Source organism: Marmota monax, unplaced genomic scaffold (assembly GCF_021218885.2).
Source record: "Marmota monax isolate L192 unplaced genomic scaffold, Marmota_monax_Labrador192_F-V1.1 WCK01_AAM20220418_F8-fsc00034, whole genome shotgun sequence".
NCBI lineage: Eukaryota > Metazoa > Chordata > Mammalia > Rodentia > Sciuridae > Marmota > Marmota monax.
The window spans coordinates 5,453,620-5,525,708 of NW_026693934.1; the positions used below are offsets into that span (position 1 = coordinate 5,453,620).

Here is a 72,089-nt window from a genome sequence, read left to right on the forward strand (position 1 = left end):
GTTTTATGTGAAAGCAAAAACCATTTTTTTTAAAAAAAATAAATCTAAACAATCCAAACATATATACTCCTACACTGAGTGTGTTCATAGTTTATATATCTTTTCATTTTAACATCTAATTTGTGAAGCAGGTATTATTATTTCCACAATGTAGAAGGTGAAATCTGAGGATCAGAGGTGTTCTAAAAAATGCCAATTTTAGGCAATTACTTTTGTCATTCTCATAAAATCTCCCCAATACAGCTGCCAAATCTTCTCACTCAATTTTCCTTCTACAGACTACTTTGAAAGATGGTTTAAGAAACTTATAACAAATTGTACATAGAAAGTTCGTAGTTTAAGTTCTGCAAAGAGTGGGTATAGGAGTTTGATAAAGAAAGCTTTAAAATGGGAAATACTTGATAATGAAAAAGGGGGAAACTTATGGATTGAAATAAAAGATAATAATGTCTTCTCCCCTCTGTAGAGCAGTAAATGCTCAGAAATGTGAGAAGAGCCCTGTGACTAGAAGAAGCCCTGTGCTGTGTGGATGTAAGTACACCTGGGATGGTCATAGTCTAGTGGATAGATAATATGAGCCATGGTGCAATTTAAAACTTCAGAGCACCCACACTAAAAATAGTAAAAAAAAAAAAAAAGGTGAAATTTATCGTAATACTTTATTTTATATAACCCTATAAAACCAGAATATTTTCATTTTAGTTATTAATGAAACATTTTACATTTTATCATATAAAATCTTAGAACATAGTGTGCATTTTATAAAGAATATCTTAGTGAAAGTAATAAATTTTCATTCTTTGTTTCTATATTTGAATCTTTAGTTTTCATAAAATTCACAGTTAAAAGGGTAGATTCACATACCTAATTTGTTCCAAATATTCTTAAAAGTTTTCTACTAACTGAGTCCATTCTCAGTTTTTGAAGATAAATTTCAATGAATTAGTACTAAACAGAGTTAAAAATTCATTTTTCAGTCACACTGGCCACATTTCAAGAGTTCAGCAGCTACATGTAGCTAGTGGTGCACAAGTGAATTGCATGGACGTAGAAGAAGGAGGTGCAGGAACACCTTTACTTTAACTCTTTGCACATCTTCCAATCTTGGTTAGGGTAACAAAGCAGCATAAACATGATTTTTAAAACCATTATGATGCACAGATCTGATTCACAGATCTGTCAGTCCAGACAATGTGAAAAGCCCAATTCTCTTTCAAAATAAACCAGGTGTTCAGACCAGTGTGACAGCCACTCTTCCTTTTCCTTTCTCTACTTCCAGGACATATTGGCCCAAGGCTTCCAGAATGGAGCCAAAGCCCAAATATTTACCTAACAGTCAAGCAATGCCATCAAGAAGAACTAGAAATCTATTACCATTTGAGAATTATGGGTTACTAGGAAATAGGCTGTACATGAAAAAATAAAACAACCAAATTCATTTATTCAAAAATCTTTGACATTAAGATAAAAGGACACATTTCAGGACCCAAGAAATACAAAAATCTACTTGAGTAATCTTACCAAGCAGGGTTGCAAAGATTAAGTAGACAGAGATACATACTAACAGCCTAATTTAAGTACTAAATTGGCCATTATAGACTATAAATAATGCTCAGGATGTCACAACCAGGTCTACAATAAGATTATGTTAATTATATATTCTAATTTTATGTTATATGTAATTAACAAAAGTTAAAATGATAATTTTGTGACCCAAATAATTGTAAAATATGATTTTACAATCTCAATCAGTTGAGAAGTTATTCTTCAAAATTGATTGGCATGACACAAATATTTTCTTCCTGAACTCAAAGACATTTAAAATAATAAAAACTTCAGTATTTCTTTTATCTAAATAACAAGAGTAGATTTGGAATCCTATATGCTTACAATGTTTAAGAGAATCTGGCTGCCAAATAACAAGTTAAAGTTTTAATACACATATATTAAAAACATTATATATAATATATATATATATATATATATATATATATATATACACACACAATATACCTTTGATGATCTTGCTTTAAATTAGAACAATTTAAGAGAATTTGGCTTCCAAATAAAAAGTGAAACTTTTAACATACATATATATTAAAAACATTATATATACATATATATGTTTTATGAGGTTTAAATTTAAAATTAAGTTGAAATATTCATCAATCTGTATACAATACTGGGACTATTTTAGATATCTAAATGTTACTGTACCTATATGTTTCATTTATTTGCTATGTAAAATTATGTAAGTATATGTCAGAAAGCCAATAAGCATTTTGAGTCTTTAGTACTAGAAAAATGAACAAGTGACATAATGCATAAAGTTTTTGACAAGGAGCTTTACCAAATAAATTTTAATTTCAGAGTTGCATTGTAGAAGGGATGCCATTAAGCAAAGTATCAAGTTGGGTGATGGTAAAGAATTCCACTCATGATTAGTATGAGATTCCAGTGGAGAACCTTTAACAAGCAATAGGAAATGTGGCTATGCAGTTCAGGATAAAGTGAAGGGAGAGAGCTAAGTTTGACTTTTAACTTGGGTGATCAGATTTGACTCACTGAGAAAGTAGCTGCTGAGAAAGTCTTAAAGGAGTTGCACCAATTGGACATGAAGACACATGGACAAAGAATTCAGAGCAGAAAAACTACCAGTACATTGGACTTGAGGCAGAAGCATATTTGAAATGCCCAGCAAACAATTAGGAGGTCAGTCTGTGTCTTCAGCAAAAAAAAAAAGTTAGGAAATTATAGGAGATGAGATTGGAAAAGTAACTGGGGAAAGAATAATATGGAACCTTGAAAGTCATATAAGAACTGGCCTTTTGCCCAGAGGAATGATAAAATGAGTTTTCTATTTTAAAACCACCCCTTGCTAAGATGATACCTCTGTAGTAGACAGAGATAGAAATAGAATTCAGGACACCAGTTAGGAAGGGATTGCAGAACCCAAGCTAGACTCTCTGATATCTCTGACTAAGGCCACTCTTGTGGAGCTGGGGAGAAATGTTCTGAATGGATTTTTAAGGTAGAGGCTAGAGAATTGTTGATGGATTGCTTGATGGATTTGGGGTGTATAATAGAAAAAAAAAAGGTCAAAGTTATCACATGGTTCCCCATCCATATCTGTAATCTTTATGTTATTATGTGTCATTAAAATAAATTTTATTTAAATTTTTTAAAGTCATGCTCCTAAAAAAGTAAAACAAAGAGAAGGATCAGGGATGACTCCAAGTTAAGAGCAGGCCAGATTATATCTAAGACCTCAATATTTTATGAATCTCCAGTTATAGAGAATATGTCATTGTTGTTTGTGAGCCTCAATATCTTGGTGCTGGAATAAAATAGGTAGAATTGGTTTCACTCCAGATTTTAGAATTTACTGCTACAGAAAGTTTTTATCACTTTGGAAAAGCTGAGACCAGAGTCTGAGAATATGTGTCAGCTCAATCTATATAATCAACAAATAATTCTGGACTAGGCAACAGGACCCAGTTAGAAGAAGTATTCAGTTATTAAGCTTAACTCTCTTGAACTAATATAGTATATTAGCTCGCACTCTCTAAGCTTTAACTTCCACTCTTTGAGCAGAAGGGAAGAACCACTTAAAACATGGTTCTGCCTGGTCTGATAGGCAGAAGCACAGGGGATTCTATATCCCTTCTGAGTCTGGAAACTATCTGGGTAGAGATGTTACATTCATCTCCTTATGTGCTCTGAAATTAAATTCTTTATTAGCTTTTCCTATAAGTGAAACACTGTGCTCCCTAAAAGTTAAGCCATGGATTAGGGATAGCCATTAACACTGTCTCTTTGAGGCTATTCCTATGCCTGGAGAAGGTGCGCACTGCAATTCATACATCATTATTCTACCCTGAGCCAGAAGGCATGGGCTCTGAGCACTGTTTCTTTCTGTCTTTGTCCACAGTGAGTGGGCTACTTTTGTTTTTGACATTTTCAATATTAAATGTTTTATCTTCAGGTAAAATATGTAAAATAGCTGAGGAAATCTAGAATTTACTACAAATTATTCAAGTGAATCCACAGAAATGCTACTTTGTTTTGATTTGTTCAATCTATAGACTAGTGGTCAAAAGCAGTAGGTACCACACCTGTTGGCACCTTAGACATCCTCAGGGAGTATTTTTAATATAGAAATTCCCAACCCAATACCATAGCTACCAAATCCCCTGTGCTGGGAGTTGTGCCTGGGAATCGTGATGTATGTGATTTTGTGTGTTTGTGTGGTGGGTGTTGTTGTTGTTGGTGGTGGTGGTTGGTTTTTTTTTTTTTAAATCTCTGCAGAAGATCTTGATGCAATTGACCTGGATCAGATTTTTCCAATGCTTACGATCTTTCCATAATTACTAGGATAATATTATAGTTAGAAATGATTTCAAGGCAATTGTCACAAAAGAACTCTAATAACTTACAAAACAAACAAACAAACAAAGAAGAAGTTGGGGGGGGGGAAGATTAAGAAATTGCAGTCCAGATGTGATATTTGGCATATTCATCAGTCACTGTGAACCTGAAATCTGCCCTTTGGAGACAATGAACTGAGCGCAGGGTACCTTTCTATGGGTCACTCTGAAATGATCATCTATAGCTTTATCTCCTTTACTTTTGATAGCCAAATGATTAGCTTTGCTGACTGTTTAGAGAAAGTGATGTTGTTTGTTAGTTTATTTTCATCATCAGTAAATTGCTGATCCCTACCAAAGTTCACGGAAACTGCCAACCATACATTCTTCAAAATAATTCACATCAATAACATGAATTCGAAAGCCCTCTCACTCCTTTCTTGGCAGCTACAAACTGCTGACTCACACACCCTTCCCTGTCGAGTGTGTTTAACTTCATATTGCAGCTTAATAGTTTCATTCCAAAACAAAGACCTGAATTGGGAAGCTCAGGGAGAAAGTGCAGTAGGTGAAATGAAAGTTTCAATATGTGTTACCATATATAGGAATCTTAAATTACTTCTAAATAATACACAAGCTATGACATGAGCCTGAAATGAATCTGTGACAGAATGTCTTAGCCAGACCCAAATTCCCATCTTTTCTCCTAGAAAAAATACAGAAAAACAAGCTGACTTTGTGGAATGGTATCCAATTAAAGTATTTTCATTTCAAATTCAAGCTTGTTACCTGGGTTTCTGAATAATCCAATAAAGAGAGCTGATCCACCCATTATTTCAGCCTAAATTTAGGTTATTTATTAGTGGAGTATAATTGTTATAAAATTAGTTATGTTTTCTAGAATAAAGTTCTCTATATTTTAATGGTAGCCTTTGTTTTTTAGGTATTCAAAATTGCAAGTTAAGGAAGAGCAAGAGTCAATTTCTGGTAGCTTTGCAGAGAACCTTATAACCCCCCAACTCCAGAGTGAGATTATAAATTCAACAAAAAAAAGTCAAGGAAAAATCACAGCATTATGATTTTCTAAAATGACAAATAGCTCTTAAAATTTCCAACAAAAAATATTAAGTTTTTTCTGGATTTATTTAAAAGACATATCCCTGAAATTTCAGTAACCATTAAAGCCATACAAAAATAGTCTGTGATTATATGTAAAATGGAGTTTTGTTCTTGACTCTGGCCAGTATAAACAGAATTCTTTTACTTTTATGATATCTACTAGGGCATTCAATATGATATCTGACAAAAGAAAGTAAAGATGCACCCCCTTGGCCCTTACCTACTAAATGCCAGTAGTGACTCCTTATCACCACGACAACCAAAAACAACCTACCTATAAATTTCCAAATGTGTCAAAAGGAGCAGTAGCATTCCACATAAGAGCCAACTCATGAGGAGACAGAGTAGTCCTGGTTATCATTCCTCACCCACTGGAAGACAGCAACCCACCCAGGGCTTACAAATCGCAACGTCACAGTGTAAATTGAGTCGGTACTTGGAGATGATTCTCCATCCTTTTATACAGCATGGTAAAATAAAGGAGTTGTTGGTTTAGAAAGAGAAAATCTAAGCTTCAGTCTTGGTCCTGCCTTGAATTCAGCACTATATGACCTTGGGAATATCACTTCCTCATTCTGAGTGTCAATTAACCTTATCAATAAAAAGGAGGTAAAAATAGTAACTTTCTCACCAACTTCACAAGACTGCCAAGAAAATGAAAATCAATATGAGATCTGATTGTTATTGCAATTTGATTATTAGAAGCATGAAATAATATATTTTTTTCTCAGTGGTGTGGGGGACAAAATTCAGGGCCTCACACATGCTAGGCCAGCATTCTACTTCTGCTGCTGAGTTACATCCCCAGACCCTATGAAATAATTCTAAATGTTCAGAGATGTCATGCAAACTTGTTCTGTAGCCTCTGGCATTGCTTACAAGCCTAAGGCTTGCTGGTGTCTGGTTATACAGATTGACAATATGCGAGCTCCCGTGTCCTGATAGTGCTTGTATCAGTGTTTTATATCTACAGGTCTAGGTTGGACTTTATTCATCTGCCTGCCTCCTGAACACCCTTTTTTATTGTCCCTGGGGCATAATTTCTCTCTTCTCTCTTCTATTTAATCTCCTCTCCCTTTTGTTAGATACCCTCTGCCCCACTGTGTATCATTTTCCCACCCACTCATTTCCTCTATCTTATGAATCTACTCTCCATCACACATTCCCCCCTCTCTGAAATACAGTTTCTGCTGAATTCTAAGAATGTGCTGCATTCACTCTTAACCTTGAGTGCACACAGAAATCATTCATGTGATTATTCCCACCATACTAGTTTATATGGAAAGAGTTTTCTGAGCAGTTCTAATTTTTTTAAACCTCCATTGACATTTAGAAAGGCCGTTTCAGACTCTTGGAGTCAATAATTTGGGTCAGATAGACAAGCGGCAACTAGCAACAAAGTACAAGAGCCTGAGATTTCAAATAGGATCCAGATGTCTAAACGAGAGAGGAAAACCCACAATAAGTCCACTAAGTTTGGGGAGAGAATCTGGAATCTGGTACAGAGGTTCAGGGTGATTTCAGATTAAATGGAATGACAGTTTGAGTCCTGGTGCAATTAAAACGTTGGACACTTTTCTTTGGATGATGCTTTTCTTATAGTCTTAGACTTGCCCAAGGGCTTCTTCCCTTGCTTTGTGAGGACAAAACCCTGGAGCTGTCTGCAATAGTAGCAATGGGAAACCCAGACATTCACCAGGCAAAATCAGCAATATAGAAGTTTGAGGTGGAATTCATCAAGTCACCAATACTCCACTGAAATACATCCTAGGTTTTCCACGAAGCTGAAACCAGGGATTAGACCTAGCTGTGCTGAGACTATGACCACAAGACAATTACACATTATCCGAAAAAGCTCAGGAGGCAGAACTTATGCAAGTCACCTCACAGGTCATGGAATCAGGAGAATTGAAATTATGGTGGTCTCAACATCTGATGGGTCTTTAGTTTATGGTTCAGTGTGGTAGACTGGTCTATTTTATCTTAAAGAAATGGAAAAGTCTCCAACTCTTGGAGCAAAGTACATAGGGAGGTCTTGGCAAGAAAACAAGACACTGGATTTCCACTATTAGCTACATTTTCTCTTAAGAAAAGGCAGTACTTGTGAGAAAAGCAGTGCTGAAGTGAAGGCATTAGGCTGAGCAAAGGCAGCTGTGGTTAGAGGTCTGTGGTCAGGCTCTGTTATGCATTTGCTCCAGGAACAGCAGTTAGCAGGTCTGCGATGGCTTAGTACATCCAGATTTGTTCTGATATTGTATCTGTAACTGCAGACATACTGTCTACATTGGTCCAAACTGGCTCAAAACTCCAGTGGACCAAGTCTGCAAATTCATGGCATTGATCTTTCCAGTTAATTTGGACTAGCCTATGTGTCTACCCCATGCCTTTGGTGTGTTTGAACCTAAAGGCCCTCTTCCCAACCACCTTACATGAAAGGCTGCTGTGGTCCAAAGCTGGAGGCCAGTTTGCAACATTCTGCGAAATGTACTGCCTTCCTTTTCACAAACAATTGACCAAAAGTGTGTTCTGTTTTGGAACTTGGATACTTTACACTCACTCATCATTTAAAATTAGCTCCCTGACTCAAATTTTGGATTCATCCTCTGAGATTGGTTACTGAAGACCTTATTTTGCACATTTTTCCCATTTTCTGTTTTTTTGTTATGGGTAGATAACAGAAATTTGCATTTCCACTGATGACACAATAAGGCTTTGGTATAATCAACATTGTACTAAGATTCAGAAAGCTTGGGTTTTAGCAGACTTTGACAGTACCAATGTATATTTAGGTAAGTATTAAACTTCTCTAAGCATCAATTTCTTCTTCAGTAAAATGGGAAAGTGATACTTAGTTCATTTCATTCTTGAGTTGCAATAAAAATTAAATGAGGCTCTTACATCTTGGGAGAAAAATTTTACCCCTCACACATCAGATAGAGCACTAATCTCTAGGGTGTCTAAATAACTCAAAAATCTAAACACGAAAAAACCAAGTGACCCAATCAATAAATGGGCAAAGGACCTGAACAGACATTTCTCAGAAGATGATATACAACCAATCAACAAATATATGAAAAAATGTTTATCATCTCTAGCAATTAGAGAAATGCAAATCAAAACTACTCTAAGATATCACCGAACTCCAGTCAGAATGGCAGCTATTATGAAGACAAACAAAAATAAGTGTTGCCAAGGATGTGGGGGAAAAGGTACTTATACATCGCTGATAGGACTGCAAATTGGTGCAGCCAATATGGAAAGCAGTATGGCGATTCCTTGGAAAACTGGGAACGGAACCACCATTTGACCCAGCAATCCCTCTCCTCAGTCTATACTCAAAGGACTTAAAAACAAGATACTACAGGGATATGGCCACATCAATGTTTATAGCAGCATGATTCACAATAGCTAAACTGGGGAGCCAACCTAGATGTCCTTCAGCAGATGAATGGATAAAAAAAATATGTGGCCTAAATACACAATGGAATTTTACTCAGCAATAAAAGACAATAAAATCATGGCATTTGCAAATAAATGGATGGAGTTGGAGAAGATAATGCTAAGTGAAGTTAGCTAATCCCCCCCAAACAAATGCCAAATGTTTTCTCTGATATAAGGTGACTGTCTCTTAGTGGGGTAGGGAGAGGGAGCATGGGAGGGATAGACAGACTCTAGATAGAGCAGAGGGGTAGGAGGGGAAAGGAGGGGGTAGGGGGTTAGAAATGACAGTGGAAGGTGATGGACATCACTATCCAAAGTACATGTATGAAGACACGAATTGGTGTGAACATACTTTATATACAGACAGAGATATGAAAAATTGTGTTTTATATGTGTAATATGAATTGTAATGCATTCTGTTGTCATTTGTTTTTAAAAAATCAATAAAATAAAAAAATAAAAATTAAATGAGGGTCTTACTACAAGCTATAGGAAGAAGCACAAATAGAAATAACAATTTACTCATTCATTTACTCTCAAAGTTAGAGCTAGGCACTGGGAGTAGTAACAATTTATATTGAGATATAAATGAAATAACCGTTATCGGGGGGGGTGACGAACAACTTGTGTACATTGACATAGCAGGAGTGGGAGCCGTTTATTGCAGGACAGGAGCAGTATTTATACATTCCACACAGCTTATCTAGTTAGCATAAACTAGATACATCAGTCAACCAATAAGGAATCTCCACACTTAATGGCTTGCTGGCATTACTTCACAAACCACTCCCTCTGGCATTTTGCCAGGCGCCATCCAGACTTGTTTACAGACTCCAACAGGAAGTCTGGGGGGACATGAGAGAGAGTTGGAAGAAAATGATATGACTGGATTTGCATTTTCCCCCACTAAGTCTTTTGTTTTATTTAAACAACCTCCAGTGAGCAGAGTGGGCTAATAACTACCAATTCCTTACAAAGCCAGGGAGAATAAGCACACCTTCAGCCAGCTTGTGTGTGACGGATGGGAAGGTTTGCAATGAGAATGGCCTCAACCTCAGACTGTGCTGGCTCCCCGGGGGACTACCATGGTGGTGCAGAGGCTCTTGATGGTTTCATCTGCATACATGATAAGGCTCAGAGCTTCTGTCAGGCCATTGATCTGCACCATAGCCAGATCCCATATGAAGGCCTCAGAGTTGTCATTGCCCTCAGTGCTAATGTTAACCCCATACCACATGCTCCCCTGGATATGCTGAGCCCACAGCTCATTGCAAATATCTATCACTCAGTTGGTGTGGGATAACCTCCAAGGTTTTGGCATATGTCCCAATCCCCAGCAGCTGTTTTTCCAGACTAGTCATTAGTGATCCTCAAGTACTTGAAGAGCTCCATCTCAATTTTCCTGCAACCAACTTCCACCAAGTCATTCCCAGTGGCCTTCCTGATGATCATGAAGACAACTTTTAGGGACTGTTCTCTCTCCTGCATAAACTGCTTGATGCCACCATGGAGGATGAAAACGCAGGTCTTTGGGGGCAATCACTGAAGAAATTGTACTCTCTCTTCTGATCAGGGTCTCCTTAAACACCTGGCTCAGCACATCTGCTGACAGAGTATCCACCCTAATCTGTATTGAACTTTTGCACATCATCACTGTCCTCTTCAGATCCTCTATAGTCACTTGGCAGGCATAGAACTTGTCCCTGTAGGCAAAGTACTGGGTGGCCACAACCCCAATGGGGATTTTATAGAAGATGACATTGGCTCCAGAATGATGAATCCTCTCTAACTTGTCATAGAGAATATTCCAGTTGACATCAATAATTTTCCGATGATCCTGAAAACTATGTGGTCTCTGATTTTAGCATTATATTTCTCAGCTTTCAGTTTGCATCTAACATTTAAGAAGGTAATCCTGGGATTACCTTATTGTTATTGCTCTTTCTAGGTTGCATTTCAAGACAATGTAAGAGAGAGTATTCTTGAATGCAACCCAATCATAAGCAGAAACTTTTCTAGGGATCCACCCATCATAATGCAACCACCATCTTAGAAAAGAAAGTTTTCTGCTAAAATATCTACTTGGAGCTCAGAGCAATCATGACATACTTCTCTAGTAGCTTCTTCTGCTCCATTCTATCTTGTTTCTTCTCATTCACAGTGATCTTTATGATCTTGTTAATTGCCAAAAGAGTGATGGTACCGAAGCATGGATGATGATCTGTGGGTACAAACCTTTCCCATGTATGACTTTACCTGCTTCAGAAACTGTGCAGCCAGTAGAATCACAAAAGTGGAGATACCATTAACTTCCACATGTTGGGATTTGGTAAAAGTTCACTGAAGTCTTTGCTGCAGGATAGACAACAAAAAAGTTTTCAGAATTGTGGCTCTACCATTAGAAACTGTTTCTTTGTCTTGACCATGCTCTATAAGGTAATCCATGCCACAGGAACCCAGGGTGGTTCTTACAGCCTCAGAAGTCAACTGCCAGGCACTGAGTTCTCTCATGAGTTTACTCATGAACTCAGTGAGGAATGCCTTGGTAGTTATCAGTCCTGACTTTCTACGGGATAGCTGGTGCAGGCATCATTTTGGAAGCTTATTCAGTGGCCTACTCCTTCTCCTTACTTCTCTGTAAATAGGCCTCCCAGCATCCCCAAACATCCAGTACTAGAGAAGTCTCAGAAGCTTCACTACACCCAGATTTATATTTTGAGGCCATCCCTTTGATAGATATTTGACTGCATATCACATATCTTTTTTTTTTTTTAATTCCTTGACTTTATCTTACATGGACCTCACATTGAGGAGGTAGGGGAAAAGTCACATTCATACATTGTTGGTAGGACTGCAAACCAACAACTGCCAACCACTCTGGAAAGCAGTATGGAGATTCCTTAGAAAACTTGGAGTGGAATCACCATTTGACCCAGGTATCCTACTCCTTGGTTTATACCCAAAGGAATTAAAATCAGCATACTATAGTAATGCAGCCACATCAAAGTTTACAGTAGCTCAATTCACAATAGCTAAACTGTGGAACAGACCTAGTTGCCCTTCAATAGATGAGTGAATAAAAAAATGTGGCATATATACACAATGGAATATTACTCAGCATTAAAAGAGAATAAGGGCTGGGGTTGTGGCTTAGTGGTAGAGCAGTTGCCTAGCATGCCTGAGGCACTGGGTTCAATCCCCAGCACCACATAAAAAAAAAAAAAAAAACTAAACTAAATATACAAAATACAGGTATTAAAAAATCAAATTGAAAAAAGAGAATAAAACTATGTTATTTGCAGGTAAATGGATGGAGTTGGAAAATAGAATGCTAAGCGAAGTAAGCCAATCCCAAAAAACCAAAGGTTAAATGTTCTCCCTGATATGTGGATGCTGATCCATAATTGGAGGGAGTAATGGAAAAAATGGAGAAACTTTGATTGGGCAAAGTGAAGGGAAAGTGGGGAGGGGGTATCGGAGCAGGAAAGATGAGATGAGATGGACATCATTACCCTAGGTACATGTATGACCGCACATATGGTGTGACAATACACCATGCACAGCCAGAGAAATAAAAAGTTGTGCTGCCGTTGTGTACAAGGAATCAAAATGAATTTGGCTGTCACATATATATCTAATAAAAATAAATAAATAAAAATTTAAAAAAATAAAATAAAATAAAATAAATCACCAAAGGTAAAAAAATTAAAATTACAAAAATGATTATGGCAATTCTCTTTTAGAAAAGAATAAACAAATAATATGAATAAATGAAATATCATTTTAATAATTTTAAGCACTTAATTCAATAAATTTTAGTTTTGATCATTACCCCTGACAATAACTTACTTCTTTTGCAATCACAGTTTTTGGATAGCATACATTTTTAGCTTCTTTTTTCTTTTTTTTTTTTTTTAATAAGAGGTGGCACATTGTTTTGCTATCAGCAGAAGATATCATTTTATTTCTTTTCCATAGAGGATCTAACAGTTTGGATCTACAGTGTCCCTCAGGGACTCATGTATTGAAAGCTTGGTCCCTGGTCGATGTATTATCAGGAGGTGGTAGCAACTTTAAGAGGTGAGGTCTAGTTGGGGGAAGTAGATCACTGGGTGCATGACCGTGAAGGGTATATCTTCTAGCCATACCCCTCCTCCCCTTCTCCTTTTCCCTCTCCCTCTTTACCTCCCCCTCCCCTCTCTTTCTCTTTCTCCAGGAGGTAAGGAGCTTTCTTCTGCCACACCCTTTCTACCACAATGTCCTGTCCCATCACAGAGCTAGGAACAATGAGTCCAATGACCATGAAGAGAAACCTCTGAAACTCTGAGCCCAAATAAACCTTTCCTCCTTTAGTTTGATTTTTTTCAGGTGTTTTTGTGACAGTATTAGAAGCCTGACTAAAACAGAGAGGATGGGTTTACATTAAATCATTTATATTTGCTTCTCTAAGCCTCTAAATATAACATCCATGCACTGTGTCACATTAATTAATAATATTTTACCTGATAGAGGGACTTGATATCATGATCCTTTTAGGATTTCAAAATTGAACAGGATAAAATGATCCCAGACTCCAAGAAAAAGGGTAAGCATGAGTTAATTTAGGTTTTGCCAGCAACACCAGCAGTCTAGCCAGTCAATTCAGACAACATTTAGCTGGCAGGCTCTTATCTTTTCCAACTGGATAGAGTGGCCCAGAATAAAGCCAGCAGAGTTGGTTTCACACTATTGAAAACTTTGCCCCAATAAGCTGTCAAATATGCAGTGACAGTCAGTAATCAGGCTGCAGAAGCTATTTAAATAAAAATGGCTACTTTTGAATAAGACACAATGGGACATATTAGGTGGGGTTTGACCTACAAAGGGTAAAACATCAAAATTAATTTGGAGGAAAAATTAAGATTCTCCTCACAGTCTCAAAGCTTCCTTCTCTAATCACAGTGCGGACACTATCAGTGAACAGAGGATCTTTGTATTATTTCCAAGTTTCTCCCGTTGTCAGTCACTGTGACAAAGTGCCGGCCAGTCTGACACAATGATGAATCACTCCAGACATTGAGTTTTCACATGACTGTGGAGGGTTCTCTGTGGATTCTGTCCTATGGAAATGCCACAGATGCACATTGGGTGCTATGCTCATGAACAGCGCTGTAATCTGGTAAAATTAAACACATGCATTTAGAGAAAAGAGATGTCTCATAAACATTTACTGCCTCTGTTTCTAACATGTCATCATATCGCAATTGATTCAAATGTCTATTGAGCAAATCTTCACTTTCCTAACCAATTCCTATTTATACTCTGCTGAAATGAGTAAGATTTGAAAGTACATTAAAATATTAAAACAAATATTTTTATTGTTTTAGCTATTAAAAAAATGTGGACCATTTTATTCTTTATCCTTGAAATTTGAACATACAACATATAAATTCTCTGCTAATACATTTTCTTAACTGATTAGATCTTATAAACCTAGTGCTGGATGATGGATTGATGCATAGTCCAATGCAAATGTACTTGTAATGTCTACCTTAGCTTCCTGTTAGACTTGTCAATACACCAGTGCCTCAAATCCATTTTCTCAGTAAAAATGTTGCAGTTTTCTGATTACTATTCACAAAGGCAGCTTCCTGAGTTATTTCTGCTCCTGCACAATATTCATGATAGCAATTTGATACCTTAGCAGTTTCAAGGTTATCAAGTGATTGAAAATCCTACTGCTTACTTCAAGGTGTAACATATACAACTGTGCTGTCATTCATTATAGCAGTATAATAGTTTTTCGTAATGCCTTTCATGAACTGCTGATTTAGAAGTGTAAGCCTAACTTCTGAAGGCGCTTATCAGTCTCAGGCTGGGGAAGTACTGCTTCTCTGGAAACATCAGCCTGGGACTCTTTGTTCTACTTGGAAAAAAACTAAACCAACTTTCATTTCTCTCTTTGACAGCGCTAGAGCCCTGTGAAATCATTAAGGTACATTTGCAAGAAGTCACAAACAAACAAAAACTGTGGTTATCTGGACTTTTGAAAGGCTAATGTTAATCAGAAATGAATTTTAGTAGGTACTACTGGATTTTGCAGATTGTTGAGATTAAGTTAGAAGAAAGGAATTACTGATGGAAATAAGAGAGATTTTGCTGAAGTAAAAATACACAAATGTCAAGCAAATTTAAAATGATTCTGGGAAGCAAAATCAACCATTATTCAGACCTCTGCTTTCCACACATTGCTCTACCCACACATTGAATTTTGGTTTAGGGGTCTCTGGTTGGAGCAGAGGGTTGCTTGAATGAATTTAGAAGGTGGCATCTGTTTAAGTAACAGATGTCCGTGTCACTGAGGTGCTATGTTCTCACTCTTTATATATGGGGAAATGGCTGCTGAAAGAGTTTTATTGTCTTTATGCAAATGAAAATATCATATTCTTCTCCTTAAAGGGTTCCTTATCCTGATGTGGATCCACTACAACCATAAAGGACCTCAACCTCATCAATTTTTTTTTTTTAAATTTTGGAATCTGATAAAGTTTCTTACGCACCGCCAGTTGTGCATGAAATGAGGTTTGGAATTACAGACATACTTGCTCTTACTTAACGAGGCCCCACTGGGTTGAAGCAAACGCGCAAATTGGCAGAGTAAGGTTGGTACTGACCCCTTACCAAGATAAATTTACCTGCTATGGCACCGAAAGAGACCAGAGCTGGCTTTGCATTCATGCCCCCTCAGATAGCTTAAATGTTGAAAGGAGGGGTTGCCTTAGGGACTGATTTCACCATTGTTCATTTGGTTCTCAGTTTATAGAAATCTCTTGCTCCTTTTATTTTTTCAGAAGGGATGAGGAAGAATGGAGTTAACCAAAACCACCCTTCAGGTAGGCACATAAAATCAACCATTACAAATATTCGAGGTGACAGTATGTAAAGTATACACAAAGAACTTATGCATTTCTGCTGCAAACCATATTTTGATGGCTATCTTGAAAAAGAGTAAATTGTTAGAGTAGTGAGCTGAAGCACTCATTTCTTTCATGGAATGCCATTTTTACTTGAAATACAAAAGAGAAAAACTATGAAGATTAGACAAATTATTCAGTTAGGTATTTGGAGGATGTCATGAAAATGAAAAAGAGTCTTTCACTTCTAGGCAAATGACTACATGTAAATTTGAATTTCAAAAAACTTGTATCCATCATCATGAGCTTGGCAACCTCCTAATATTTAAAGATTTTTCTATTCAAATTGGTGGCATTATTAATAAATGTGATTTTTTTGATATTGTAAAATGAAAAGTGTCAATATTTGAAGATCTGCTTAATTCTGTGAACTAGTATTTTCCAGATCACAGAATCATGTTTGGTAAAAAGATTTATTGAAATGTAATGTAGACTAACAGATTGTAATATAACAGAATTAAGAAAAGTTTATTGATAATTTTTTAGTTTCCACACAAACCTAACTTTTAAGAAACTACTACTTATTGAGTTTTGGTGTTCTATCCAAAAGGATATCTACTATTATCTGAAAAAGCTCTTAGAATTATCCTTACTTTTTTAGCTACATCTATGTCTAAGGCCATATTTTATTCATGTATTTCTGCAAAACGACACACAACAAGAGATTGAATGTAGATGCAGAATTGAGCTCTCATCTATTAAGCCAAATAGTAATGAGATTTAGATTCATGGAGGTCTGTAGAGATAATTTGTTGAATTGATTGACTTATTAAGACAAACCTGGGAGGCTTTTTTGCATTTATTTTCATGTGGACAATTATAAAAATTAAAGTAATTTCAAAGCTCGTGGGGAGTCTCATGTTTTCCAAGAAGAAAAATTTACTCTATACCCATGGAAGTCATGTACTTGTGATAAACCAAATGTCCCTAAGTATCAGAAGCCCAGCACCAGTGTGTTCAAATGGACAGAAGGACTGACGTAGCTCATTAAGACCCCTCTCCACCCCATATAGTTCAGATGCTAGCATATCTTCTTCCGGGTTCTGCATTTCCTCTAGCCCACTAGTGTTTCTGAAACCATCAAAGTGGTTTTCATTTATATTTGTGAATCAACTAAGTCTGCTAGGTGTCTCTATCCTACTCCATGTAGCTCAAGTCACAGCTAATAGACTATTGATGCTTTCAGAACCTTAGGCTGCTAAAACCTAGATGGACTTAATGCCATTGTCTCCATGTTGTTACATTGCCACCCATCAGAGAAAACTGGAAGGACACCTTTTTCTAGGAAATGGGAATGTAGTGAGTAGCTTAGCAGGGAGTATGAACTGTGACACTGGAAGAAACCTGCCACCTAATCAACACTGCTGGGGAAAAGAGACATCACAAAATTAACTTCACAGTAAAAGTGGTCGAGGGTAGAGATCATGTACTTAGCATGTGGCAGAGGGTGCAGGATTATTAGGATGGGGCTGAGATAGGGAGCCCAGCTGCCATCGAGGGTATAGTTGTTAGAAATATGATTTGTGAAAATATTCTGAAAACTTATAAATTTTCATGGAAAAATATGGTTCCCATGACTCCAAGATATCCCCAAAGTGTCAATAAAGTCATTCCAACTAGAAAAGAGGATGTGGCTCAGGAGCCTAATGCTTCTCCCTTATCAAGGCTCAGGTCCACTATACTTTTCATTGAAAAGAGAATTAAATAATGAGTTTAATGGGTGACTCTTCCAAGAAGAGAGAGTTGTCTTATGTCCATGGGAAATTTAAGAGCCAAGTTGGAGATGAAGAATTTCAGAACTCCTAACCCCACTTACCCCGAACTGTATATACATTGTTTTAATCAGCTGTTTCACTGCTGTGATCAAAAGGCCTGACAAGAACAATTAGAGAAGGAAAAGTTTATTTGGGGGCTTGCAGTTTCAGAGGTCTATGTCCGTTCCTCAGGGCTTGAGGTGAGGGAGAACATTATGGCCAAGGTGTGTAGCAGAGGAAAGCAGCTGGGAACATGGCACCAGGAAGCAGAGAAAGAGACAAAGCTCACAAAATATATACCTCAAAGGCACATCCCCAGTGACCCACCTCCTCTAGCCACATCCTACCAGTCTACAGTTTACCACCAGTTAAACCTTATGGGGGATTAACACACTGATCAGGTTAAGGCTCTCATAACCCAGTCATTTCATCTCTAAATTTCCTTGCGTTGTTTCACACATGAGCTTTTGGGCAACACCTAATATCTAAACCATAGCATGTATGATCTGGAGGTTGGACCATTTGCTTCTATTTCTTCTACTCCTAATTATCTTTATTGATTTATTTATTAAGAAATCAAATTTAAGGGAAAGTAGCCTCTCAAACTCAAGAATCTCGGAAAACACTTGTGCTTGTGGGTCCCTCTTTCCCTCAAACTGTCTCCAAGCATTTTTAGTTAATGCATTCATTTTAATATCTGAGAAGTACAACATTCACTATGAAGATGAGTATGATTTAGTGGTTTTTAATCATTATTCAGAATTCTTTTCAATTATCAGTATTGAAATTTATCTCCACTAGTGTGGAAAATAGAGTTTGATTGGACTTAGGATTCAGAAATCAGTTTGCTGAGTTTGATAAAACTTTATGGAGGTTGTTTGAAACAAAGGAGGTAGAATATACTTTATATATATATATACATATATATATATATATATATATATATATATATACATATAATATATGTATAACACATATTTAGAATATATAGATATTCATATATATATATACCTTTATATATACTATATAATTCAGTTTTATGGCTATAATTGCTAGCAAGTTAGGCTTTATATATAACTAGTAAAGCTCAATTGTCATTTTTGTAGCTGGTGTCTTGGTATATTCTTTGTGGACAAATCATTTGTAGATGTCATTAGGGCCATCATTAGTTCTTTGATTTCCACAGGTAACCTAATGAGTAAAGGATGCCATAGATCTGAGTAGAATGCCAACAGAGGCATCTGGGAATATCCCTGCATATCTCAAATGCCAGAGTTGAACATCAAGGACCCCTGTATGCCTAGGTCTAGATAGAGATAGAGAAACCCTGAACCATCTCCCTCATCATCACCTTCAACTTCATTCCATTCCTTCTCCTCAACAATCCCCAAATTGTCCTTGGGTACTATGGAGGCAAGAGATAACAGGTAGTCAAAAGCAAAATCAAGTAGATGTGACAATGAGAGAAAGGAAAGAAGCCGATTGGGTACTCATGTGGGAGGTGTAATTGTGCCTATGGCAGGAGCAGAGGGCTCAGGTTCATACTGCAGGTGCTTGTTTGCTTTTTTACTCAGGCCTAAATCATGCTAAATCAACAGGCAGGAATTCGGAGATATCCCAGGTCATGGGTAGCGTATAAATTTTTTTCCTGGTATGCTAATGCCATTTGATAGGTAATGTGTCTGGCATACTGTGCTGAAATAGATTTCGAGGCTCAAATTGGGCTATGAGAAAGAGAAGGCTGTAATTCGTAAACATTTGCCCTGGGCATAACAAGGGAGATTGCAGCATGTGTGTGATGTGATTATCAACCCTGCCCCTCACTTTTCCAGGGCCTGCCAAATGTATGACTACACTAGTGGCATTGCCTGCTGGAAGAGATTGGCGAGCGCATGACAATTGCTGTGTAGGGCTACTTCTATCTTTTCCCGTCCTTTCATTTCTAAAAGACATTAGGGATTCAAGTCTCCATGTTCATTTTATTACAACCCTCTTCATTGATCCTGTTCCCAGAATAATTTTCTTCAGAGTCTACCAGAAAAGCCTTCCATCAGTCTCTCTGCACTCTCCCAAATGAGAGGCAGAGACAAAAATGAAACGATTCACAAGAGCAAAAAGACCCAGAGGGACTCTCCTCTTAGGCCACTGAGATACCTATAACAGTTCAGGTGAAATGACAGTCAAATGATTTCCTTGTTTGTTCCCTTCCCTTGACCAGTTTTTCAAGAAATCCATGTTGAAAATGTCTTGTTCCTCTATTTATATTGCATTATAATGCAATTGGTTGCTTTCCTCTGTTTGTTTCAGGGTGGTGACACAGCTCTGGGGGCCTGGGATGATGAAGTGAATGAGGAGGGAGAGAGACAGAGAGCACACACATGAAAACCCCCATCAGCAATAGTTTTTCTTATTTATAGTGACAACCCCAAGCAAAATATAAAAATATATTTAAGGAGATGACAGCTTTGTTGCTTCTTGATCACAAACCAGCACTTATGAGTTCACTTTTGTGAGCAGATAGAAAGGGCTGTGACTTGATAAAACAGGATGAGAAAAAAGAAAAAGAGATCAGGTGAAGGGCGATATGTCCTAGACAAGACCAGTACAAGGACCCAGATGCTGAACAGTATGCAGACTCAGATTGTTGTCTGCAGGGCCCTGGACGAAGGGGGATGAAAACCACCCCCTTCAGAAATCAGAATTCCAGAAAGGCAAGAAGTATTCAGAGTTGTCTTCCAGTACTATAGTTTGTATTCAATAAGAAACACAGTCTTTAATTTACTTCACATCAAAATAAGATGGAAAAAATGTGCATGAAAATATTTAAGGAATCACTTATTTCTGTGTTAAGTAGAAGCAGTAGCAATTTATAAGTGGATCCATGTTTGAACTGGATAAATCACTTTAAAAGGTAGAAGAGCTGAGGAGATGCAATGGGCCAGAGAACTCCTGCCGGCAGAGAGGAAAAGTCCTTGCTCCACATGCCTAACAATACCAGTTCTTCCTTTGGCTGAAGACATCCACCATTGCTTTGAACACATTTCTCTGGTTCAGTCCTTACTATCCATGCCCAGCTAGCTCACATAATCTGACTACTTTGACAGCCCATGCAATTTTACATGGATGCCCTTCCCATGATCATATCAAGTCCCTTGTTCCCACCACACACCCACCTGCCCACCCTTGTCCCTACTGTAGGTTCATCTCCTTGTTGTCTTGACTCTCTCACCCTGGTGGACTCTTCCTCTGAGCACTGCTTTTGCCCACCTTAGTTACCTTGGTTGTTGTTGAGGGATTTTCTTTGGTATGTGATTCTGTGTTGACAATCATTCTCCTACCAATCTGCATCTGCTACTGTTCTTGGTAAAAGAAGTAAAAAGAAAATACCCCCAATGAGGAGTATGAAGAAAGGGAAAGGGAGAGATTTATAATCTCTAGTTAATGCTCGTTAGCGCTGCATTTGATGAAGAGAGACCACCACCCACCTCCACTGACCAAACCAGTTGTTTTGAAATGGCATATTTTGGCTAGTATGGGTTCATTAAATCTCCAGATGCCTTTTTGAAAGAAGCATTTGTCTGATGACAGCGGTTCTCAAACTTTGCTCCATTAGAATCTCATGGGAAACCTGAAGTGTAGGCTGCATGACACGCCAAATAAATTTGAATCTACAGAAGTGGAAACCAGGTGTTTAGAAGCCAACTTTAAAAACCAGTGCCGAGGCTTAAGGAGCAGCAGAATTGGAGGCAGATGGTGGACAGGAAACAAAAGAATGACTGGATTCAGAATCTCTGCACCTTATTGGCTTTGACACTAAATCTCTCACAGTCTCATTTTCGTTAGTTATAAAATGGAGTTAATTCAAATTTTGTAGGCCAGTCCTCAGTATTCTGAAGAGGTTTCAGGAAATCATGGTTTTGTATTTTTGGAAATACATTGTAGACTGCAACACTCCATGTGAACACAAAGTGTTATTAAAGTCACATAGAAACAACACAGATTTTCTCATTCCACTCAACATCTTTGGCAAACTTGTAAGCTACATGCAATCTGTGATTGGTGCACTCACTCCAACTCCATCTTGGGTCATGATCTCTCCTCTATTGATGCTTATGACTTGATTTTCAGTGTCTTTAAGATATTCATGGATGTCCAGGATGAAGGACAGGGTAGCCATCTTGCCATGCTTTCAATGTGTTCAGATGACACAAAGAATATGACTTGGGCAGCTAAGTCACTTTGAGCCAGAATTTAGTGAGTTAATTGTGTTCAGCTAGGATTTCAAGGACCCCAATGTCTGTTCTCCTTTCTGAGACTACTCTGTTATTTTCTGCATAGTTCTTAATTTTATGTCACCTTATCACCTCCTTTCTCCATCTTGGATTCTTCCAAAACTGCTTTAATACCTTGGCTGGAGGGTCACATATTTCAATGGCTAATGCTTCTATTCAACTATTTTACCCAGAGGCTAATAACCACATTTCTGATTTTGACTGGTGCCCTGGCCATGATTTCTGACAATTTTTTGGCTTGGCACGTTAGTTTTGGACTCACATTACCTCTGAACCATGACTAGCACAAAGATAATATCAGGACTGGCTGAGCCCTTTCTTCTGACACACCTGTATTATTACTGCTCTACTCTTGCTCACCTACTATCAACTCTTAGATCCTATATCTACTAATCTATTTAGTAATTTTGTATTAGATGACAGTAATAATACAAAACAATACAATACAAAACAATAAACATCAGGCACAGTGGGAAATAAATCAAGCCATACGAAGTTTTACAAACATTGTCTTGGTGTGTAAATGGCTCCACACCTGAATCCTCTGTTCTTTTTTTACATATTTTCCCCTCTCTACTTTCTAGATTTTTCTCCCTCAACTCTTATCCCAATATGTGAGAAGCACACATCAGCAATAATTGCCACAATATAACATCAAGGTTGTCCAAAGAAGAACCAAAATCAAATATGCAAAATATGCAAGTGATAAACTTAATGAAAATTTGAAAAGACCTGCAAAACAAAACTATGAATTTTTACTGGGATCTTAAGACAAATCTTGAAATAAACAGAGAAAGAAAGATTACTGACTCTGCAACCTAAGGCTAAAAATGTCAAAATATATAATTTTATACAATTAATTTGAATGTTTAATATAATTTTAACAACAATTATAAATAAACTTTTTAGAAGTTAAAGAGTCTAAGTTTAGGCTGGGTATGTAGCTCAGTGGTAGAGTGCTTACTTAAGCGTGTGTGAGGCCCCAAGTTCAATCCCCAGCATTGGAAAAAAAAAAGTCATAATTTCACCTGAATGAGTAAACATGTGAAGATAACAAATGTTGTTTTTAAAAAGTAAAGAACTCTGCCAGGCACCATGGCACAGGCCTATAATCCCAGTGGTTCCGGAGGCTGAAGCAAGAGGATCACAAGTTCAAAGCCAGCTTCAGCAACTAAGTGAGCCCTGAGTAATTTAGTGAGACTCTGTCTCAAAATAAAAACAAATATGGATGGGGATTTTGTTCAGTGGTTGAGGGTCTCTGGGTTCAGTCTCTAGCACCAAAACAAAACAAAACAAAAAAGTAAAGAACTCACTCTGATGACAAGCTGTGTAGTAATTTCTTAAAGATTTTAAACAACATGCTGTTGGCAAAAGAGCCAATCAACAGATCAGAGCAGAATAAAGAACGCCTCATGGACAGATATTTACCTTTGCAATATTCAATATCTAGGGACTGATAGCAAGACGAACATGCAATGCTTGATTAGATGTCGGGGTGGAGAACAATCTCCTGTTCATGTACCAAATAAATTCCAGGAGGATTAAAAATTAAAGAAACTAATAAAATGCTATCAAAAGCGGGGGTGGGGTGGGGGTGGGTAATACCAATAATTATCTGACGTAAAAATAAGGAAGGGCTTCCTAATCATAAAAACAAAGAAAGGAATTACAAAAAACTATCAGTACATAAGACTGCTAAAAAAGGAAATTTTTGTCATACATAACATTTAAAGGTAAATGACATGTTAAGAAATATTTGAAACTTTCACAACTGATGATTGGAGCTATCAATCTCTAATGTGCTCAAATTGATTAAATTTAAAAAATCCTTAAACTCAAAATTACAAAATGCAGTAGTCCAATAAAAATATAAACATCCTCAGATTCTTTAATAATCCAAGAAATGTCCATTAAACAATAACAGAAAATTATTTTCTACCCTTAAAAGTGCTAAAAGAAAAATATAATTCTCATTCAATACCTAGAAGATGGTGTGAAAATTGGTACAACCTCTAATGGAAAAGAGTCTTGAGTTTTATATTATATTCAGAGTACCATAAAAATTCCAATCTTTTGATTTTTAATTATTTGTATGGAGACCCATTCTGAAACAATAATCATATACATGCTCAATTTATTATAGTGTATCACAGGGTAATTTTAATATAAATAAAATAACTCTAAATGTCCAACAATACAGGGAAGATTTAAAATCATGCACCCACACTATTAAAGCACTAAATCATGTGGCAAAGAGTAATAATATGAAATGATGCTCATAAATTGTCAAATGAAAATAAAGTATGACACAAAGTGGGACTGTAGGGTACAATAACAGTTTTCCCACCATATGATTATATTTCATCATAATATGCATATTCAGCACACCTCCATGTTCACTATCCATTTGATCCTTATTTGGTGGGAAGGGGACTCATTACTTTTCTTCTTGAGTTGAAAAAGATGTAGATTCAAGACTGAGTTCTACCATACTAGCCTCTCTACTTTTTTTCACCTAAGGTTCATGCCATGCAGTAAGAGCTACTTTAAATAAATTTAGGGTGTGCCAATTTGGGGGAACTCTTCCCGAGATCCTCAGACCACTGAATATGAGGTAGAAAAGATTTTGTATGACTAGTATTTTTCTATGCTTTTCTCTGGGCACAGGGATCCACTATTGAGAAAGAGAGTGTGTGTGTGGAGGGATTATTTTGGAATCTAGAACTAAGGAAGAGAAGAAATTCCAAAAGCACATACAAAAACAAACCACATGATTTAAGACTTTGATTAGAGTTAAGAAGAAAACAAGCAGAATGTGTTGGTGAAGAATTAGTTTATGGGAACAGGAGCTTTTTAATTTCAAGGAGGACTTTCAGGAACAGGTGACAACTTGAGCAGATACCCAAATGATGTCCAGAAGGAAGATATGGAGAAAGAGGTTTCCAAGCAGTGGAGACTGCATGTCAGAGGACCCTGAAATTGAAAAGCGTTGATGCAAAACCCAGGAGCCTGGAGTATAGTGAGCAGGAGATAGAATGGTATGAAATGAGAAGGAAAATTCTGGGTCAGATCATACAGGCTGGGTAGGGACAGAATACATTCTACCTTGTGATTAGAGTATATCCCACTGAAATGTACCCAGAGGAAGTGGGATTTAAACTGATCAGTTGCGCAAATCAGTAGGATTTTCATGCACACACATGGGGTAGAGCACTGCAATAACTAGGGCAACAAGATCATGATATAAAGCACAGCTATACGATGCCTGTCTGATGTGAAAGTCCTTCTTTTTATTCACTTATTCCTTTCATTAGCTAGGGAGTGGGGCTGAACTATTTCCAATAACACTTATATTATCTGACATTTTAGTGATGCTCAATTATAATCATTGTGAAACTCATTTTGAGGATCCCTAGTTTTCCTTTATCATGTTGCCTTATATATAATGGTATAAGGAACTCAGGAACAGTTCTGGAAAACTGACACTCCCATCTAAATCAAAAGCATCAAAAATTGTTGACACATTGTACAAGTTATTAAAATTAGCAATGCAAAGTTTTTTAAACAGGACAAAGGGACAATTCTGTTCAATCTTGTCAGTTATGTGAAACTAATGATGAGGGCAACTAGTTAGTCATCATTTAAACAAAATGAAATATTTATTGTGAAAAAGTAAATATAAGTCTGAAACCTTAGCAATGAAACATAAATGAATAAAAAAAATCGCTTTAGATTTCAGTCCTTGGTCTATTTAATTTTATTGCAGCTAAACTCATCTCTTCCCTGGGAACAGATTGCAACATAAACAGATATTTATGACATTGTATAACTATTCATAGTTCTCTGTTAAGAAAACATCTGAAAATGCTTTTTATTTATTTTGAGATAGGTAAGGTTGAATACCTGAAAAAAAAAAAAAAGATTCTGGGCTCTCTGCTGTGCCTTTGTTGTGTTTTGCTTTCTCTGCACTGCTTATTTATATACTAAAGTTGGATTGCAAGAAGAAGAGAGAAAAAAAAAAGCTTTAGAAGTAGTTTCTGTTGTTTCCTATTCAACTCACATATCATGACCTACCTTAGTCTCTTCCACCATTTTTTTCTCTGAAACTTCTGAATTGCTGACATAGTTTAGATACCTGCATGTCCCCCAAAAGCTCATGCATGGGACAATGTGAGGAAGTTGAGGTGAAATAATTGGGTTCTGAAAGCTTTAATCCAATTAGAGATTAACTGAGTAGTAACTGAAGGCAGGTAGGGTGTGGCTGGAGGGGTGGGTCATTGGGAGCATGCTTTGGGGGTATATATTTTGTTCCTGGTGAGTGGAGTCCCTCTCTCTCTCTCTCTCTCTCTGCTTCAGGATCATCAGGTCCTGAGCTACCTTCCTCCGCCATATCTTTCTGCCATGATGTCCTGCCTTACCTTGGGCCCAGAGCTATGACGTTGGCCATCTCTGGACCAAGACCTTTGAAGCTATGATCCCCCAAACAAACGTTTCCTCCTCTCTAATTATTCTCGTCAGATATGTTGGTCTCAGCAGTTGAAAAGCTGATTAAAACAACTTCCCACTTTGGAGAAATCCAATGCTAGTTCCCTTCACCCATTTGCTTCCTCTGCATGCTCTCCTCCTCTTTAGCACCTTGTCCCCCTGCCTTCACCAATCCCTCAGGACTCCTGATTCACATTTAGCAAATGTCTTTCAATGCATTTCTTCTTTTGTCACAGAAAACAGACAACTTCCTGAGGGTTTCCTCAATTATTTTTAAATTGCCCCACCATCACTTTGGTCTTAACACTTGTCAAATTATCCCCACAGCCTACCACCTTTGTCATACCCCAATCCCCTATGTGAAACCCGGGTTTCCTGGTTTCATCTAATCAGGATTCCCACCTCAACCCAGGACCCTGTCTCCTGCCTGCCTAACTAGGCCAGACTCACTTCCTGAGAAGCACCCTTTACTCCCAGGTTGTATCCCCAAATGCTCCTAAAGGGGTCTTTTAATTTGACCTTCTTAAGTCTAATGTACCTGGTCCCTTCTCTTCATAGGCACAGTTACATTTTAGACCTGCATCTTTCAGCTCCTTTTAAAAATTAACACTCATCTACTTGGTAAATATTCATTAAATGCATGCTATATGGAAGACTCTTGTTTTAGTTTTCTTCAGTGTTACCCAAACACCTGACAAGCACAACTTAGAGGAGGAAAAGTGTCTTTTAGGCTCACAATTTCAGAGTTTTCAGTCCATGGTCAGCCAATTCCATTGCTATGTATCTGAGGTGGGCAGAGCCTAATGTCAGGGGTGTGGCAGAGGGAAACTGCTCAGTTCATAAGAACAGGGAAGCAGGCAGAAAGAATCCATGTCTGTATAATATGTCAAAATACACTCTACTCTCATGTATATCTAAACAGAACAAATACAAATAATTTTAAAAGAGAATAAAGAGCCAGGGACAAGATATAATCCCCAAGGGCATGTCCCCAGGGACCTACTTCCTCTAGCTCCACTCCACCTATCTACAGTTACCACCAGTAGTCCATTCAAATAATAAGTACATCAAATGGATTAATCCAGTGATGTTACAGCTCTCATAATCCAATCTTTTCACCTCTGAACATCACTGCATTGCCTAATACATGAACTTTTGGGAGGACATTTTTATATTTAAACCCAAATATCTGTATTCTAGGCACATGAGACATACAATGAAACCAAGTGTACCAAGATTTCTGCTTTCAAGAAGCCTATATCCTCCTTGGCAGAGAGAGTGATAACAAACATAGAATTTAATAAATAAGTACATTATTATATGATAAGTTAAAAGGTGGTGTTACGGAATAAAACAGAATAAATGGGACACAAGAATCTAGGTGGCAATAAGGGATTGCCATTTAAAATAAGGTGTCCAAATTCGGCCTTATTTTAAAAAGGTGATGTTTGTTGTTGTTGTTTTTAAGAGTGATACATCTCAAAAGAATTGTCCTAGTCCTGAATACACTAAGAGTGAAAGCAGAGACCAGTGAGGAGGCAATGATGGCTCTGACCAAGGCGTAGCAGTGAAGATAGCCAGAAGTAACATGATTATAGCCATTTTGTGATGGCAGAATGGATTTGTCTATGGATTGGAAGGTGTGAAAGGCATGGATAAACTAAGATGGTTGTGTTAGTCAGCTTTCCATGGCTATAACGAACCTTGAGATAAATTAACTTATAAGGAGAAAAGGCTTGTTTGGGCTCACAGTTTTGGAAGTTTCAGATCATGGTTGGTTGGCCCATCACTTTTGGGCCTGTGGTGAGGTAGCACATCATGGTGGGAGCACATGAAGAAGAAGCTGCATACCTCACAGAACCAGAGAAAGGAAGAGGAGGAATTGAGCTCCAATACTCTCTTCAAGGTCATGGCCCAAATGACCTGACTTCCACTAGGCGTTGGCCTCAAAAGGTTTCAGCATCTCCAAATATTGCCACTAGCTGGGGACCTGGCCTTTAAAACATGGGCCTTTGGGTAACACAACCAACAATAACATTGGTCCCCAAGATTTTTGGCTTGAGAAAATAGAAAAATGGAGTTGCTATTCCAGAAATAGAGACAACTGCTAAACAAACAGCTGTAATTGGGTAACATCAGGAGTTCCACTTTAGACACATATGGTTTGAAGGATCTATTAGATGTCCTGTGGAGAGGTGATGAAGGCAGCTGCCTACGTGAGGCAGGAATGTGGAGGAAGAATCAACATATAGAGGATATATCCAGAGAAAAGAGAAGAATATCCAAGTGGCAGCCCAGAGCACTATAATGTAAAGACCTAGGGAATATAAAAGGAATCACCAAAAATGTTTAAAAAAATAAAATAAAGGAGTGACCAGTCAGATAGAACAAACAAGAAAATGTGTACCTTAAAAGCAAGATCAAGAAAGGATATCAGAGAAGAGGATTTATGTAGCTGTACCATTGCTGATAGTTCTTAAGATAAGGACTGAGACTGAGAATTTACCTTTGGATTTAGAAAAAAAAAATTCTGTGGAGTGATACAGGTAGGTTTACAAGAAGCAGTTGGGAGGATACAAATTAGGACAGCGAATATAGATGAGCTTTAAGACATTTGCTCTAAAAGGGAATCACATTTACCCTAAAGTGCAGTACCCAGTGGGTTGAGAAAAGGACTTTAAGGTGGGAAGAATAAGCTGGGCATGTGGTACCTACCTATAATCTCAGCAAATTTAGGAGGCTGAGGTGGGAGGATCACAAGTTCCAGGTCAGCCTTAGCAACTGAGCAAGACTGTCTCAAAATAAAAACTAAAAAAAAAAAAAAAAAAAAGACTGGGTATGTAGCTTTGTGGTAAAGCACCCCTGGGTTCAATTCCTTGTACCAGAAAAAAATAATAATAAAAGATAGGAAGAATAATAGCATATTTGTATGCTGGTGGAAATGATCCACAGGACAAGAAAAATATCTCTGGAGATTGTGGCAACAATTGCTCTGATAAAAGGAAGCAGCATTTAATGTTCATATGGAAGGATTGGCTTTAGGCAAGAGCACAACTGTTTTACCTCTGGTTACTGCATAGGGGTGTCAGGATCCTATGGGAGATACGGTATTAAGACTTTGTAGGTTCCCTTCTGCTTGCTTCCATTTTCTCAATGAAGTAGAAATCATGGCCAACCACTAAGTGTGAGGTTGGAGAGGATACATACTGCAATTTGAGGGAAGCAGAGAAAAGATGGAATAGTTTCTGCAGGAGTGAAGGAATGAATTGGTTTGTAACATGGTTGCTGGGCAGCACAAAGAGTCCATTCCTGGTCATGAAGCTAAAACATGATCTGTCAATAAGATGTTGTTTCTTTCTTACTAGCTGGTTTGATCCATGCTTATCTTGCTCATAGTTAGAGTCCCATGGCTAGGACAGTGCTGGTATATAAAGGAACCCTATCCCTACCCTTCCTTTAAGATGAATTCATCTTCCACAAAGCTGTCAAAGAAATTTCTATAAAAACATTCTTGCAATGGTTTACCATAGTCCTCAGGATAAAATTCCAACTTCTGAGCACAGTACAGAAAGCTTATTATGGTCTTGTTTTTGGCTAAGTTCTAACCAGGCCTATTGTTTTAGCTTCATGCTTCATATGTAGGGCATCTTAGAAACTCCCATAATATTTCATGCTGTATCTTTTTGGACTCTCTTCTTCACTTCTAGCTTCTAAATGATTAATGACCACTAGTATTTGGGAATTCAGTTCACATATCACCTTCTCAAAGTAGCCCTTGCTGACCTCCTCCCTAACACTTCCTCCTCCCAGTCTGCACTGGATGCCCATATTATCCCTTAGTGACTTCTGTCTCAGCATTTTCACTACCATATGATAATTGTGTCTCTGTTCACCAAATCAATGCAGGTAAAATCCAGCATAGCATCGTGTTATTTATTTGTATCCCGACCTTCTGCCATGGTGTCTGGCATACAATGGGTACTTTAAAAGTGTCCATAGAATAAAGGAAGGAAAAATAAGAACCAGCAATGACCATCTGTTGTCTGTAAGATAAGCTCCTATAAACATTAGTACATAATACATAGCAAGGCAACCACTCTTAACTGTGTAGGTTACTTTCTTAATTCTTTGACCCTTTTCTACTTCTAAAGGTACTTTACATACATATTTTGATTTTTTTTTATAAACAAAACAGTTGATATTTGTTTAAGATTTCATTTATAGAGATAGGAAGCACTCTTTTAACAGGTTTTCAGACTGGAGTTAGGTGGCTCTGAGCCACACTCACTCTCTTACGTCTAATTAGCAAAGTGGAAGAGGCACACAACACTGGATGCGAGTAGACTCAGGTTGAATCTCTACCCCTCTCTCTTTACCTGAGTCTCCTTTCCTCATTTGCATAAAGCTTACCTGGAGCCATATTGTAAGGATGGCATATTGAAGATGAGCAATCAATGTTAGTTAGTGATTAGAACTGTGAATCAGGATTGGTTAGGCAGCTTTCCTGAATAACAAGTGGCTATAGATCTGAACAAAACAACAGTTTCACTTGACAATCCACCTCTTTCCCTGCTCTCTGAGGTCAACCTGCTTCTCATCCTTTAGGTCTTACTTTAAATGTCCTCATACTCTATAAATTGTTTTCTACTATACCTGCCTTCCACCTCAGTCCACATCCTCTCTTAGCACCTGGGTTCTCCAGTGCCTTCATGGTGCTCACTGCCAATTAAAATTCTAGACTGCAAGTCCCATAGTTGTCTTCTTTAGAATCACACATCCACTGCCTAGTCCAGAGGCCTCACACATGCTAGGCAAGCACCCTACCACTGAGCCACACCCCCAGCTGCACCATGTTTGATTGCACTAGTTAACTAATTTGTTTAGGATTTTTTTAACTTCACCAAGTTGCCTGGAAACCAGGGAGAATATGTTTGTCATTATATCGGGTCAGCTCTCAGAACTAGGGGTCATGGTTTCTGAGACTTTTTTTTTCTGCCTGTGGTTCCCAAAGGCTTCATTACTAAAGAATATTAACAATTACTGTGTGTTCAGGACAATGAATTATTACCAATAGATGAAATCAGAACAGGAAAAATACAAAGTTTCTCAAATGAAGACTCTTGTCAAAGAAAAATATACAATGATTATAAAATCTACTGGTCATGCCTTAAGATGAGAATCCCAACCCAGCTCCCTGTATTTTGCCAGGAGCTGAGGGAGCATGCCAGAATGCTTTGAAACACTGATCATGCCCTGCAGTCACTTGCAAGCTGGCTGAAGAAGTCAAGACTGACATCCTTGAAATCTGGTGAGAATACAAGTCGATATAAATTACAGGCTAAACTGTGCTTTACAGGAGAGCACTAAAGTTACTGTAATTTAACTACAGAACGCCTGAGGAGGGGGAAGATCAGTGAAGACTAAAAGCTTCCTATGGGAAGTGGGGCTTGAGGAAAGAGCAGAAGAGTAAGGAACAGGGGAGGCCTGGATCAAGCAGAGCGCCCTGCTGGTGATAGGCTTGACATTGACAGTGTCACGAACTTGGACCCCAGTGAATGCATTCCCACAACTGTGAGTGGGCCTGTGCCTGGAAAACTGTCTTGCATGTAGGATGGTCCAACTGTAAAGCCTGTGGCTTCCTTGCTACTTCACTACCTTCCTCTAGTCTGCCCTGGAACAAAGCAAGACTGAACCAGCACCACCACAACAATTACAACCATGCAAAACAAAAAGATTCTCTACCCATTGGATTGGCAGCAGGTGGAGAGTCCAGGCCTCAGCCAAAGAAACCATAAGGACAAGCATTTGTGAAAACGCATCTGACTAAACAGTTGTTATATCCCATAAGGAAATGAGATATTGAAAACAAACTACAGCAGGATACTGAGCATGCCTATTTGTACAAGTGTGCATGTCCATGAGTACATGTGTGTGTACTCTATGCACATTTGTGCAGTATGGGTTTGTGCATAGTGTGTACATGTGGGTGTGATGGTATGTGTATGAATGTGTAGAGTATAGGCCATGTTGTTGTATGTGTACTGTGCTATAGTGTGTACCTATGTTTGCAGATGTGCATGTGCAGTTTGTAGTGTGCATGCATGTATATGTGTGAGATGTGGATGCACTTGTATTTGCAGATGTGTGTGTGCATGGAAAGTGCACCTCTCTCTGCCCTGGCATTTGCTTGGGTATCCTCAGGTTTTGGATCCCTCACAGGCAGAAGGAGGTTTGGGGTGCAGACCCCTACTTTCTATTCTGAATCCTGGAAAACCCGCTGTCCTTTTGTGTCTTGCTGTCTGTCTGCAGGGACCTTTCCTCACTGATTTTCTTCCCAGTCAGAGAAGGCGGGGCTGTGCTCTCCTGGGAAGGCTGGGCAGCCAGGAAGTGACTTTGATGGATCGCTTTGCACTGGAGACTCAGCACTCCCAGATTAGAGATGCTGCAGCTCCAGCACCCGCGCCTCCATCCGGGGTTGTTCTGATGAGATAATTTTTCTCATTAACCTTGATAACTCTCTGCTGATATATGGATCTGTGTGCACTAACACAGAACTTTTTAAAAAATCCTTTTTAATGTTCTATGCCTTCCAGAGAGAAGAACTTGGAGTCTGGTCGCAGTCTACAACTGTTCAGCTGTTTAGTAGCCAGGACAACAGCTTCTGGGCATCCCAGTCGACATGGAGGGAGGAACGCAACAAGTCCTGGTCTCCGACACCCTTGGTTTGCTTAGCTAGAAAACTCTCAACAAATAGAGATTAAGTGTTGGAGTGAGTGACACTTTAGAGATCTAACAAATCCATGGGGTTCACGTGCTCCCACTTGCACATCACAGTCTATAATCCAGATAGTTAACAATGATGGCTCCTTACAATTGTCCTAAGCATTACTTGGGATGCTTTTTTCCAGCAAACTTTCTATTTCTCCAATTAAAATGAATTTCTGTATCATACTTGTCTTACAGTACTTGCCATGATGAATTATACCTGTCATTTGGGTCTTTTTCCTGGTCAGCTGTGAACACTTTGGCAATATAGCCTTTCATTTTCACCTTTGTTTCCTCAACATGAATACATTGTCTGGCACATAGTAAGAATTTGATGAATGTTTGTTGAATTTTGATATGAATTAGATAATGCATGAGATTAGGAAGTACCCTGGGTGTTTAATGGAGTCTAGTATTAAAAGGGAGGTTACTAATATCTTCTCAGTTCTACTTACAATGGAGAGAGGCCAGGGAAAGTTAATACATTGAGATTCTTAGTCTGCTATCATGAATAATTGCAAAAACAGGGCCCAGAAATATAACATATTGACAAATTTAAACACTTTTATGAAAACCCAATGCAATATAATTATGATGTCTATAAGGTAAGTACAGCACTTGTTTTTAAAATAATTCATAGTAGCCAGGAGTGGTGGTACATGTTTGTAATGCTGGTGACTTGGGAGGCTGAGACAGAGGATTGTAAGCTCAAGGCCAGCCTCAGCAATTTAGCGAGACCCTAAGAAAACTACTGAGATCTTGTCTCAAAATAAAAAATGAAAAGGGTTAGGATGTGGCTTAATGGTAAAGCCTCCCTGGGTTCAATCCCCAACACCAAAAAAAAAAAAAATCAGTATGCAATATGCCATGTGATCCAGTCATGAGACCCAGTGGAATGATGATCTTTTTTGATTTGTCAGTGTACCTCTGAGTTTACACGTAAACTGATTTAGAAATTATGTCAAAATTCTAAATTCAAGGCTCTTCATGAATATGAGACTCAAGCAAAAGTTCTTCTTGACTTCAATCTGATGCCCAGCCACATACACCTACAATAAACACCTCCTCTCCTTTCTCCCTTTGACCAGGCAGCAGCCATTCAATAGTCTATGAACTGGCACTCTTTTTGGAAAGAAGTCATGTACATCTTGGGAAGTGAAATTAACCTCATAAATCTTTAATGAAGCTGGCAAGATGTTGTGTTGGGCTACGGAGGTAGGGGAGTGGAATTTTAAAAACTTCCAGGAACTCTCGACAGAAAACAGGGAGGTGATAGCTGACAGCTGCTGTAGGGTTAGAGCCAATGATGACATTGAAAAAAGGGGGGACTCTGACTGAAAGCAAAGTGGTGGTGTGGTCCCTTCCAATAGGAGGCAGTTTTCAAACCATGTTGCTTAGAATAAGTTGCTGTTTCCCTGTACCCCTAAAGAGTTTTTGTTTCTGGTAGTATGGGAAGGGTCCTGAGAATTTGCACTTCTTATAAACTTCCTCTTGGTGCCGATGTTGCTGGTCCTGAGGGTTCTCAGGACCATTGCTCTGTGGGAACCCACTCTTACAAAAATGCCAGGCATAAAAAAAGAAAGAAAAGAAAAATGCCAGACTACATCAGAATTATTGGAACTGAAAGAGGAACCAGTGGACACTATTTGAATTATAGAGAACTTAAAGGTATAAAGAATATTATTTATAAACAAATAAATAACAGAAATGTAGAGAGGGGAGAGTGATACCATTTTTTAAATTAGCAACTTGTATTATACCCATTTGGTCATAAGGTCAACTGAAACCACCCAAGTGATGTTCATCTACTGAAACTATTATGAAGATTATAGTAATATATAAAATGGAATCCAGATTGTGATATTAGCTCAATTCACAATAGCTAAGCTATGGAACCAACCTAGGTGCCACCTTCAATAGATGAATGGATGAAGAGAATATGGTAAATTCAATGGAATATTACTCAGCCATAAGAAGAATGAAATTAAGGCATTTGCCAGTAAATGGATGGAATTGGAGACTATCATGCTAAGTGAAATAAGCCAATCCCAAAAGACCAAAGGCAGAATATTCTCTCTCATATGTGGAAGCTGACTCACAATAGGCAGGGGTGGGTGAGGGGGTAGATTGGACAAGGGGCAATGGGGGATAAGGGAAGGAGGATGGGAATGGGAAAGACAGTAGAATGAATTGGACATAACTTTCCTCTGTTCATACATGAATACACAACCAGTGTAACTCCACATCATGTGCAACCACAAGAATGGGAAGTGGTACTCCATGTATGTATGATATGTCAAAATACAGTCTGTTGTGATGTATAACTAAAAGGAACAGATAAAAAGTAAAGAAAAAAGAGACTGTGATGCTAAATTCAATGTGAGAACTAGGTTCAAGACTTGCTCCATGAAACAGTGTCTTCTTCTGAAGTTCCAGGCCCTCCACCAGATACCAGGGAACACAGCTTCGGAGAGGAGACACATTTTTGACACTTAGGGTAGGCTTGCCCAAAGACAAACTTGCAAAAAAAGCTCTGCCTACTGGAGCTTTTAATGAACACATCAGACCCGTGGCAAAAGCTGAAATGCTTGCAAAGATGCTTGCTTAGAATGTTCCCCCGCCCTGTGCAATACTTTTAATTAAAGTCAGTGACGATTGTTAGGCTATTGGCTCCTGCTTGAGGAAGCCTGGTAAATGCCAGCCAGAGATAGTAGGTTCTTGTTTCCTGCCTTTACCAAAGGGTTCTCAACCTCTCTCACCCTCAGTCTTTTGTCTAGCAAATGAGGTAATGGATTTTTTTTTTTTTAAAAAAAGAGAGAAAATGAGAACATGGGAGCTTCTCACATGCAGGGCTTGGCCTGTGGAGGCCACACAATTGTTATAACATATGCCAGAACTTTAGGATATTTAGGCTAATTCCAGATATACTATAATTTTTTAATGCTTTATCTCCATGCTATGAGATTGACAATATTCTTATTGTCCCCACTTTGTTGGGGGAAAAAAAGCCACAAAGACTGAGAAAGGTGGTAAATGTGTCTAAAGTCACACAATTAGTATGTAGAGATCAAGGCTATCTAAAAAAAATTAGTTTTCTCAATTATTCTTTCTAAATAATTAGTCTGTGGGGGGAGGGCGAGTACTAAAGGGCTGTTAACTGATCCAAAGAATTAGTTGACCTATTGTAGAGCTCTGTATTTGACATTTGAGCACATTGTCATTTCAGCTTTTTTTTAAATGTATTTTTACTTATAGATGGACACAATATTTTATTTATTTATTTTTATGTGGTGCTAAGGATAGAACCCAGTGCCTCATGTGTGCAAGGCAAGTGCTCTACCACTGAGCCACAACCCCAGCCCCTCATTTCAGCTTTCTTAACATTATTTCTATGAGCTAAGAGTTAAAAACTGGATTTATGGAAAATTACTAGTCTTTATTTTACACTTAGCCTGTTTCATTCACTTATGTTACCTGCCTTTCCCTTTGGCCTCTGAAATTATGGCACTTAGATATTTTTGAACATTTTTTTTTCTTGCAAAAGAACACTGACGTATCCACACAAATATGTGTACATATAAGTATATGGCAATTTTACTCAAATAGTAGAACAAAGCAAAATTTTAAAAAGTGGAAACAACCCATATGTCCATCAACAAGTGAATGTCTGAAAAAATATAATATCCACAAAATGGAACTTAGTCACACTAAACGGCACAAACTTGGATGAATCTTGAAAGCAGAATTGATGAACAAAAAAGCCAAAAACAAAAGAAAACATGTTATGTGGTAAAAATTATATGGCATCCCAGAACCATAGACCTCTATAGGACAGAAAGCAGATCAATGGTCACCAGGGTCAAGAGGTGGAGTGGGTGGAGTGCTGACTTCCAAAGACACAGGGAGCTTTGTCTTTGGAAGTGTAATGAATGTGTTCCATATCTTGATTGTGGTGATGGCAGTCACATTACATTTGTCAAAATGCATTGAGCCATACATAGTAAAATGAGTGAACATATTTAATTACATTTAAATTATAAATAAATAACATTGGTTTTAAAATTGGTTCTTGGGTGGGGGGCAAAGAGCTTTGCAAAAGATATAGTAAATATGTATGCAGAGTGTTGGAGACCTTGAGTTTTCTCCTAATGTTGTCATAAATTAGAGTAAATTCTTTATGTCTAGGTAGAATTATTTCCTACTTGTTTGGGATGCATCTAAAACAAATGGTGATGGAGAGATTTCAGAAAGCATTTTTCATGTGTGGGATCCCATTATTCTTTAATTGGTTGTATAAAGTTTGGTGCAGTGGTGCATGCCTATATTCTGAGCTCCTTGGGAGCATGAGGGAGGAGAATTTCTTAAGCCTGAGAGTCCAAGACCAAACTGGACAACATAGTAAGATGCCATGTCAAAATAATAATAAATAATAGAATAGAGATCATAAAGCAGAAGTAACAAAATGGCAAATAAAAATAGTTCTCACCTAAAGCATTACCCTTACTTATGCATTGGATATTATTTGTATTATTGTATTTTTTTAGTTGAATTACACTTGAGTACACAGTGTATACGGTCTTAGATGTAGCATGATGGATTTTCATAAACAGCACACCCACATAACTGGCACCCCAACTAGATCATAGAGGAACATCAGCATTCCAGACATTCCTTTATGTGTTTGAGTCCTCCAAACAAGTCACACTAAATATGGGCCAAAGACAGCCATAACCACAACCACAATATCTAAAATTGAAAATTGCTCCACATGGAAGCTTTCATCTGTGATATTTGATACAAAACTTGACATCACATCAAGAAGTAAATCATGGGAAGAAACTTGAAGATTAATGAAAATGTAGGCAGGTGGTATATGAGTACTCCTAGAATCCACCCCAAATGGCTTATTTTATTGAAAATTCACACAAATCCTTCAGCATAGTACCTGAAATAGAGTGGGAGTTAAGTAAATATTTGTTAGAAGGAAAGGGCGGGGGTGAAGAAAGGACCACATTTTAACTTCTTACTGAATTTATATACCTATAGAGAGTGAAAAAAAAAAGCATTTGATTAAAAAGTCCAATAAATAAGACTAACACTTTTTCACTTAATTCACCCACTCTAACCATTTCCCTAAATAATCTATTGATTAGTATTTAGGATTATTGTATTGAGGATAATTTTGAGTCCATAATTTTGAAAGGCATAAATTATTGAGATGCTTACAAAGAATGAATTTCTATTTCTCTCCTTCTACCTCAGCAAATTCTGGACAAGAAAGGAAGAAAGATGGCTAGACCGTTCAGTGGTTGGCATGCCCTCATCAAAGCTCTTGACTTCATCAGGAGGAGCAGCCATGGTTATTGAGTGAGCATGGCAGCTCAGCTGAAGGATGATCAATGGACTTCAACTCAGAGGCAGAGCTGATTGACAGAAGATAATTCTCATCCAAGATAATGGGGAACCTGAATCAGTCACATGCTACTAGAAACAGAAAGAATAAATCTTCCCAAATGAGAAAAAAAAAAAATCACCCTTTTGATGTGTTCATGCTTTCAGCCTGAGTCTGATAGCTGACAATATAGAAGTTTAAATTTCCAAAATGATCTTTTTTCAGTTTAGATTCTTATCAGGCGTTGTTGGTATTACTTAATATGTTTTCTCAGAAAGAAGCAAGGAATCACCTTCTTTCCTCCAAGAGAGAGCATTATAAAGGGTTTCTGCCAAAAGCATGGAGCCTCAGATAAGTAATCTCATCCTTCACCCATGATAAATAAGCTATTAAAAATCAAGAAAAAAAGAAGCAGTTGGAATGTCTGAAATGCACAGACAATGTTGTGGGAACCTCATTTGTAAGACCAGGAGTCTTCCCCATTGTTTAGCCACAGTGCTGAATCTTCTCTATTTATATTTTTGTTTGGGATTTTTCTCTTCCCTGGCCTGACGTGCTTTGTGTGGGAGACTGAAAAGCTGCCAGGGCTAGTCCATCTGGCTGGCCAAATGGATTGTGCTCACTGGAGCGATGCCAATTGTAAACCAGTAGAAAGTTTAATTTCTGGACAGTCTAAACACCCGGCTCCTTTCTCAGTTTAATGGAGACTACGTTTCTATTTTCCAGGTGACTCTTACAGTTGGCCTGAGCATTGTCACCATGTCTTGCCTCCTAGAATCTTGACCTCAGTCTCCGAGCTCAAGAGTGAAACCTCTCCTCGGCATCAAGTCCAAAGCACTGAAATGAGTTTGATGAAAAGGTTTATGGCAAGTGAAAAATCACTATGTTACATTTGATTACATTTGTCTGACCTTGAACAATCTTAGGAGCCAGAGTAGTCATTTCAGTTAAGTAATTTAGTTTAAATTGCTTAATTAAGAAATAAAATTTCATGGAATTCCCTAGATTAATTTGCACTTATACTTAAGAGCATCAACATTTATAATCAATTTAAAGAGGAAATAGGCCTAGAGTATTTTATAGTTTGCAGTGAAACCTAATTGGATTCATTTGGGCTGAAATAGGAAATATAGAGTGATCTGATATATTTTTAATTTCCCACATCTTAAGGACAATAATGGGCATTTAATCTTTGTGAGGCACTGAGTTTCAGACTTGAAATTACAGAAACTGTGGATTTCTAAGATAAACTGGCTGATTCCCCTTGCTCTTACTTTTCAGAGAAGGCATTCAGTAGGGCTGGATTGCAGCAGGATCCAGAGACAGAGCTGACCTACACATCATGGCAGGTAGGTGACAGGGGAGGTAGCCTGGGACTGGCAAGGCCTACCATTCTCAGTCCCTGTTTGTGCTATCTATCCAGATTCTTCCTCTTTCTCCTGAAGAAGATTTTAAATAAGATTGTCAGGATGAGATTTGAGTGTTTCAGAGGTCTCTGTCAAGATTCCAGGGAAGGATTGAGAACTAGTCTGTGGGAACAGATTAGCAGACAGAGAACACTTTTGAGCCCATGTGTCTATCCTAGGGTGTCTTAGTCTGTTTTCTGTTACTATAACAGACCAGGTCATTTATAAATGAAATTTATTTTGCTCATGGTTCAGGATGGTGAGAAGTCCTAGAGCTTGGTGCCAGCATCTGCTGAGGGCTTTCTTGCTGCATCAGAACATGGTAGGGGGTACCACATGGGAGACAGAGCAAGTCTACCAAAACAGATCTCTTATAAATCCACTAATGCCATTGTTGAGTCTACCCTCATGACTTCATCTAATCCTAATTACTTCCCAAAGGTCCTGCTTCTAAATACTATTAGCATATGAATTTGAGACTTAAATTACCCACACTTTGGGGGAATACATTTAAACTATGGCACTAGTAAGAAATCCTGAGATACTGAATTAAGAAAGCAGCAATAAAAATAGAGAAGAGATATTCTAGGACTAAGGTCAAAAAGACTTGGTGATCTATTGGAAGACAATGGGGAAAGAGTGGTGAGAGGGTGGGAGGAAGTAACCATGACTAACAGGTTTCTGCCTTGGCTCACATCTAGTCTTCTGTACAGCCAAGTTTGTCTAGGGTGGGGCACATTTATACCCATTGTCCTCCCTTTCTATTCTCTAATAGGTCCCCCTAGTAAAATGATAAACAGAAATCATCTTAGAAAATATAGGAAAAAGGCAGATTGAGGGAGGTTTTAGACATATTTATTATATTTGAGATGACTCTGTTGCAATTGTATTTATTCGTGTACCTTCCTTAAAAAACTTTTTGAAAAATATTTCTGCATTAGATTGCAGTTCTCACAACTAATTTAATCCTTCAAACTCCATCTTTATTCATCCTTGCAATTCTTTTCCTTCATCTATTTTTCTTTAATCATAGTATTTAATGCCTTCTACCCATAATCATAAGTGCAATTATTAAATATGTATGTTGAACATTGCTTGCTGTCTACTAGGATGGAAGTTTCTTGAGCCAAGAAGATTGGTCTCTTCTGATCCTGAAATATTACAAGTACCTACAACAGTACTTGGTATTTAGCAGGCAATCAATGAGCTTTCTGAATGAATGATATATATTGTTTCCAAGATGTCTAACACAAAGTGAGTCATGTGATTCTGAAGCTTAAGAGAGAGTCTGGAATAAAGTGATAAAACTGTATCAATACCAAGTAGATCATGTTTGAGGCTATGAAATGATTAATATACCTTAGGGAAATCATTTTAACGAAGATAAGGACACAGCTCAGGACTGAGCCTAGAGATTAACAACAATTAGGAGAACATGTGAGAAGGGAAATCTGGGTAGAAACCGAATAGGAGTGCCAATTAAATAACCAGAGCCAGGAAATGGTAGTGTTATGGAAACTAAAGGGGATTTAAAAGAATTTTTGTCAGGAAATATTTACCAAGAATATGAAATAAACCACAATATCCAAGTAAAGCCTGAATCGTTATTACCCAATCTTTTAGCAAGATGATTGTTAGGACAGAACAGTACTCCCCTTTTCCACAAATTTGTATGATAGAGCTCTAACCATCAATATAACTGTATTTAGAAAAAGGGCCTTTAAAAGGGTAATTAAGGTTAAATAAGGTCATAAATATGAGAACCCAATGCACAGACAATGTTGTGGAACTGTACACCCACACAGGAAAGGTCAGGTGAGGACACAGCAAGAAAGTGGCCATCTGCATACCACAAAGAAGGCCTCTGGAGAAGCCAAACCTGCTGACATCTTGATCTTAGACTTGGAGGCTTTGGACTGTGAGAAAGGAATTTCTGTTGCTTGAGCCACCTCATCTGTTGTATTTTGTTATGGTGGCCTTAACTGACTAGTATAATTGTCATTATTAAAAGGTTGTACTTGAAATCACATTTTTCAGAAGATGTGAAAGATGATTGCATATAGCACTAGGGTAGAAAGTCAAATGGGAGTGAGTATAATCCTGCTTCCTAGAATAGCAGGAGGAGAGAAATGACCGAGGAACAAGAGGCTGTGTGGTAATCCCAGGAGAGCACTACTGAAAAATGGTTACCATAAATTTCCAAGAGGCAAGTAGATCATCTCCACACTACAATACCCATAATTATGCATACTAATTAGGGCATAATTGTTTGCTTTATAACTGAAGGAAATTCTGGGGAGTTTCTAATATGAAATAGGTAGAAGAATTTTACAAGGATCTTAGCAATGAAGATAGCACTCTTGGTGTGATCACAGGGTCACTAAAATATCCTGGAGTTCCTAACCAAAAAATTAAATCATGTTGATGCCAGGCCCCAGGTTTTAGAAAGTTTAAGATTGTTTGTCCCTCAAAAATTTTAAATGCACTTTTATAGTTTTTTTTCCCTTAGGGTTTATCAATTTACAGTCAGAGCTGAGTTTTTCTTTCTAGAGGACATTAATTGTTTCCGCTGAATTAGCACATAGGGTAGAAAGTTGGTTTGCATGCATTGCATCCTAATTCTTCTCCCAGTCTCAAGGGATTTTCTCCTGCCTCAATATGTCCCTTCATAATACAAATGCATTATCTCCAATATAAACAAGTGAAAATGAAAGCACTTTTATTCACATTACTTTGTCTGTACCTTAGTTCTCTGTTCATAGACAAATCCTCCTATTATGACAATCTCCAAACCTTTACCATCTCTTCTCAACCTTCTCCAATCAGGCTGGGTTTAACAAGGAAGTTAACCTTGTTGACTTCCATATTGCCAAGGTTAATTCCATCTTGACATAGGTTAATTATCTATCTTCATCTCTCTACAGTTATTCCTTCCTTCTTTCCTCCCTTCTTCTTCTCTTCCTTCTTGTTTCTTTGCTCCAATTCTTCCTTCCTTTCAAAGCACTTCTGAACTTAGCTTTGGAACCAGCATACTCTCCTGGTTTTCCACTTATGTCACTGTTTCCTATCAGCCTCGTTTCTGACTCAGGAGTCCATTTCTGAGTCATGAACTCTAAAATTTGAAGTGCTTCATAGCTCAATGTTTGCTCTCCTACCTACTCTATAAATTTTACTCTTTAGGTGGTCTCCTGTGATTTCCTGGATATATACACCATCTTAAGGTGATGGCTTCTCAACCTTTTGCTTGGGTTCAATTCCCATTAAACCCAGACATTGTAAATTAATATGTTAAATAAAAGTAAGCCTTTTATTCTCACCATGACTTCTGATACAACTATTGTCATGAATGCTCTAGCAAAACTTAGTAATTGTCTTTCAGCCATCTTTTTCTCAATCCATTACCAAGTTGTATTTGTTATACTTTAAAATGAGATATCTGTTCTAGCCTCTGTTAACTCCTTGTCACTATCGTGTATTTTATGGGTAACTGAAATAATTTCATAACTGGTACCTCTGCTTCCACTCTTGCTCCATATTATAGACCCAGAAGAACAGCCAAGATAATATTTTACAAATAGAAATTATATCAAATGCTGCCTATTGAACATATTACACTGTGCTTCTGGGTACCTTGGAGGTTGCACTTACCTGACTTCTTGTGGGAGGTAAGGTCATGTGACTGGTACTGGCCCAGTGGGTTGTGAGTAGAAATGACCCTTGCATTAATAAGTTATTTATTAATTATTTGCAGAATTAGAATTATTAATTATTTGCAGAATTAGAGACTCCTACATTTCCCATTGCCACATAATTGGCATGTTCCAGGTGGTGGTGGCTCCATAATTCTAGGTCTGTTATGTTTTTGATGTGCTGTCCCACAAAAGCTCACGTATGAGACAATCCAAGAAGGTTTGGAAGAGAAATGATTGCACTGTAGCTTTATCCAAATCAGTGGATTAATCTCTGATGGGATTAACTGAGTAGTAACTGGAGGCAGGTGGGGTGTGGCTGGAGGAAGTGGTTCATTGCGGATATGGCTATGGGGTATATATTTTGTATCTGGAGAGTGGAGTCTCTCTCTCTCTCTCTCTCTCTCTCTCTCTCTTCCTCTCTCTCTCTCTCTCTCTCTCTCTCTCTCTCTCTCTCTCTCTCTCTCTCTCTCTCTCTCTCTCTGCTTTCAAATCATCATGTGAGCTGCTTCCCTCTGCCACACTCTTCCACCATGATGTCCTGCCTCACCTCAAGTCCAGGGGAGTGGAGTCTGCTGTCTGTGGATTGAGACCTCTGAAACTGTGAGCCCCTAAATAAAACTTTCCTCCTCTATGGTTGTTCTGGCAGGATCTTTTAGTCGTAGCAGCAACAAATCTGACTAAAACAAGGTCTAGAGTGGGGGTAACAATGGTCAGTATAGGAAATAGACCCACCCAGCAGGGTAATCCTAATAAATATAAAATGCAATCATGACAAAAATCTGTGTTCAGTCATTGAACTTTTCTTTTTGTTACAGCAACATGACCTATCTATTTTGATCCAGACTCTTTTCTGCTTGAAATGAATCTCATGTTGATGGGTTTTCACCACATTTTGAATAAAATTCAAATCCCTTTCTGTGGTCCTATGGGACCATGTGATTTATCTGCTTTTTGATTTTTACTCTAGAATCATTTTCTTGTTTATCCTATTTATTGAGCCCATTTCTTGCTTTTGAACTTTGTTTCCAAAGCTTAGGGAAGATTATCTCCAGAACCTCACATAGCTGACTCCATCACTTCATTCAGTTTTCTGCTCAATATAACCCACTCAAGGAGCCTTATCTTCTCTCTTTAAAAATATGTTCCCCCATCTCCCACCCAAATCTCTTGGTATTCTTATCTTCTATATTAGACAGTATAGGCTAGGTCATGTTGAAATAACAAGCACCACAAAGATCCCAAAAGTTTGTCTCAACCCATGTTTATATCTTGTTCTCACTGAAATCAACACTGTGTATTAGTCAGATTCTGTTGCTTTAATGAATATGTGAGATAAACAGTTTAAAAGAAGGAAGAATTCATTTTAGCTCATGGTTTCAGTCAGTGATTCCTTGGCGCTGTCACTATGACCCTGTGGTGGCACGGTATATCATGGCAGGAGTATGTGGCACAGAAGGTTTGTGTACCTCAGGTGTCTGGGATGTGAAAAAAGAGACAAAGGAGGATCAGGTTCTCAATATCCCTCAAGGGCTTACCTCAAATAATATAATTACCTTGCATTAGGTCCTGCCTTCAAAGGTTCCATCATCTCCCAATAGTGCCACAGGCTGATGACCAAGCCTATGGTCCTATGGGGGAGATTTAAGATCCAAACTATCACACAGTGGATCTCTGCTCATTACACCAAGCAAGGAGCAAGACTAATGGAGGCTCCACTTTACTGAAAGATTTCAAGATCCCTGTGGCATAGTAATTAGAACTATGCTCTGTCCAATACAACTAAATAAATACTCTTGCCCAGAAACCACATATACTATTTCAACTAACTGGACCCATGGGTGGTCCCAGTCACAGAGAGTTAGGATGCTGTTTTGGAAAGGAGGAAATTCATATAATGAGACAAAATACAGGAGTGACTGTCATAGCTGCTGTATTAGTTTTCTACTGCTGTGTAACAAATTGAACCATAAATTAAGCTACTTTTCAGTACTATGTCCTATACTTTCTTGGTGCAATAAATGACTGTGCTCACAAAGACTTCCCTATACTTTTGCCTTTCTTCAGTAAAGCACCATAATAGGACCAGGCTGATGTCTGTCATGCCATTTTTAAAACTATTAAATTGCACTTTTATACAAAGCCTTAGACTTATACCAAAGGTTCCTGTAAGGACTGTCATCTGTCCTCTGATTTATCTTCTGCATTTAATGTGAAATTAGGGCTGAGAATATTTTACTTTAGATCTTATATGTACCTTTCTCAATGTGAAAAATCTATGTCCAAATTCAATTTGAGGAAAAGCTTTGTTTTCTTTGGAAACCAAATGTTTTAAAATATCTTAACATATTACCCTCTGAAAATTAGCTGCTGGGAAACTCTTAGTGTTATACTCAGTTCCAAAAGTTATGTTGATCTCTGTTCTGTTGTTGGAATGTTTATTTTTGTCCTCTTTAATCTCTCCCAGTTAAACTCTGATTTTCCAGTTACATTATTTTTAGCATTTCTATAAATCACTGCAAGTTCTTGTTGAGACAGAGAGAACACAGATATTTGGAGTTTTTGTCCTGCTTTCTCAATCTTCAATCTCAAAATTATGTTTATTATAGTTCACATTCAGAGCTAGCAAAAGCCAGGAACTACCATGCTTATATCCCTACAAAATCACAAGATCTCTTGCATTATTCATCCAAATTCAAAGAGGTGGAGAGATAGGATCAGAAGGCACGGCTTCTAGATCCAAAGTCAGCAACCTCAGCATGCTTTATGTAGGAGAAATAAATGAGTATTGTGTCCAAGAGGCTTACACTGAGATGAGCATGGGGAGGTGGGCTGAGGATGAAAATGTGTGAATTTGCCCATTATTAGGCAATGGTGGTGAGGAGTGATGTGATATAGGAATGTGTACCCTGGGCACAAGCACTTCAATGAAATAGTTGAAGTCATCATGCAATCAAATAAGTCCTATGAGTGGGCCTCACCTGACTTTTTTTCTATGGTCTATGGGGTTTGATTGGTTTGCTCAGGATGAAGGTGAGACAGGACACATCTTAGTCAATTTCTAAAGCAAACTTTCTCCAGGCTAATTAGATAGTCTACCTGACTTTGACTAATACATAAAGAGTAAAATAATACCAATAATTGTTTTAAAAAGTAAATTCCATATAGTGGTGTAAGGCAGAATAGGGATGGGTGTAATAACAATGTACTGAATGTTTATTTGGGTAAAGTTTTTTACCTTCACCCAAACTATGACATAGTTTGTTGTTGCTAGTTTTTGTTTGTTTCAAATTTTGTAATATCTCAGATATTATAATTTTTTAATGGTAGACATTGCAGATAATAGGAAGACCTTTTATTTCATTAAATAAAGAAGAAATAGACTAAACTGTACTTCTCTCATCTTATTTATAAATCATGTTGGATAAGAAAAGGGGAGAGATAAAATGGAATTGAACCCTATCTCCAGAACAAGAAACCATAAAAAGTTTGCGATACTTACACAAACTGAGGGATGTATATTTCAAACTCCATTATTTAATTAATCTTCTATTATTTAAAGCTATGTCACTCTTTTAGCTTGGATTGAAAAATTATAATAGTGATTTAATGTCTTAAACTGACATCAGGAAGAAATGGTTTGTCAAGTGTCCAGGCCTCTGCACACTCTGACAAGGTCAACTGAGTCCTGGTGTCTAATTTGTATGTTTTACATATGAAGAGAAAGACTGTGGGTTGGGATGGGGAGAGCAGAGGAAAGGAGGAGCACCAAGAGGCAAGGAACCCAGCTTCACATCCTACCTCTGCTGTTTGAGTTTTGTTTTTACATATCTTCTGTAAGTCTCATCTGTAAATTGGTAAAGAAAATATTTGCCCCATAAATTTATTGGGAGGATCAATAAAATACCTAATTCAAACACTTAGAAGAATACCTAGTTCTTAATAAAAGCTCAGCGAATGATAGCTGTGATTATCCTTATTATTAATGTTGAAGAATGGGAGGAAATCTCAGCAAAGAATTCAACAGCCTGAAAATGCAAACTGTGTCTTCAATGTATTTTCTCTATGAGATAGGCGGGGCCTTAGGTGGCCAGGAAAATTATGACATAATAATAGTCTACCTTCAAGAATTATTTTTTCTCTTTCTTTCCTTCTTCCAGTATTTATAAATATGGCCTACTTTGTTTCAAGGGATGCATTCATTTATTCATTCAAAAACATTTTTATGAACCTTTTTTGCCCCAGAAATGGAGCCAGGTGCTAATGATATAATGATTAATGCAGGCACATCCCCTGCCTTTATGGAGAGCACAGTTTAGGGAAAAAAGAAAAACCAAACTAAAGGCCATTGCAAATGGTAACTGGATTTGACTCTTTCTGTCACATGCAGCCATGACCTGGTGAGCTCTCTCACACAAAGGTCTTGATGACTCCTTCTAGGATTATTTATGACTAATGGAAAGCTACTAAAGAGAGGAAAACTTAATCCAAATAAAAGAACTTCTAATGACAGAAGTTGAGTTAATGTGGCACCAAGAGTAAGAAAGATATTTAAATAAAATTTTTCTCTATACATTTCAAACTCTACCACATCGTTAACCCCTACTCGGCACAGAAGTAAGGCTTGATATTCTTTGCACGTGATGACTGTTAAAGTATGGAATGTTTCAGCCCCATACCCCAGTGTGACTTTCCCCCTCCTTTTTAATATAAAAACTCAATGCAACCTGAGTCTGTTTAAAAGTTTAAAGACAAAAAAAAGTCCTTTTTGACTAGGTGAGCAAAGACATTTTCAAAATTAGAAGAATAAGAGGTTTTTCCATTCAGAGCTAAGACCTTGGAGCATGGAAATGTTGGAAATGCATTTAAATTACAAAGCAGATTGTGATGATTCCTATTGAGTGGAGTTGAGTGAGACAATGGTCCTCAAACCTTGCTGCACATTAAAATCACATGGGGACCTCTTGAAAATTGCCTATGTCCATGCTCCACTCAACACCAATTAAATAAGCCTACTTGGAATCTGAACAGTGTTTTGTTTTTTTTTTCTTTCTTTCTTTCTTCATTTTAATGAAGAAGATTCTATTACACAGCCAGGTTTGAGAACCACTGGAGCAGAGGAAGAGTACCAGGACCTAGAGATGAACCCTGAAGGCTTGGCCGGACTTTGATACAAGGGAGGAGTAAATAATGGCAGCCTGGCAGGAGACTGGTGAGAGAACAAATGGTCAAACTTAAGAATGGTCCCAATAGGGCTGTGAAGAGCCAGCCTGACCTAAGCCAGTGCCTCCTATTAAGGAGGCAGATGGCAGGGCCATGTTGGGAATATTGGAATTCTTCCACCACTAGTACTCTTCATTGAAGTTCTCCTTTAGTTAATAAAGGTGTTGGTGTATATTTTGTGTGTTTTTTTTTAATGTACAATGAATATTTTGGATCCAAGTATTTTAAGTCAAAGTAGTACTTTGGTATTTTATTTTGAATAAAGTTTTAGATAAGAATGCTTTTCCCATTTCCTCCTCTGAAAAAGAGTGAACAGTAGGATAATAAAATGAGATTCTCAATCTGAGGTTACAATGCAGTGTGTCCAAAAGTCCAGGAAGATAGCATAAATGGAGGCAAAATTATAGGGAATAGGAAACTCCACATATTTAGGGCTGTCATCTCAGGAATTTTGCTGACCCAAGTGGTGAATTCAAAAAGAACTCTGAAGAAGTATTGGCAAGTGAAAATTGTTTCTTTTTTTCCCCAAGAAATTAAGGTAGCTAGACCATAATGAGTATTTTGTTGTTCCATCAATATTATTTTATTTTAAAGAACATAAAAATATTCATAGGAATTTCCATAGTTACACTTATAATGCAAATGTCCCACCCAAATTTCCTGATAGGATGATAAATTCTTCAACCCTGAGTTCTACTAAAATGAAATTTATAGAAACTTAAATCAGAAAGAGACATCTAGATTGGGTACCATGGTGAATACCTGTAATCCCAGCTACTCAGGAGGCTGAGGCTGGAAGATCACAAGTTTGAGGTCAGCCTCAGTAACTTATTGAGCCCATCTCAACATAAAATCTAAAAAAGGACTACAGATAGAGTTCAATAGTAGAGTACTTACCTAATGTGTAGAGGCCCTGGGTTCATTACCGAGTACCACAAGAGAGAGAGAGAGAGAGAGAGAGAGAGAGAGAGAGAGAGAGAGAGAGAGACAGAGAGAGACAGAGAGAAAGAGAAGGAAGGAAAAAGGATATGCCTAATTAGAAGCCATTCCAAGTGACACTTGGAAAAAAACCTAACAGTATTTAAGGTTACTACCCATCATAACTCCTTCCCATATCTTAGTTTAAATAAGTATAAAAACAAAGTCCAATTATGTGTACATTCATTTAGCCATAAGTGCATATATTTGGTTCTGGTATAATATTGTGGCAAATGGAGAGTTAGAGAAAATTTAATACACCAAAATTTCTCTAAAAATGAGTATTATCTACAGTTGAAAGTAATAATGTTATAAGCTGCATTGGGTTGGGATGATGAAGCCATGGAGAGGAGATCTGAGTAATAACAGATGGTGACTATTATACCTTTTCTAGAAGGTGAAAGCTAAATATGAAGATTTAATTTACTGTCTGAAGTAGACTGCAGTCTTCATAATACTTATTGCTTTTTTCACCCCTTGTATCTCTTCATTTCTCCTCTAAGTAAGCATAGAGCAAATATGTTTGATATATAGGTTTAGAAAATGTGTCAAATATTAGCATCCTTGGGCTGGCCACATTATTATCTCCAGCTTTAATTCACATTTCCTCTCCTAAAGAGTATCAACTGCTCCCAAATGCTTCTTTAGACCCTTCTGAATATTTTGCCTTCTGTACCAATTATGGACATATTCTATTTTCTAAGGTGGGTCCCATTCCTATGTATTCTGCTTCTGGGTATCCAAGAAAACTACACAAGAGCACATGTTTAATTTCCTCGTTTTGAGTGTGAATGGAAACTGTGACATGCTTCTAACCAATGAACAATACCCTATGATTACATTTTTCAAGACTGACTTTCTAACTGACTTGTTCTACAGGTGCACTTGCTTATGCCAAGTTAGCAACCATGTTTGGAAAATTCCCATGGAGAAAACTAGAACTTCAGGAACCCTCTAATGGCTAAGGATGGTTTCTAAGAGCTGAAGGTGGCCTCCAGCCAGCAAGTTGCCCACTAATAATGTGAGATAATAAATGCGCATTGTTTCACTCTTCTAAATCTATGGTAATTTGTTATACAGAAACAGAAAACTATTACACCATCCAGAGGTACAAATCAAAATAAAGCTAGAGATTAATCAAGCCCGGAACAGGCTGAAGTGATAACATTCCATCTTACCTGTAGCATTTTGCTCTTGGGTAGTGTGGCTTCTAGCTTTTAGTAAGTGATTTACAGAGGGTTTAGTGTGTGAAGTTATGACTTCGACTCACAAGAATGCCTTCAAGCTGGAAAATAAGTGGGAATAAGGCAATGTAAAGAAACTGTTCAAGATTAAACATAGTTTACTTTGTTAAAAAAAAAGTGACAAGTGGATTCATCAGCTGTTCAGCCCAAGAGAGATAGAGAGATTAGTTTCACCTTGTGGATATTTGTTTGTTATTATAGTTATTATAACAAATATGAGAGGAAATGAAAATCCCAATGTCCGAGTGAGACTTGTTCGTATCCTTTGAAGGCAATTTTAGAATAGAATGGTCACCTGAAAAAAGCAACTGAAAAATGTCAAAACAATATTCAAAACAGCTCAAAACAATATTCATCATTGATTAATCTCATCTCATTTCTATTACGAACATTCAATTAAAGGGTTAAGGGAACCATACATGTTAAAAAAACACTGATATTTTGAGTCCACTTATCTTTGAAAGAAGTGTCCAATGGCACTAAAATAAAAATCTACATAGATTAGCTCTCAGTTTCTAAAATTTGCTTTCCTTTTTCAACATTGGAGAAGAGTATCTAACCCTTTCCTCTCTCTTGGGCAAGAGTTGAAATTGCCTGGTATAAATTAAATATGGGTGTGGAGAAAAGAACTCTTAGAAAAAATTCCCCAAATGCAACAAGGCATGCTTTCTTCATCTGATATTCTCTATGTAGCATTGACTTTTCTTCAACTGCTACTTTCTGTAAGAGTCCATAGTTGAACACAGTCTATAGGCATGAAGAGTGGGGATCTGATTTAGAGGTATAAATGCATTAATGATCATGTAGCCAACAACAATTTGTATGTTGATCTATAAGAGTGTCCATGTTAATAATTTCTAAGAAATGCAAGGCTGAGATATTATAGTCTCCATTTGAAATTTAGAGAAAAGAACAGAGAAGGAGAGTGAGCAAAGCTTAGATGAGAGTGAACATGCTGTTATTTTTTCCTTGAGAATTTAATGATCACCTCAACTTAACTTATCAGCACCTGTTAATATCCACAGAGGCAGAACTTGTATGCATCCATACCCATCCAGGAATACCAAGGAGATGAAGATTCATTAGCTTGTCCAGAAAATCTTGACTTTTTTTTTTAATCACTCCTCTTCCCAGACTATAAACTCTAGGTTTTGAGTCTTTGAGTGCTAGAATTGTGGGTTTTGTTTTGTTTTTGTTTTTGTTTTTTTGAGGAAATTGGAGCCCAAATAGGTGAAATAAGTGACATGTCTTGTCCACTATGAGTAAGGACAGGCACATAAAAAAGTACGTACATTTCTCCAGGTCTTGCTCTAAACCTTGGTTCACACCATCTTCAATGCTTCCAAGAAACATGATGCGTAAAAAGAAAACAAGGCTTATAGAGTTTAAGAGTCTTTCTTATAGCTGCACAACAAATCAATGGCACAATTAATTAATAGTCCGTAAGAGACCCAAAGCCAGGTCTGTTTAATTCCAAAGTCTATCCTCCTGCTATTAACTGGGATGCTTCTTAAAAACCCAGTCTTCTCTATTATAAGCCATAGCTCCTTTCTTAGCAATGAGTCTGAGCCTACAGTTCTAAGTCAAAGGTAAAGTCCATTGTATGAAGAGTTACCTTGAGATCATTTCTCTTCCACAGATGGCTGAAACCTGGGCTTGTGAAGACAGGGTATCTGCTCCTTGGTGGAGAATTGAAAAATGTGTGCAGGTAAGTGTGTATATGTGTGTGCACATTCACACATGAGCACAGATGGTGACACTATGAGGTACAACAAAAGTTGAAAGCCCTCTCTTACGTTTTGGCACAGACCTGTGTTTTTATTTATTTGAAGTGATGCTTTTCATCAACTCCATATGAAGTTGCTTTTATCAACATATAGTAAAGAGGCCTGTTGGAAAGTCCATGGAGACTGGACCCCTCTGAGTCATTTCAATTCTGACCAGATCATGCTTCCTAGGAGCACCTTTCAGGTGTCATGGCAACCGAGTCTCCTTGCTTCTTTCTCTCAGAAAAAGAAATGGAAATTTACAGGCACTAAAGGACCCTATCAAAGGCACCAGATTTTGGGTGGAGCTGGGGTATAATGCAGCTCAATGCATATTTACACAACAAATGGAAGGTTTTCTTTGGGATTTCAAGAACAGAAGGTGGGGACAGACACAATAGTCTCTCAGACATGCTTTAATGAGCCAGACTCTTAGCTGAATGACTGCTCTGTAACAGGGCGTCAGTGCCAAGATAACACAAGCAAAGAATGTTCAGGCTTTGCTTGGGCAGGTGTCTCCAAAGGGAGGGAAACATGACTCATGACACCTGCACTAAGTTGACACCATTGACATCATCTTTGGAAAGCAATTTGTGGGCACAGAGCTCAGCTGTTTATAAAAATGACATGAACAGCAGCTTCAGCCTCAGGAGGCTTCATAGGGATAGATAAAGAGGAGGATTACCGAAGCTAAAGCTTTTGTTTAAAGAGAGATTACAAAGCATTTAGTTCGGATCAAGTCAGCTTGAAGCTTAACTTCTAAAACTTGTCCCTTTTTTTCTGCTCTGTGATGAATTTTCCTCTTAAACTTAGTGCTCAAATGTGAGGATGAAGATGAGGCTTCATTTGGAATGACCTCAGATGGGCTGTTGTTGGTCTCTCTCCCTTCTGTTAATACAAATTCAGGAAACATGAAGACTAGTAGTAGAATCTAATCAATTGCTCCTGACCTTAGTTTTTCTAATAACAAGGGCAAATGTGTTTTCTAAGTACTTGAATGTGAGGAGGAAATCATACAGCATTCAGAAAGTGGAGGCAATGAGGTTAAATCCTACAGAGCTTTCCATGAAGTTGCAGTTTCTATATTATAAATTGTCAAAAGTAAAGACTGTCCACACTGGGAAAGTAAAAAATATACGCTTAAAACACTCAATCTATCCTCCTTCTGGGACTGAATTGGATTGACTGCATGGCTGATCCCAGTAACTGCAAAAACCTACACATTCAGCAGGTGATTTTAAAAAATGAATTGACTGAAACCCAGCCAATTTGTCAACTATTTGTAGACTTGGTCTTTGCTCAGTCAGGGATCATTTCTGATCTTCTCTGTGTCAGGGAGATTTTTTGCTTCAGTGAATCTTTTCTCCTGGGGAATTAAAATATCAATAAAAATGATGGAACTCCAAAAGAACTATATGTAGAATTAGATGTGCGACTGATCAACTCGTTCATTAACACAATAGTAATACGTAAAACACCTACTAGATGCCAGGCTGTAGTTGGAGCATTGGAAATCATGTAATAAATAAAATAATTTCTACACTAGGGAGGTAGGGGCATAAGCAGTGGTAGGGAACATGCTCACTGAGCATGAGGCTTTGGGTTCAATCCCCAGCACCTCAGCCCCTCACCACAAATAGTCCCTAAGCTTAAATTACAATAGGAGAGGCAGAGACTAAATTTTTCAGACAAACAAGGACATACAAGAATATTCTTCCAGACTCTGCTGTTACCAGGAAATAAAGGGGAAGTGGAGTAGGAAATAGAAAGGCCATTTGAGAATGGGTGTCAGGAGAGGCTTTTCTAAAGAGCAGGTATCTGAAGATGTGAAGCAGCAAGGTGTGTGAAGTTCTGAAAAAATAGTTCAAAGGGACAGGCTCATAGGTGTAAAGGTCTCGGAGGAGAAACGAACTCAGAGAAGTGTAAACACCTCAAGGAGCCAGTGTGGCTGAGGTGGAGAAGGTGGGCAGGAGTGAAGAGGGAGTTGAAGTTAGAGAACAGCAGAGGCCAAGAGGGCCTCTGGCAAGGAGTGGGCTCTGATTCCAGTGTGATAAGAGGCTGTGGGAGAGTAATGCAGAGGAAATGACAAAAAGTGTGGTTTCAAGGAGCTCTCTGATGACAGTGGAGAATAAATTGACATGTGGAAGAGGAGAAGCAACCAGAAAAATCTTGAGGAAGTCTCTAAAGTCTGTAGAAGAGATGGTATCTCAGAGGAGTGTGATATAGAAACCAGTGATTGAAGTAATGTGACTTGGGTATATTTTGAGAGTAAACCTAGTGGGACTTTCTGGTGGATTGATGTACAGAGGGTGGGGTGAGAGAAAGACTTGGGACAATGAAGTGAATTATCTCAGTGCCTAGCTGTCTGGAATTGTGCAGGGCACTCCCTTTATCTGTACACAAACTGGGCAACATGGATCAACATTGATGCCTAAGATGAGAGTAGCAAGGGACAGCAGATTTTGGGTTGAGGAAAAAAGAATTTGTATTTAAACTTATTTTAAATACATGTGAATTATTACTGTTACTACTAAGTTGGTGATGGAGTCCAGGAGTGGTCTGGATGGAGGATATTGATTAGAACACTAGTAGCTTATACATACCAGATAAGATCTCGAAAGTGGAGAAAGAGAGAGAATAGGACCAAAACCCAAGAATGAGAGAAAGACAACATTCAGGAAAAAGTAAAGAAAAATAAACTGGCAAATAAAACTGAAGAGGATTGATCTGTGAAAAAATAAATACATTTCACAGAGAATAAAATGAAAAGTATATTTCAAAACTTGCTGGTTTCTTGATTAATATAAGGACATTGAAATGACTGATGGATATGTTTTGATAAAGTATTTGTAAACATTGATAAGAATGGTTGGTGAGGACAAAATGCCTACAAAGAAAATGGAAGGTGAGTAAGTGAAACTAAATTAGATAATACATTCAATATTTTTTTTTTCTAAAGGTTGCAGAAAAATTGAAGATAGCAGAAAAGTAATGTAGGATCTGGAAACTTTTCAAAATTTGCAACACTCTTAGATGCTTGATTAGTCAGTATAGGCTAGGTTATGCTGTAGTAACAAAATAATACTCAAATTTAAGTGGCCCACAAGAAAGGTTTATTTCTCACTGAAGCTTCATGTTCAAGGAGGGTCAGTTGGAGATTTTCCTCCTTATAGATTTTCTGGTTAGCAGTTTGACTGAGGCTATATTGTCTTATATCTGCACCATCCCAAATATGCAGCCTTCTCAATTACTGAAGCAGAAAATAAAGGTTAGAAAAGAATGAATGGGATCTGGGGATGTAGCTCAGTAGTAGAGCACTTGCCTGGGATGGCTGAAAGCCATGGGTTTGAGCTCCTGCACCATAAAAAAAAAAAAAAAAAGAATCAGTGATGGAATTTTCACTCTCAGCCCAGGAGTGATGTGTATCTAATTGGTCAGAACTAATCCTATGACCAGCCTAACTTGAAAGGACCTGTGAACCATGGGATGGCAAAATAAATCTTCAGTGAGTATCACTGCTTCTATTATATAAGTCATCAGGAATTATCAAATAGGAAGAGTAAATTTCACATAAGAGTCAATTTTTCTTAAGAAAAAAAACAGTCAATTTCCTGACCCATCCAGAAGAGATTAAAATTAGTGTACTTTTGGAAAAACTAGTTTTACCAATCTGAGTAGGGTATTTTATCCATTGTATCAGGAAAGAAAGAAGAGTATATGAATATTGACTGATGGGGTTGGGCAATTCGATGATGGATATTTTCTTGGGGAAATAAAAATCGAGGTTACCAAGAATGAAGAACAGGGAAGCATACATGTAGGTTTTAAGTGAGACAGCAAATACTGGTCTTTAACAGTGGAAACATAAATTTACTAGGAAATGAAAGAAGATAGCGGAGGCAGTGTAGTGCACTAGCTACTCTGAACTGGCCTTGGAGTCACACTTTGCAGAGTCTTGGCTGTGTAACTTATGCTATGACTTTGAGGACTTAGTAGTGAAGTGCCTCAGTTTCCTGACATACAGATGGGTAACGACAGTATATCAAAGGATTGTTTGGGAATTTAGATCAAAGTCTTACACTTTGTTGTGTCAGTTATCATGAAGATGACTAAACAGTGGGACAATTTCAGGTGGATAATCCTAAAAATGAAATGATGTGAGTTAATACAGTTGCATGACTTTTCTCTAGCCATGTTCAACCACTCCTTTGCCAGGAGGTCCAGAGTAGGCAGAGAATTAGATTTAGCTTCAGGCTAGAGATGTTTGCCACAGGACATTTTGTCCAATGCTATATTGCCAGATAGTCTTGCTTATAGAGAACTCTACTTTCACATTGTAAATTTTATATAAAATCCTGCTTATTTGCAATGTTCTGTGAGCAGCTATTTTAGATTATGTAAGGTCAAACTTTGTAAGAGACCTTCAGAATATTCAGAGGGTTAGAATTCCCTTTCTGATGAAATTAGCTCTCTTCCTCAAGAAAAGAACAATTTATGATTCATAAAAGTGGCACATTTGGCAGCAGCCAACCTACAAGCCTCTCCATGAGGAACTATCACTTAGAGCTACAGAAGGCAACTAAAGTATATTCAGAATTTCCCTCTTGTAAGAGAAGGAAATTATTTCTATGCCAAATAAAATTATAGTATTTGAATGAAGTTCCGATTATTTTTCCCACAGGCAACTGCTTTTCCCTCTATTTTCAAATTCCTCAGTATCTGAAACTTTATCTTTAGTGGGAAACTGCACACCAGGGTACCCACTTCAATTATTCTGTCAGGTTACACCCTCCTTTCTTAGTTGCTAGTTATCTGAAGCAAATGTCACCAAGTAGAAGTCCGAGTTAACTCCAATGAGACAGAATGGTCTGCTCAAATCTAATTTCTCCATACAGGCGTCTGTAGGGTGACCAACAAAGGAATCTACTTTTGTGTAAGAAGTATAGGACAATTCTCCATATTTTTCTTTGCATTTAGAAAGTTTTTACTTTAGCTTCTTTTTCCAAAAATTGCATCTAGCATCCTTAACAACCCAAGTTTTACAGAAACGTTTTTGCTACCAATATTTCTCACTATCTAATTCATTGGGATTCCACATTTTAAAACATTAGATTTTTTTCTTTAAAGGGGTAAGAAGCTAGTCACCACCATAGCATCTTCCAATTTTTATTAAAATATAGTTGTAAATATATGCAAAGTATAGGAACAACAAAAGATAAAAACTTGGAAACTAGAACCTGATGAAAAGATCAAGAAAAATGGAAATATTTACTTTGCAGATGAAGCCAGATAAGAATATGTCCTACAATCCATTATATTATTCCCAGACACACAGACACAAAACCTGAACAATCAAAGAAATGAGCAATTCTTCTATGGCTCCAGTTCTATGCTGTTCACTATATTTGAGTGATGGAATTGTAGTTTTGATTTTTTATTATCAAATTTATCTTTTAATTTTAAAACCTAAATAACTTTAAAATGATAATATGTATACACTTTTAATTTTATTATATTTCCAAAGAGTTTTGCTATATGCATATGTTACCATATGTTCAGAGAACACAAAATAGTTCTTTTTAAAAAATATCTTAATTTTGTTTATTAATTTTTATGTGGTGCTGAGGATTGAACCCAGTGCCTCACATGAGTGAGGCAAGCACTCTACCGCTGAGCCACAACCCAGACCCCAGAAAATAGTTTTTAAAAAACAATATTTCAGTAGTTAGTGTAACTCAACTCTAATTAGGATCTCATTCTTGTGTTTTTTACATGATGCAGAGTTACCCTGGTCATGTATTCAAGTACAAGAGTAAGAAAGTTATGTCCAATTAATTCTACTGTTCTTCTTATCCTGCCCCCCTTTCTCTTCATTCCCCTTTGTCTAATCCAATGGACTTCTATTCTTCCTCTTCCCACCCTCCCTTGTTGGGGGTTAGCATCCACATATCAGTAAGAACATTTGGCTTTTGGTTTTTGGGGATTGGCTTATTTCACTTAGCATGATAGTCTCCAGTTCAATCCATTTACTAGAAATGCTATAATTTCATTTTTCTTTATGGCTGTGTAATATTCTGCCATGTATATATATTGCAGGGTATATGTATGTTTTTCTTTATCCATTTGTCTGTTGAAGGGCACCTAGTTTGGTTCTATAGCTTGGCTATTGTGAATTGAGCTGCTATAAACATTGATGTGGTTGCATCACTGTAGTATGCTGATTTTTAAGTCCTTTTGGTATAGACCAATGAGTGGGATAGCTGGGTCAAATGGTGGTTCCATTCCAAATTTTCTAAGGAATCTCCATACTGTTTTCCATATGGTTGCACTAACTTGCAGTCTCACCAACAATGTATGAATATACCTTTTCCCCACATCCTTGTCAACATTTATTGTTACTTTTATTCTTTTTAATTGCTAGTCTAACCAGAGTGAGATGGAATTTCAGTGTGGTTTTGATTTGCATTTCTCTAATTGTTAGAGATGTCGAACACATTTTCATATATTTGTTGAGAACAATCGTACTTCTTCCTCTGTGAAGTGTCTGTTCAGTTCCTCTGTCCACTTACCAACTGGGTTATTTTTTTTTAATGTGGGGAGAATTCTTGAGATAATGTGTCATCAATAAACTTTCTTTGGTACTGGGAAATGAGGTTGATCAAGTGATATTATATGCATGCTCAAATATGGCATAATGAATCCTACTATCATGTATAATTATAATGCATCAATTAAGATTTTTTTCTTTGGAATGAGGATGGGTTTTAGCATATCTTAAGATATAGCATTATCCTTAAAGACAACTAAAACCAGAGTATGATTTTAAAAAAAGTGACTTTTAATTTGGAAGCACATGCTTTGCACATTATTTTTTATTATTTTTCCATTGCTGTTATTATTACTAAAGTATAATTTACATAGATAGAAAAGTAAAGATCTTAAATGTATGATTCTATCAGTTTTGACAAATGCATTTATCTGTGTGACCAGTAGCCACATCAAGATAGAGAACATTTTCATTATCTCACAAAGTTTGCTGAGACTTCTTCCCAATTTGGTTTCTCCCCAGTCTGGGAATTCTGTGAATATTCTTGTACATTATTTTGGACATGAGAACTTATTTTTGTTGGGCATATTTCTAGGAGTGAGATGGTTATATTGCAGGGTATATGTATGTTGAGATGTTGTAGGTACTTCATAACATTTTCTTTAATGCTGTTAGACCAAGTTGCACTCCATCACCTATATGAGAGAGTCATACTAAGTATGTGCTTATCAATACTTAGTATTGTTTGTATCTTTAATTTTACCCAAATTAAAATTATAATGAGTTCCTTTTATGTATGGACATAATGAAAACTCACTGTGGTTTTATTTGTATTTTTATGATGATAAACGAGTTTTTTTCACCTGTTTATTTCATGTTTTGCTCTTCTCTATTATTAGGGGCCTGCTTATCACAATGTGTTTTACATGTCTATTTTCTTGTCTATAATTATGGTCCTAAGAACTGGTCTGCTAAGTCCAATAAAGGTAAGGGATGCTTTAGTAACTCTTTCTATTCCTGATTCTTGGCACTCAGAGAATTAGCATATTACAGATTCTAAAAAAATACTGGTTTGAATGAAATAAGGGTAATTATTAAGTAGTTCCTCCTATGTGTCAGGTGTTTTTCATATATGGTCTCAATCTCCATACCAACTCCACTTACAGATGAGGAACTTGAAGCTTAGAGCTAGGAAGTGATTTGCATTGCTTTAGATTCAAATCAGAACTTTAAAATTAAAAAACTCTTTTTGATCCTTCTAATCCACTGCAATAGCTTTAGATTAGAAACTGTTCCTCCATCATTCATTCTGCTCCCATTTACAGTCTATTATGATGATAACAATTAGCCAGGGTCAATTTCTGCTGTTTGTTTTGCTTCTTCTGGGGATTAAAGTTAGTTTTTAAAAACCTCCTTTGAGGGCTGGGGATGTGGCTCAAGTGGTAGTGCAGTAGCCTACAATGCGTGAGGCACTGGGTTCGATTCTCAGCACCACATAAAAATAAAATATATTGTGTCCACCTAAATCTAAAAAATAAATATTAAGAAAACTCCTTTGAATTTACAGAATAAAGAAACCATATAGGAGGAAATATATCACCAAAGATTAAGGAAGTTCATGTGTCAGGATCAGAGTAGGAGACACTGGAAACTTAGAAAAGGAATTAAAAAAGCAATTTCTTTGCTTTTGCCCATGAAAACATACTCACAAGTTGAAAAACAAGTGGAGGGGGAAAGGGAGGCTATTACATAAGGGGAGGAAAGGAAAAAAAAAGCAAGCAGGATTTAGCTTGGTTTTTAGAGGATTAAAGAAGGCTGATGCCAGGAACATCACAAAGTAAATTTCCCAAAGGAGGAAAAAATTGGCAGAAAATCAGAACCATGTATTTAGAAATGAACATTATTCTTCTAACTGTAACAACAAAAAATTCTAAATTGTTTATCCTGGAAATGAATTTTGGAAAGAATGTGATAGAGGTTCATTCGTTCATTTATTTTTCAGATACATATTGAATGTCTTTTGGAGATCAGATTCTGCACTAGGTATTGGTAGAAAAAAGAAGCTGAAACAGTGTAGTCCACCCTAAGGAGTTTGCAGTCATTCGAGATGACTCAGAGAAACAAAAACGGCCAATAACACGGTGACATTATTGTGAAGCTAGGTATGGGGCTGCTAAGAAAGCATGGAGAAGGGAATTCTTGTCTACCTGGGGCATCTGGAAAGGGTTCCCAGAGGAGAGACAATCTTGAGCTGGAATATGTGTGCAAAGTAGGAATTGACTGAGAGGGAAAAGTGGGGACAGACATGTAAGACAAAAGGAAAAAAAAAGGAGAAATAGATAACGCATCAGTAATAATTATTGCAGATAAAATTCACTGATGATACTAAAATCAGCAGGTAAAAGCTTGAGGAAGAAAAGAAAAAAAACAAAGTTTACAGTCTCAAAATATTTTCCCAAAGGTACTTATTGATTATAAAGGCAAAGATTCATTCTGCAGAAGAAAACTATAGCAGAAACCACCTTCTAAAGAGTAGAAGTCAGAATTACCTGTGATAACATGTATCCACATTTTGAACACCATGATATGATGCACTATGAATGCACTTGAATGGACATTATTTTTGCCAAAAGAATACGTATAACTTTAGTCTGATTATGAGAAAACATGACAAACTAAAACTGAGGGACTTTTCATAAAACAATTGTCCCATAGTTTTGCAAAGTGTCAAGGTCATGAAAGATAAGGAAAGACTGAGAAATTATTACAGATTATAGGAAATAAAGAAAAAAAATAACTAAATGCAAGGTGGGATCCTGGGTAGATGGAACAGAAAAAAAAAAAATTACAGGAAACTGGTAGAAATTGAGTAAGTTTTTTTTTTTTCAGTTATAGGTGCACACAATATCTCTGTTTTATTTTCATGTGGTGCTAAGGATCCAACAGTACCTCTCACATGCTAGCCAAGTGCTTTACCTCTGAGCCACAACCCCAGCCCTTGAGTGCGGTCTTCAATTTAGTTAATAATATTTTTCAAAGTATGAATTTATTTTACTTGATAAATGGACTAGCGCTGCATAAAATGTGAGGAAAAGAAGAGTGAAGGATATATGGGAAGTCTCTGCACTATTTTCAATTTTTTTTATAAGTATAAAATTGGTCCAAATTTAAAAAGTTAAAAAAAAAGGCATGCTGGTTTAAGATAACAGAGTATATGTATTTGTGGAGTGATAGAATCTTAGTATTGGAAATTTGTGGGAGACAAGGTAGGCTGAGTCCTTCCTAAGGATTTTGGATTTAATCATGTAGAGATAAGAGGCTTTTGAGGAGGTTAAAGAGCAGAGCATCAGAATCAGATTTGTGTTTTATGAACATCCTTCTGGTGACACTGTGGACAGGAAGGTGGGGACCATGTTGTCGAGGACACTGCTAAGGTAGCTATAAGGCCCAGGGTAAGATGTTAAAGATATGAACCAGAACAGTTGGAAAGGGAATGAAATAGAATGAAAGAGTTCCAGAGCAACCTCTTAGGAGATTAATTGTCATTTGCTTGTAACACAATTAAAATTAAATATGAAAGTTTCCTAAGCCTATATTATTCGTAGATGTTTCTTAGGATATTTTTCATACCTGTCATGTATACATTCATGTGAGTAGTCTACACTGCTGTTCATCTTATCCTGATTATGACTTTACTCATCCTCTGTCTCTTATGTATTCCTCCTTCTTGACCTGAAATTTGGTGATTACCAGGAGATCAGCTGTCCTTTACAGAAAACAGGTCAAATTTCTTCCAGCACATTATACAACCTGCAAAAGGGCTTCAGCCTCCTCCAGAATGCTCTCCTAGTAATAAGCAGGAAACAGACAGGGAACCTCCACTGTCCTCCTGTGCTAAAGTTACAAGTCCACCCAGCTAATGGAAACCAGCAGGGCTCAGGATCCCAGAAGCCCTTAGCCCAGAATAGCATTCCTCCTTTATGGGGAGAAGCGGGGAGAAGTGAGATAACTAAAAAGAAAGTTTCATGAATCCCAAGGGAGGAAAAAATACACCTTCCAAACTAGTTTCCTGCCTTGAATCTTGTCATTACTATTCTTAATTGTATTTTTTAATTTATTTTTTACATACATGACATTAGTGATTCAAGTACCTCTGTTTCTATCTGAAAAAATTTAGTTCTCTTGTATGATAATTTACTCTGGATCTTTTATTTTAAAAGAAACAGAAATGGGAAAGTGTCAATATAAGAAAAGAAGGTTGGAAAATATATTGTTCAAGACCTCTAGCCCATCCTACATGGTCTACTAATTTCTTGACTCCTTTCCTGAAAATCGAACTCAGATGATGATCAGGAGGCTTCATGGTAAAGCAGATTTGATTTGATGAGAAGGGGAAGTAAGAAGCTTCTCTAGCGATCCTCAGTCTGCATTGCTTTCCTAGGGATATATGTCTTTTTAAGTGAACAGATCTCCATGTTCTCCCTGTCTTTTTCTGGTGAAGCCAAGTCATGATAGAAAGGCTTCTTTAGGCCACCACTGTGTGAGTGTGTTCAATGTTATTACTTTCCCATCCTCCTTCAGAAAATCAGGTAGAAAGCCTAAATATACTGGATACCTAAAATGGAACTACAGCATAAAGTATAGGGAGATACGTGTGTGTATGTATGTGTATAGATGTGTGTGTGTTGATTTATCCCACTTCTTTTGGCCTGTTGCTTCATGTTATATATAAGACTGCCTGAAACTTTAAAATATAGAGCTACTATCACTTTCAACATTAATGTAGGTAAGGAGTAATTTGATTTTGGGTAGAAGTGGGTAGAAAAATCTTCCCAAAAAAGATCCAGAAAAGAGGAGGAAAGAGACTCTGCACCAACAAGAACTGGAATTCATTTTTTACAAAGTTAATATACACTAAAAATAAATTCAATGTTCAATTTGAGATGGAAAACAAAGAAATGAGGAATGAAACTTTATACCCAGAAGAGCATGGCAAGCCTGTTCAGGGCTGGCTGGGCAGGAAAGGTGAACTGAAGAGAGAAGGCTTTAGAACGTAACCATATACCTGTCTGAGTACCTTGAGTCTAACTACCTGGGATGTGGTTTTTGACCCCATCGACTGACATTAAAGAGCATGATAAATGTAGTCAAGTCTAACAAGTTCAAAGTTAAGGATACTGAAATACTCGGCCTATTGTTTAGTCCTATTAGCAGTGGGAAAATGAGAAGTCAAATAGCAAAGCAACCTGAAGAGTTAGTATTTATCTGCTTAGGAGTGGTATTGTCCAATAATGTGGGAGACCCTCAAGTACTTCTCAGACTTCGAATTCATTGGTTCTTTTTATAAGACAGTGAGAAAAGTTCAAGCATTTCAAGACAAACTTTTGACAAGTTTTCAGGGGAGTCATTTTATTTTCTACTCAAAATAACATTAAGATGCAGATATTACTCACATTGATTTCTCCAGTTGGTATGAGTAAATCCTTTAGTTCTTAATTTGTCAGATGTTGAAGGACAGGCCCAAGAACTGCTCTGTTTTAGAAACAGAAAACAGAAACCCGTTCCTCTGTAATCAAGTTGTGGCCCGTACTTTTCCATATTTTGAGGGGACCCATCAACTGTTACGCTTAAGACCATGGACAGAAATAATAATTGTACATCACTGCATTTCTTAGTTTAGTATAAGGGGTGAGTTCTTTTCTGTTCCTCAGGTTTTATAAGGTAATAAACACAAAAAGTTCTCGGGATATGTAAGACAACAAAACCCAAATAACGTGTTCCACCTACCTTCCTGTTCCCTTGTTAAAAGGTATAAGAGTGAGCCATGCTGTTTTAATGACAGCCTTAACAGTTCCTTACACACATAAGATGAATGACAGAAGCATTATCACATGGAAATTGATGACATAGAACTGATCATGGGACATGATTCAAAAGATGACACTTCAGCTATTTTACAGTCTTGCACTGAGCCGGTCCTGAGTCCGTGGAAGAGGTGACAACAACCAAACTTCTGAGTTTTTCCCTCCCCTCTTACTTCTCTCCAAGACCTATGGAATGAAGGAACAGATTGGTAAGATAGGGAGAGGAACTAGGGATGTTAAATCCCTTCTTGGACTTTTATTTTTTTCTCTTTACAGAACACATGCTTTTATCTGCTCTTGACCATGGGCTAAGTGTAGTGCTTGAGATTTCTTTTGGAGGCCTAGAGTTTTCTAGTGTGATTTGAGTTTGGGATGCAGTATTATGAACTAAACTATTGCTTTTTGCTTAAACATAATCCCTATCAGCTCTACAATTGAAAATTTTTGACATTTGACCTCTCTCTGCTTGTTGTAAACCCTAGAAATTCTTCCATTTATAAGCTCTGTGATCTTTGCAAGCTACTTAATTTGTTTCTTGGTTTCTATATGTGTAAAATGGAGGTAATTCTAGTACCTACTTTATGGTATTATTATGAATTAAATGAACTAATGGAAAGGGCTTAGGAAAATGCAGTCAGTGTTTGCTGTTACTTCTCGATCTTGTCTATCAATTTTTGCATTATTTGGTGATGAGAGATATTTCTTATTAAGCCTCCCATGATGTCCAGCAACCGATAATGGATATGCACATGCAATGTCATGTTTCTGGCTTCAAATTATAGTGATAGCAGCAGACAAGTAAATTAATAATTGTAATAAAATATGTAATGTTATAATAATAAGGTATGCCATGTATTATGGAAACAGGGAGAAGGCAGCAAATGACAAATCAAATGTTACTATAGCTAAACTCAAAACTAGTTCAAGACAAATTATAAACCAGAGCCTACTATTTTTCAATCCCAGAGCTAAACCTTCATTTTTTGTGCTCTCCACCATTTTTCCACTACACAATAATCCATGCCCTTTCACTACTCCCTGGCTGCCTTTCTGGATTTGCTCATGTTCAGTTCCAGATTCAGTAGTAGGTTGGCACAAGAGCTGCCTGAGGCACCCATCCATGTGAGCTGCCAAACCATCAGTTGAGGATTGAAAACATCTCTGGATATAGAACAAGGTAGAGGAAATTGAGTTTATCAGAAAGGAAAGGACATTATATACCAGATGAGGTTTGTAGTTCCAAGCAACGGAAGCTAGCTCAGAGTGATTAAGCAGAAAAGGAGTTTATTAAAAAGATATTTAGCAGATCACCGAATCACTGAAGCCACTTGGAAGCTACGCAGTCAGGATAATGCCTCAAAACCACACTGTAACACTGGTCTCCTAAGAAAACTGCACCCTAAAAGACACAATTTGCATCACTACCACTTGTGTACCAAGAACTCCCTGCTTTTGCAATCAATACTGCTGACTGCTCTGATGCCCCCTTGACTCCAGAAAAAGAACTTTGCAACTTCTGCAGCCATCACAGACTCCAAATGCTGGACATTTATGCTTTAATCTTAAAACAACAAAGACAACAAAATGGATGACGCGCAGTTCTTGCTTTCTCACACTGCTTATTTTCTATCACATTTCACAAAAGCACGTTTGGTTGGGGGAGTCTACAACACATTCCTGAATTCCAGCTGTGAGGAAAAAGCTGGCAAAGTCATTTCTTCTTTGGGATGGTGGTGGAAAAGACACTGGCAGTCAGAAAATATCACAAATGTCTAGTAAACTAACAACGTTCGGGGGAAGGAATGGGAGCCTTTGAAGACTTCATTGAAAAAAATGATTGATGTCACTAAATACTTTATGAGTTTTTTTCTTTAATTTTCCAAATCAATGCAGAGCTTTTTCTATAGTTTGAGTAATTGAATTCCCCCATATTTTTATATTGAAACTTAATCACTAATGTGATAATATTAGGAGATGGGGGCCCTTGGAAGTTGATTAGATCAAATGATGGGTTTAATGCCCTTGTAAAAGAGGACCCAGAGAGCTCTGTGAGGACACACTGGAAGGTACCACCTATCAACCAGAAAATGGATCTTAACAGACCCTGTATCTGTAAGAAACTTGGTCTGGAATTCTAAGTCTCTAGAATTGTGAGAAGAAAAGTTGCTGTTCTTTAAAAGATATCCAGTTTATAGCATTTTGTTATAGCAGCCCAAATGGATTAAGACGGGATTTTGTTTTTCCTTTATACATAAATTTGGAGCCAGAACTTAGAAAACTATATAAAAGGCTTTCTTTCTTGGCCCCATTTATGCATCATTCCCCACATAGTGGTCTGCTTCTCCCTTGAGTGTTTAAAATATATTAAAAGCAAATTATTTGGAAGATTCATTGAGGTATTAGCCTAAGTGGGCATCCACAGTAATACCATGAAATACGTGCTGAGAAAAGATTAGCCATTATTATTAATAATCATTTCTTTCCTTAGTTTTGCTTTCCCAGTATAAGAAATTAACTAATTGTTCAAATAATGAACTTGTTGTTCAAATAAGGATAATGTCAGATGCTGTCTGAGAGTAGTAGGCTTCTGAAATCTGGACTAAAGTTATCCTCCCATATTCTACTACCTTCTTTCCCTCACTAGGGACACAACATACCTTCTCCATATAATCCCTATTCCAGGTATGAATCCAGGCTTCAATGCCAAACATTCTTCAAGTATTGTTTCTGAAATGCCATACAAAAGATACTTTGGTATAATTTTCCTCCCTAAAATGAAAAGCAGCAATACTATGAAACAAATGATCAGAATATATTAGCCATTGTTACTAAGGAGCTTTGCTTTTCCTTTAGTACACTCACTGCTGACATTCTAACCAACCTCCAAGTCAAAAATGAAACTCAAAAGCTCCCAAAGAACCAGTCTGCAGCACTCCTATCACCACTCCACCCTCAAACATCAAACTTTGTTCTGTTATAAAACCTATCACAGTTTCATGGACGGGCTTATATTAGAGTTATATATTAATCGTTCCACTACCATTAATTCTTTCTAGAAGTAAGAGTTGGCTTCATCTTTATGTTTCCCACACATTGGTAGGTTGCTTCTACAAAACAGATTTTAGTAAACATTTGTTAGCTTGAATTCTTACTTTGTCTTATACCCTGGCCCTTTATTATTTAGACTTTTCCGAAATGCAAACCCATTGGACATGCAGGGGTTACAGGATTTTAATAGAATACTGAGTTATCCCATATGTAATTTTGTTTGTATAAGAAGTTTCTGGAACCACATTGCCAACTTCATAGGAGTTGGAAGTTCCTTAAAAACAATGCATGTAAACATCCTTGAGAAAGGCAGCCAAGTAAAACCTATGGTCCTGAAAAGAAGTGGAAAAAATGTGTTTCACAGAGTAAAAATGAACCTTGTGTCCCTTCACAGAAGAGTAACTTGTAGCAGACGCCAGTGGCCAAGCAGGCTGCCCTTGAGTTGCATGCAACACCGAGCAATAGAGCCACTGTCAACCTTTTCTTCCCTTGAAAGATCACGACAAGCCTTTGCTCTAGTGAAAACCTGCAGTGTTGCATGTCATCGGGCAGACTCTTCCGGAATGCAAACCCATTGGCCTTCGATGCAACAACAGGCTGATTAGAAAGCCAGCCTCACCTGCAGGGATGAGGAAGTCAAGGGAGAAGGCTGGCCGCCATTCTTCAAAGAAAACTTCCTCTGGGGTTGATTGGGTTCCATAATAATTTGGAAAAATAAAGTGTATCATGAAGCCTATCCTCGGAACTTTTAAGTTTATGGTGATGTTTTTATGATTTTGGCAGTCAATCGTGTGTGTTGATATTCAAGGAAAGGACAGAGGAAGACTGTGGAGCTGAGATGGGGAAGTGTAGCACAGTGTAGGACACGCATGGTGATTGAATCTATTCACAGCCTTACTTTAGAGTTCTAGATGCTATTTATTCTTCCATTGCCTTGCAGGATCTTTCTGAGAGAAGAGTAATAATGTTTGGTCTAGAAGAAGCTTGGAAATTATCCAGTCCTTTTATTGGACAGAAAAAGTCCTCTGAAGCCCAGTGAGAAAGTAAGACCTAATAAAGATCACATGAAGTAAACAGCAGAAAAGAAACTAGAATTGGTTCTCTTTTTGCACCACTTGCCCCTGATGCAAAGCTACCTAACATAACTATTCAAAGACGCAAACTTTGTATGTTCCCTAGGCATCAAACATATTTTCTTTCTTTTTTTTTTTGTAGAAAAATTAAGGCTTTTATTGTGAAGAGCTGTCGATTTACATATAGTTTTAAGGCATAATCTAGAGAGATCCCATGAGTCCTTTACCTTCATTTCCTTCAATGGCAATATCATATAAAACCACGTACAATATCACAAGCAGTGTCTTCCAATTCTACTCAGAATTCCCATTTTACTCAACCTCATTTGTGTGTGTTTGTGTGCTGGTGTGTATCTAGTTCCATGTAATTTATCACATATGTAGATTTGTGTATCTACATATAGTCAAGATACAGAATAAGCATCATTATGAGAATATAGACATGCCTTCTTTTAAGTTGTTTCCCTTTTCAAATGTATTACTTTGCAAATCTAAGCAGCTATGTTGGAAAACAACAGTTTCAGAATTAATTACCCTGTAAAAGGAGAAAGGGGCTTTGCACATATTTTACTACACAAATAATCCTAGCAATGAGTCTAATCTTTTCTTTATTACCTTCCTCCCTGATCCTAGTATAACAGTGTATACTGATGTAAAACTTGTTCTGACCAGTCCATTTTTAAAGATAGCAAAATTTTTTTGAGTCTCTAACACTGAACACCTGCAAGTCCTGCTTTGGCCTGGTTTCTAATTACTATATTATTAGTTTGCTTTTCGTCTCTTCTTGGCTACTTACCCTCTATGTACTCATTTCCTCTTCCCTAATGATTATGAGTTGGGTAGTGTTGAAACAAGCCTGCTCAGACTCAATTCTCTTGTCCAATACCAATTCTCTCATTTGACCAAACAAGGGTTACTCACCCTCTGAGGAATTCCCTTTAAATCCCAATTCATTATTTAATAAAGTTCCCAAATTAACAACCAGAAGTCCATATGGCTTAGGCAAGAGAGCTCTGCAAATTCCTACAAATCTAATTGTGGTGGCACAGCCTAAACCCGGGATGCTTCCCAATTAGTTAAACCCAGTTTCAAGATGTGCTTGGCAGCCTCACTTGGAGGATATTTGCTAAGAAACTCAGAATTCCATTTTCCTCTGGACATCTCTGAGTATGACATTGCAACAGAATGAAGCTGTTGGTGACCTAACCATGTTGAAGGAAATAGGAAACTCACATTGTGTGATCAGGAAAACTGCTCAGGTCCTTTGCTTGTTTAGATGTGAAAAGTACTAGTTAATTATCTTTGATGATCTTCATTTTCAAACTTATTTTATTACTGTGGAACAGTGAAAGCAGGCCTTAACAGGATCTCACATTTGGCTCAATACTTTGCTGTTACTGTTTTGAAAGTCTTAAAAATTTGATCTTGAATGTATGCTTTGGGAATCAAATGAGACACACAGGCATATGCTTGAATAAAGAACATGCATGAAAGAAAAGTTAAAGCTTTGTTTCTAAAATGGCACTCCTTTCCTGCTTTCTGAACAAGAGTCTCACATTTCATTTCTGTCCTGTGTGAGAGGGAGGCACCTGCCATAAATTCCCCACTTCATCTTGGTCTTTTATACCTACATGTGTATGGCCTATAACTTCTGCCCTGGCTTATATTCTACTCATACACATCTCAGAGACCAAGTTCATTTTTTTCCTCTTTCATCAACAGTCATTTAAAACTATTTATTAGGCTGTCAATATGTATCCAACCTGGTACCCAGCACTTCACCCATATTACTCATACAAACACTGTGGCAGCCCTTGGGGGCCCTGCTCTCTTCATCCTCATTTTATAGGTGAGAAAACTGAGATTGAGGTAACCAACTTTCTCCAGGCCACATGGTAAGTGTTGCATTGATAATTGCAGCCTTAACATGATAAAAGTGGAGTAAACACCCCCCAGAATGAGTGGAGATGTGAAATATTAATAAATGCCCTGTGTAAGAACATGATCTGAATATTAAATTATTAATCCACTCTGTGGCTTTAACATTGATCTTTTGACCTTTTACTGACTTTTTTTTTATTTTTTAGTATTGGAGATTGAACTCAGGGGCACTCAACCACTGAGCACATCCCCACCCCTATTTTGTATTTTATTTAGAGACAGGGTCTCACTAAGTTGCTTAGTGCCTCACTTTTGCTGAAGCTGGCTTTGAACTTGTGATCCTCCTGTCTCAGCCTCCTGAGCTGCTGGGATTAAAGGCATGTGCCACCACACCCAGCTTTAATGACTTATTTTGACTTTTTAAAGAAGTGTCTTCAAAATACTATTACATTATAATCTACTTTCTACTATAATCCACCTTAATGAAGTATTAATAAGATGATAATGGTGACTACCTAACTAGTCTTATTTTATTTTCTTTATTAAAAATTTGAGGAATGATTAATTATTGTGCTTAAGGTCAAATGTACACTTCCACACTTCCATTCACTCTCCATTACTTCCCTTCCTGATTTCACTTTCTCTTTTTGCATACTTTCTCTCTCTCTCAGACTTGGTTTAGAAAATTTTTTTCAGTAAAGATAAGTTCAAAATCGGTGGACTCCAATTTCCAGAACCTGATTTTAGGGAGAAAAAAAGATGGATACACATTCTCCATACTGATCCTGAAAATATTTTTAAA

The 72,089-nt window shown here is 37.5% G+C and overlaps 1 pseudogene; it reads right to left on the reverse strand.

Moving 5' to 3' along the window:
• Window positions 1–9,981: 9,981 nt before the first annotated feature.
• Window positions 9,982–52,461, reverse strand: LOC124106161 (T-complex protein 1 subunit eta-like; annotated as a pseudogene).
• Between the last annotated feature and the right edge of the window lie 19,628 nt (window positions 52,462–72,089).